Source organism: Neolamprologus brichardi, chromosome 16 (genome assembly GCF_056152115.1).
Source record: "Neolamprologus brichardi isolate AB-2024 chromosome 16, ASM5615211v1, whole genome shotgun sequence".
In the NCBI taxonomy this organism is placed as follows: Eukaryota; Metazoa; Chordata; class Actinopteri; order Cichliformes; family Cichlidae; genus Neolamprologus; species Neolamprologus brichardi.
The window spans coordinates 32,290,339-32,343,717 of NC_142119.1; the positions used below are offsets into that span (position 1 = coordinate 32,290,339).

At 43.5% G+C, this 53,379-nt stretch overlaps 3 protein-coding genes and 2 long non-coding RNA genes across 5 annotated transcripts in view; all 5 read right to left on the minus strand.

The window, feature by feature from the left end:
- LOC102799052 (interferon alpha/beta receptor 1b-like) overlaps positions 1 to 2,405 on the minus strand; it is a 14,746-nt gene extending 12,341 nt beyond the window's left edge. Inside the window, exon 1 of the mRNA XM_087830020.1 lies at positions 2,203 to 2,405. Within this exon, the coding sequence (XP_087686146.1) occupies positions 2,203 to 2,269 (67 nt within the window). The 5' untranslated portion in view covers positions 2,270 to 2,405. The remainder of the gene's footprint in view (positions 1 to 2,202) is intronic.
- A 17,883-nt stretch (positions 2,406 to 20,288) lies between these two features.
- Positions 20,289 to 21,417, minus strand: LOC148098326 (uncharacterized). The gene is made up of 2 exons (XR_015716585.1): positions 20,810 to 21,417; positions 20,289 to 20,657 (listed from the first exon to the last, which is right to left on the minus strand). It is a non-coding gene; the product is annotated as an uncharacterized LOC148098326 (long non-coding RNA).
- Positions 21,418 to 22,687: 1,270 nt separating this feature from the next.
- Positions 22,688 to 39,799, minus strand: LOC102799340 (interferon alpha/beta receptor 1a-like). The gene is made up of 6 exons (XM_087830049.1): positions 39,643 to 39,799; positions 34,846 to 34,984; positions 30,104 to 30,294; positions 27,379 to 27,533; positions 23,583 to 23,733; positions 22,688 to 23,499 (listed from the first exon to the last, which is right to left on the minus strand). Exons 1-6 carry the CDS (start codon positions 39,710 to 39,712, stop codon positions 23,207 to 23,209), a joined length of 999 nt encoding a protein of 332 aa, XP_087686175.1. The 5' UTR covers positions 39,713 to 39,799; the 3' UTR covers positions 22,688 to 23,206.
- On the minus strand, positions 31,147 to 33,648 carry LOC148098327 (uncharacterized). Its single transcript, XR_015716599.1, has 3 exons — positions 33,214 to 33,648; positions 32,469 to 32,611; positions 31,147 to 32,260 (listed from the first exon to the last, which is right to left on the minus strand). It is a non-coding gene; the product is annotated as an uncharacterized LOC148098327 (long non-coding RNA).
- A 3,566-nt stretch (positions 39,800 to 43,365) lies between the features above and the next one.
- LOC148098328 (interleukin-10 receptor subunit beta-like) lies at positions 43,366 to 49,746 on the minus strand. The gene is made up of 7 exons (XM_087829983.1): positions 49,560 to 49,746; positions 49,186 to 49,300; positions 46,467 to 46,639; positions 45,235 to 45,389; positions 44,427 to 44,577; positions 44,198 to 44,343; positions 43,366 to 44,123 (listed from the first exon to the last, which is right to left on the minus strand). Exons 1-7 carry the CDS (start codon positions 49,615 to 49,617, stop codon positions 43,974 to 43,976), a joined length of 948 nt encoding a protein of 315 aa, XP_087686109.1. The 5' UTR covers positions 49,618 to 49,746; the 3' UTR covers positions 43,366 to 43,973.
- Between the last annotated feature and the right edge of the window lie 3,633 nt (positions 49,747 to 53,379).

Here is a 53,379-nt window from a genome sequence, read left to right on the forward strand (position 1 = left end):
CTACACTGCATGAGCCGACCCTCACACACCAGTAGAAGCTGTGATCACTAAAGGGAAACACACGAAATGAAGACTTTGTAGAAATGATGTACTCACACATTTTGATATGACACACACACACACACACACACACACACACACACGACAAAGGCTGAGGTGTGCACACTAAACAAATATGCATCACACTGAGAGTGGAAGAACCTGTGGGGCTGGATGACGCCGGCATAAAAACAGAATTGTTTGAAGAACAGCCTCATTTCTGTGAGCCTTTATTCAAAGCTCGGATCCATTTTACTGATTCAGGTCAATTTATTGACCCCAATAAAAGGTGTGTGTCGCTCGCACACAGCAGTCACACAACAGATACATGACAACAAACAGAAAACAGACAAGACAGAAGAAGCTCTGTCAGAGTGGCGTGCTCTCACAGCGTCTGTGTGCTCTGCGCTCAGACGGCACAGCGAGATCAGGGCGGTTAATAAAGTTTTTTCCTTCTTTATCGCCTGATTTCTCAGATTGGACACACATCGGAGTCCTGTGGTTCTAGTTTCTGTCGCATAAAGGGTGAAGGAAGAATAACTGCTGTGAAGAGGACTTTCCACTCGATCATTTCCCTCCTTTCTGACAGCTTCAGGTCAAACGAGCTCAGACGCCCGGCAGCTGAACGAGGACCTGCTGAACTCTGATTAAAATGGATTCAGTGTGAGCTGACGATCCACAGGGTTCCAGCTCCAGAGGTGTGAGCGGTGTGGAACGACTGCTTCATCTGAAGTTCCTGTTTGTGGCATGATGGTGGGCGTCCAGCAGATCATGGGGTTTGTCCACCATCGGCACACCTGCGAAAGGCTGTGGTGAGCTGGTCAGCGCAATAACGCAGAGGAGCGGCAGCCCTCCTGACCGTCACCGTTTACACCAGAGCACGCTGAGCCTGCTGCCTGTTTCAGAGCCGCTCTGATGCTTCAAACGTAGGAACAGCCTTCGGTTTTTGCAAACACAGAGCTTTTTCCTCCAATGGTGGTTTCAGAGTCATGCAGGTTTATTTTCATTCTGTGGGTGCTGTTCGACAATCTTTATCCTGAGCGTGAACACAGCCTCAGTCTTTCAAAGAAAAGCAGAAGAGAGCGGCGAGAGAGGAAGTGGAACACGACGTTTTTATGCTGTTTGTCAAATCGTTTTGTCCCTGAGTAAATCCCTGACCTCTTCCCATTTATGTTTACCAGGAACAGATGATTTCTGCAGAAACTTTAACACCACGAGTTCATTCTCCTGTCAGCTCTTTCACATCATCCAGCAGCTATGAGGAACAGACAATCAGGAACTGCAGTGAGCTCAGATCAGTTTCCCGTAAACACAGACGCCATCAAAGCTCACGGACACGGCCGCAATCATCAATATCAGGCAACAAACTGAAAACACCGCGCACACAAAGTACAACTTTAATGCAATACTTGGATTATATTTACTGTAATACTATATTTAGGAGCACGACTCTGAATAAAAACTCTTATTTTATCTCCGTTATCTCATGTTTAAAGAATCCCGAAAGACAAAGTGAAAGGTGAGTCAGTCCAGCAGCCCGAGGCGCATCTTCGTGTCTCTGTGCACAATCATAACATGAGACGAAGCGCACATCCCAAACCTGCTCTGGGAAATATTATCATACATTTCATCCGGTAAATACACTGTAAAAACCCCCCGTGGGACGCCTGTACAGAGGGATTCCCCCCCACTGTGAAACATGATCGATTTTATGTCCCGAACACCCAGGCTTCTCTGATCATGTGTCACCGCACAGAAATATTATGATTACAGCTTTCACTCCAATAACAGTCACCGCTGATTTATGCCAGAGCTGCCTGCGCGCATACACACACACTCATTTTATCCACTTTAACACACTCTGTCTGCTTCGTAGAGCCTTCAGCCCCACCAACCTGGCATTCCTGACTGTGACACCGAGCCAGTCCGTGCCAGTTTAACCCGTTTCCTTCCCGTTTGTGCACACGCACACGCACGCACACACAAACAGCTGCGGGCTAAAACGATCCTTTAATCTCAAATATAAACCCCACCGCGGGCAGGTAAGAGACCCGCGCGGCACACAGGTGAGCCTCGCTCTGTAGTTTCGAAGAAAATTAAGTAAATAAGCAGCACGGACCGAGGCTAGCATGCTATGCTAACGCAGCCAGTTGCGGGACTTACCACAGAAGAAGAAGAGGAGGAGGAGGCCGTGAAGAAGAGCGAAGCTGTGGCGGGGGGCGGCGGACATCGCGCCGCTGACAGGACCCACGGACCGAGAAACTTCCACACCGACAGACTCAACGACTCACGGATCGGACTGGCTCGGCACGTATCTCTCTCTCTGTAATTCACAGAGTTCTGTTCCGGCGTGGTTTTCAAAATAAAAGAATGGGCGGGGCCTCAATCAACATCCGGTGTTCTGACAAAACGTCCTACCCATCAAGCTGCCCTACTTGTTGTTACTGCGCATGCGCACAATTCAAAACGGCCATGTTTCCGGTGTAAATAGTACACGCCTATTATTTCATCCTACCCCGATCTTGTGCCGATCTCGTTGCTTTCGAAAAAAGGTTTGTATTATAAGTTTTACTTCTTTATTACAGGTGATAATTTTTTACCTTAAGCTGCTCATTCGAAGTCATATTCCAAGTGTTTATTTTGTGCTTTTAAACTCCTGCAAACCTTCTCAATTTATTTTAGTCCTCCTGCAGTTACTGGACACCACGCTCCGTTGTTATGTTGAATTAACGCTCCGTTGTTATGTCGAAGAAAGTACTATTGCACCACATACTTGTTAATTGCGTGATAACGTTGTGTAGTCGTTTTATTTGCTTTATGGATTCCGAAGCCATGTTGAAATTGTCCGATTTTCTCCTTAGTTATGGAGAACAAATACGAGGAACTGCTCATGTTTCTGTCTGCTGGGTCCTACCCATCGGAATATGATAAGTCCCAGAGGCAAACCCTTAGGAGATATGCCGCAAAATTCAGGCTGAAGGGTCAGTATTGTAATGTAAATAAATAACTAAATGTAAATATTGGTTAAATACATGTTATAATTAATTTACATTTTTTAAATATAGGCGGAGTGCTCTTGTTTGGAAACAGGAGAGTGATAAAAACAAAAGAAGAAGCCATGGGACTGTTCCAAGAGTTTCATTCAAGTCCCATCGGTGGACACACTGGTGTACTCAAGACTCGAACTGCAATTTGTTCCAGATTTTACTGGTATGGCATGTCGGTTGACATTGGGAATTGGGTATGTATTTTTAAAGTTGTTATTTATATATAGTATGTTAATAGTGCACCAATAGAATGCATAGTTATCCTGCAGACCCATACCAGATTTCAGGATGATGTACAGTAATTAACACTGTTTCGCCATTTGATCGAGTATTTTTTATAGAACATTTGCAGTTTGGTTGTTTAATTAATTGCGATTGTTGGATAATATAAAGATCGTTCAATATTTTTAAGGTCCTGGCTTGTGACCAGTGTCAAAAAATGGGAAAACCATTGGCTGCTGTGCAACCACTGCAGTGCATAAAGGTAAATATCAGTAGCATTTTAGTAGAAAATAGTAATGTTATCATGTACATTACATATTAACAGTGTTGGGGAGTAACGGAATACATGTACCGCCGTTACGTATTTAAAATACAAAATATGAGTAACTGTATTCCGTTACAGTTACTGTTTAAAAAGGTGGTATTTAGAATACAGTTACTTTGTTGAAATAAATGGATTACACGGCGGTACTTCCCTGTTTCATATTGTGGCGGGTCAGGCCTGTTTGGGTTTTGTTTGACAGCTACGTTCTGTTGTTCCAGGCGGCAGCGTTACGGTTGCCATGGTTACAGGGTGACGCTCTCTCTCTGCGTGTTTCCTGGGTGAGAGAGCGCCTGTTGTTGTTGTGCTAAGCTAATAGGCAGAATGCTACCGGTATAGCTCTAAAGAATATAGCATCATGGGCAGTGTAGTCCGTGCTGCAGGGAGAATGGACTGCCATACACGTTATGTGTCTGTGAGCGAGGGAGGGAGAAAAAGGAAAAGTACGAGCTGTCATCGAGCAAAAACGGGAGCTGGAAGTATGTAAATATAATAATAACCACTGCAGCCAAGAAGAGAGCCTGACGAGCCCAGTTGTAAGTAAGCTATTAAGACTCGACTATACGCTTTGTTCGTGTTTTCCTCCGAAAACAATAAGTTCCTCTCTCTATCTCTCGCTAGCAAACTTGACCCAGACAACAAAGTAAAGCTAGTTTTCGGCTACGAGCCCGACACAGAACCCACCGTATTAGCCAGAGGTCCCTTTACTACGGTTCGGAGCCGCGGACCTTCAGTAACAGTAATAAATCACAGCAATAGTACATTCATGTAGTTGTAAACAGCATGATAATAATAAAAAGTAATCCAAAGTATTCAGAATACGTTACTCTCATTGAGTAACGTAACGGAATACGTTACAGAATACATTTTGGGGCATGTATTCTGTATTCTGTAATGGAATACATTTTAAAAGTAACCTTCCCAACACTGCATATTAATGTGATTCTTTTATTATTGACAGGTGTCACATGTCTGGGAGCTAATCGGAATAGATCTAACTGGACCTCTTCCAAAAACGTCTAGTGGCTTCCAGTACATTATGACTGCAACAGACTATTTTTCAAAATGGGTTGAGGCTTTTTCATTAAAAAGCAAAAGTGCTGCTGAGGTAGCTCATCAGTTGTGCTCACTCATATATAGACATGGCTGCCCAAAACGAATTTTATCCGACCAAGGACGAGAATTTGTTAACGAGGTAAGTGTTAAGTTTACGTTTCCATACCTCTTTAGGTAAATACTTGGCCACAGTGTGCCAAGTAGCTGCCAGGCCAAAGGTTTTGTGTGATTGTTTTTAAAAAAACAATTTTCTTTTTTCTTTGAAGCTCAACTCAAGACTTTGCAGCTTAATGAAAATAGAAAGAAGTGTCACAGCAGCGTATCACCCTCAGACAAATGGCCTAGACGAAAAGACAAATGACAACATAAAAAGGTATGTTTTATTTGTATGTAACATTTCATTTGCTTTTAAGACAGTGTCACTATTGTGGTTTTTTATGTCCACATGTAGAGCCCTGAGAAAATTAGTCAACAGTCAACAGAATGACTGGGATGTGTATCTGGATGCCACACTGTTTTCTTTGAGGTCCAAGGTCCACACCACAACCAAATACACACCATTCCGTTTAATGTATGGGAGAGAAGCTACATATCCTTCTGAAGTTCCCGTTGAAGTCCCAGTAAGTGTTATTAAGGAATTCTATTTATGCAACAACTATGATAATGCATAAATTAAATGTAATCTTAATTGGAAATTGTGCATATTGATATTGGCTGCATCTTTAATCTTCTCTGCTTTACTTCTATATGCAAGATACATTTAAAAGATAAAGTAAGTGACTAGTTACTTCTTTATGTTTGTATCTTTATGTAAAGTAATAAATGTTGACACATAACAACTTCTAATAAAAACAGCTGTCCCCTCCATGTCTCTTTGCATTCTTTGTCAACATTATATGATTGTGTGCTGGAAGCATGTTTTGATAGTGTGATTTGGCCATCTGAACATGCTACCTAAATAAAACCATGCTGGAAGCATGTTTTGATAGTGTGATTTGGCCATCTGAACATACTACCTAAATAAAACCATGCTGGAAGCATGTTTTGATAGTGTGATTTGGCCATCTGAACATGCTACCTAAATAAATCCATGCAGGAAGCATGTTATTAACGTCCTAGCGACATAACTCAAAGTATTGAAGTGTGATTTGGCCATCTGAACGTCCGACCTATACGACGGAGCCATTAACCACTTAAGGTAGCATATTCTGATAAGGTAGCACGGATTGATAGACAAGACTATAAATTTACGCTACGGTAGGATGTTTTGACAAGGTAGGACGTTTTGTCAGAACACCGGTCTGAGACTCGTCTGCGCCGTTGTTGTTGTCTTGGTCTGGGACTGTGTCACTGGTCACTGCGGCATCACTGGGAGTTAAAAACTGTCCAAATTCTTTAATCTGTAATAAAATGATCCGTGTTGCTGCTTTACCAGGTGTAAAAATGAAGTTTAACATCCAAGCATCCATGAAAACAGGATTTATTAAACTTAACAGAGTTAGACATTAGCAAGACGTTAGCTCGCTAGCTTCCACCTAAACATGATATAGCATTTTCTGACTGAGAGATTTCTGAAAAATTCAAACGTACAGCTCTGCTACCACTTCCAACATAAATGAAGACAGAAACTAAACAGCAGTGATTGTAGGGTTACTGAAGTTGGGCTAGCTGGTATATAATGATGTGCTACGTGATCACTAGCTACACAGCTATGTTAGGATAATATAAACACAGTGAAGCTGGAGGATGAACGCTAACTTTTTTCACTCGATAAAAGTTAATGTGAGGGTTCCTGATGGTTAGAGACAAATGCAATCGCATGGCAGGATGCTGTGAACGGACCAAACTTCAGTCAGGAGAACAACTGAGATAATCCATCCACAATACAAGGTTAGTCATTAATATACTGCTGCATGGGTTGTAGCTACATCAGAAGGGTTTAAAACTGAGCTTTAAAATGAACAGTGGTGATATAAACCGAGAGAGGCCGACAGTGATCACTGACTGTTTTTAGGGGCTTGTTCAGATTAAATAGAACAAAATACAAAACATGTTTAAAAACATGAGTACGTGATGACTTAACAACTCCATCTGTGCTTCTGACCTTTGACCTGCACTCTTAAAAAACACAAACTTTTAGATCTGTTGTCTAAAGAATTCAGAACTGAAAAGCAGCACATGCGCAGTTGGATTTATTATTTACCTGTCATAAAGGTGCACCATTTGATGCGTCACAATAAGTTATCTGTGATTTCCACGCTGGACTAAAGGATTTCGTGGTCGGTCAGTCTGAGAGTGGTGCTTCAGAAATATGGAGCTTTATAAATGTGTAATTCTTTTCTTACAAACCGCTGCTGCAGGATTTATGTAAATATTCCCACAAAATTAAACAGAGGACTAAAGAATTTCAGTGTCTTGTTGTGCTATCAACAGGAAGCCATTTGAATTCATTATAATCAAATGAAGACAGATATCAGGTTTCAAGATCCAGACTCATAGTTTAGATTGTGAAATAAATCTAAGTCCACATTTGTGCAGGCTGGTTACAGGCCGAGGGTCTGATATAGAAACCCTTCAGCTAAATACGGAGACCTTCCAGAACTGTGTCTGTGAAGGTTCTGGATTATAAATGGCAGACAGTTGGTGTCATAAGCCACCGCCTCTGTTCTCCGACCCTCTTTGAACAGAGGCACCTGTTTTCAAACCTCGGCTCATGTGATTAGGTAGAGGAGCAATGGGGGTCCATGACCCTCTGGGGGGACACTTAGGGCTTAAATCTCGGACTCTCCACCATTTGACTCTAGAACTGAAGAAGCTTCTCGGATGAGAGGAGTTTAATAAACTGCATTTCAAAATCCATTTCCCGTTCCTGTTCGCTCAGGGATTAACATGTGGATTAGCATTTGGATTAGCAGTTGGATTAACAACTTCATTTTAAAAATCCTGCTGCTATTCAAATTAGCCACACCGTGGGATGTAAGGAGCTCTCTGATTGGTTGGTCTGCCAGCCTGGATTTTTCTAGCTCATAGCTTCGCCCTGCTAAGAAGCGTGTGCTTGTACAAAGGCCGTTCAGCCTCGGGATTTACACTCGGCTCAACACGGATATATAAAGAATGAAGGGACCCTGCAGCGAAACGGAGAGCCCAACCTCTGACTGAGTGCCTGTTTTCGCAGTCTGACCACCTGTGAAGGTAACGTGCTAACGTGGCTAACGCTAACATCACCGCAAGTAGCCCCGTTATTTTAAGGTCATCTTAGCTTATGAAAGTTTTACGTCGCAGCTGTACGAGCTAGCTACGTGTTTTGTAAGCTGCTGTGCTCTTCACAAATAAAGCTGGAAGCTCAGACTGTTAGAACCAGCACTGAGGCCCGTTACATTTATACAGTGTTAGAGCAACGGCTGCAGCCTATAGCCTTTAAACTAGCGATTAAAATGCTGACAGTAAACTCGTCAGTCCGGATGTTACCACATTACTTTGTAATACTTGTGAGTTGAAACAACTGAGACAGGCTGATTAAAATAACAGCTTTCAGTTCTCTCATTCAGCATATAAAGACTGGAGATCACACTACTGATTTCAGTTCATTTAATATGTGAGTGCAGATTCATTCAACTGGACATAAACGATGATCAAAGGTTGTATATATGATGAATTCATCAAATCCCAGCCTCTAACACAGTGCGCTGAATCTTAGCTTTGAATGTCCAGTATATTCTAATCAGTGCAATCTAAGCATTCACTGAACCTACAGTATCTACACCTGTGTGGCAAATGTGTGGTAAAGCTACAGATAATGAAATTTAATTATTAATACAATATACATCATGAGAAACGAAAGCTGAAATTGATTCAGTTTAGTACTTTTCTCTGTATGCTCTGTGATCATAAAGGCCCTAAATTCTGTGATATATATACTGTAAAGGATTTTCACAGAGGTCTTAAAGTACTTAAATCACTGCTGATAGTCTGGTTGTTTATATTTTCACATGTTTTTGTGTCTGTAGGGCTGTTTGATGACGATTTGGACTCCTCTGGGAGATGAGGACACACCCACACCTGTTCCATACTGCAGCCATTGATGGTGTTATGGCTCTGAGTCAGCTTTGGGCCATCAGACGCACACACTGGAAAACCAGCACCTGGACTTCATGCAGGAGAGACGGCCTCAGTGATGATGGACTGTGCATCCTCTACTTTACCTCCTAATCTCTTTCTCTTTAACACACAATTAAAATCTTAGTGAGGAAGAAGAGTAAAGTTATTCACAAAGTTTTTATTCTTCTGTATTTATTTTGTATCATGTACCACAGTCATGCTGAACTATACAGACCTGGTGAATTGGAGAAAAAAAATCATATATGAATGAATCATTCAGCTTCAGCAGTATTTCTATTCATCTTATGAATTCCAGTCTAATGTCAATTCACTGTTTGAGTTCAGTCTTGGTCTTAAACTCCAGAGAATACCACCTGGTTCAACAATCTTTTTATCTGATTATTGGGAAAACCGTTTTCTTCTGAGAGATGCTGCTAGAGCCTGTGCACACTGATGCTACTGTGTGCTTGCGGTGGTTAAGGCTGATGTATATTGTATTAATAATTAAATTTCATTATCTGTGTCTTTACCACACAGGTGTAGATACTGTAGGTTCAGTGAATGCTTACATTGCACTGATTAGAATATACTGGACATTCAAAGCTAAGATTCAGCACACTGTGTTAGAGGCTGGGATTTGATGACTTCATCATATACACAACCTTTGATCATCATTTATGTCCAGTTGAGAATGAATCTGTGCACTCACATATTAAATGAGCTGAAATCAGTAGTGTGATCTCCAGTCTTGATATAAGGAATGAGAGAACTGACAGTTGTTATTTTAATCAGCCTGTCTCAGTTGTTTCAACTCACAAGTATCACAAAGTAATGTGGTAACATCCGGACTGACGAGTTTACTGTCAGCATTTTAAGTGCAATTCAAAAATGTTTTTTGAAATGAAGACTTAAAAAGCATTTTAAAAATCAGTTTATTAAATTGGAATTCAAAAATGAATTTACAAATGCACATTTTATTCTACAATTCATTATTTAAGCACAGAATTTTTTATTTCGATGCGCGTGGCTCTTGTGGTCCTCCATACTAGTGAGTCTAGCCCCCGGCTAACTATCGAGCTAGTGGGTAACAGACGTCTCCGAAATCGTCGGAGCGCTTTTGAAAATATGTGGTGTCTTGATAAACTGAGCAGATATTTGAGGTTTACACAGCTACATTCTCGCCTGAAAATATGTTAAACGTTTATTTTGTGACCCAGAAAGAATAATAAGAGTAACATTAAAACTAACTAGCTGCCGCCATTGTTGGAAACTGAGCTGGGCTGCGCTATGAATTCTGGGACAGAGCTTCTTCTTCTTCGGGGTTTAACGGCAGCTGGCATCCTTGTACATGCAGTGCTGCCATCTTCTGTTTCGGTCCGTTATTACACTCTTAAATCCTACTACTTATTCCTGCGTCTTTTGGGATCTTACAAAGCTTCAAACGACGCGTCGACTATTAAATCAGTCGTCGACGATTTTGATAGTCGACGTAATCGTCACTAGTCGAGGCAGCCCTAGTATGCACGCTGTCCTCAACACCCATACTGAAACTGTCACGGTTCCAACGTCTGTAGGAAACACAGCCAGATAAACTTTTCAGGACAAACGAGACACAAAAGGAATTTTACTGGAAAGCAAAGATTGTTCCAGGATCTACAAGTTTAAAAGATGAAACCAGCAGCTTCAGGGAAGGTGACACAGATGCCTGTGAGAAGAACACCACTAAACCACTTCATACTGGGAGCTGAGGGATCAGGAGCACGGCTCATACCCAGGAAAATATGATTTTAACCCCATCCTGCAACAACACAAGTAACAGTGAAGAAAAGAAAACTTGTGCATTTTCATCTCATGTTCCAATTACAACTTAGATGTGACACAATAGGTTTTAAGATCAGGTGTAGAAGTCAGTTTGTTTTATAAATGATTTAGATCATTTCATTACAGATCATGAAACTAAAATAGACTTTGTTTAAGAGAGGTCTGTTAACACATAGTGAGTGAAGGAGAAACACCCAGTGCATCATGGGAATCCCCGGCAGCCTACGTCTATTGCAGCATAACTAAGGGAGGATTCAGGGTCACCTGGTCCAGCCCTAACTATATGCTTTAGCAAAGAGGAAAGTTTGAATCTTGAATGTAGAGATAGTGTCTGTCTCCTGGATCCAAACTGGTTCCACAGAAGAGGGGCCTGAAAACTGAAGGCTCTGCCTCCATCTTAAAGGAACAAGAGACTCTTTTACTCAGTGTGCTTGTTTTTAATGTCGCTCTTAAGGATCTGTTATTATATATTTTTCAGATGTTTGTATGAAATATTGTATTTGTTTTAAATGTTATGTGTTTATGTGGTACGTGTATATTTGACGTGATGCCAGGTGTTGTAAAGACTCACCTTTCAGCACACTCACTTCATCACATGCACCTTGTTTCTTTTCCTCACCTTTGATTGGGTGTGGTGTTTGCCCTGATTGCACTCACCTACAGCTCACTCCTCGCTCACACAGCAGCTGAGGTGAGTTTCTGTTGGAGTCTCCTGAGTTCATGTGTTATTTTGAGTTATTGAGTGACTTAAATCACACTTTATTTCCTTTCAGCGTTAGCACTCCATGTGTGTCTTTCCTTGATTCTGAGAATAAAAGGAGAACCCTATAAAGGATTGATGACTGCTTATTCTCATTCTAATCAGATGAGCCCGTGATGGCAACAACTTAAAACTCTGAGCCTTTCTTCCTTCATAACACCAGGACTCTGTTGGAAATGAGATTTTTTTTTACCTGGATAAATATACGACTAAAAACAACTTCCTGTGCTGCTGAAGTTCTGCATTTCTGCGTTTTCAACGAGGATGTGGTTAAAAGTGTTTGTTTTTTTGTCAGTAGCCCAGGGGCAATTTTAGCCCAGTTTTGGAGGTGCTTCAGCACCCCCAAAATGAATCAAAGCACCCCCAAAGATGTCTTACTTTTTTTGAAAATATGTGCTGTTTGTGGGACACACTACTAAAAGTATAAAAAGCATACAGTACTTAATTGAGATGGAACATTTTAACAACAAAAGTATAGATAACCCCTCCCCCCTCCCAAAATGGTTTGTTCCAGCTCGGCTCTTTCCTACTTGCTTTATCGCCGTTGCTACCAGAGCGATGGTGGCTGAGACGCAGCGGAGCAGAGGTGGAAGTGCCTGGCTTAAAACAGGACATATTAGCTGCATTTAACTTTCAGTTACTCTTTATATAGTTAGGTAGGAGTCAGACCGTGTTTCTTTTTAACTGAAAAACATTACAACAGGTAACCTGCTGTGTTGAAAATAGGGCTGCCACGATTAGTCGACTAGTCACGATTACGTCGACTATCAAAATCATCGACGACTGATTTAATAGTCGACCCGTCGTTTAAAGCTTTGTAAGATCACAAAAGACGCAGGAACAAGTAGTAGGATTTAAGAGTGTAATAACGGACCGAAACAGAAGATGGCAGCACTGCATGTACAAGGATGCCAGCTGCCGTTTAACCCCAAAAAGAAGAAGTAGCTCTGTCCCAGAATTCATAGCGCAGCCCAGCTCAGTTTCCAACAATGGCGGCAGCTAGTTAGTTTTAATATTACTCTTATTATTCTTTCTGGGTCACAAAATAAACGTTTAGCATATTTTCAGGCGAGAATGTAGCTGTGTAAACCTCAAATATCTGCTCAGTTTATCAAGACACCACATATTTTCAAAAGCGCTCCGAAGTTTTCGGAGACGTCTGTTACCCACTAGCTCGATAGCTAGCCGGGGGCTAGACTCACTAGAGCGGCAAATCGTTTTCAAACCCACTGCGGTCTTTCGCTACTCAGGTTAAACATGATATATAAGTCACTTAGATAACTTAAAAATGTTATTGTTTGGCTTTTTTTTAGTATTTTATTTGTTCCTGAGTAAATCGGTTTGGCTGATATTAAAGTTATAGTTTTTACACAGCTGAATAAACGTCAAGCAGACAGCTGATTATCAGAAGTGTGAGATGCTCGAGAATATACTCCGGTGTCCTGTTATATTTTAGATAACAAGGAGTTTATTAAACTTCACCGAAACAATCTGCAAATTTCATTAAAATTTAATAAACTATCATCTTGTCTTTATTTTTAGTTAGCACATACCTTAAACACTTAGAGCTGTAAGCTAATGATAGTTATATGAGAGGAGATGCTGCTGGTGCAATAAGCTGTACGCTGTACATCCAATGGATGCATGATCTGATTAGTCGACTAATTGCAAAAATAATCGGTGACTAGTGTGGCAGCCCTAGTTGAAAACGTGTTTTCCGACGATGTTTGCTCTGTAGTAAAATTAGCGATATTTGACTGCCCTGTTGATCTCATTGAAATGTATACAGCCGATTTAAAATCTAAAACTTAACATTGTCCGTAGCCTGCTGTTGTTACCACTGTCCTGTTTGAAATGTAATGAGAGAAACTGGTTATTTTGCCATATGTGCATGTGCCAATATTAAACCCAAGGTACTAACTAGCTAACTGACTGGATGCCCATTAACCTTATAACTCCTGTTGTGTGTGTGTGTACAAATTGTCAGTCCAAAGAGGGAGAGAGGAAAGAGGGGAACATGAGGACAAAGTACAAGATCAGGAAGTACCTGGTAAGAAAACAGACAGGGAGTACTAACAGGCAAAACAGTAACTGTTTAACTGGCAAAGAAAAAGAAAGACAAACAACTAATACAAACAACTCATACAATCTGGAAGTTGTGTTCTCCCTATATTAAAGCTGCTATACAGAATCTGCAAAACAAACTGGGTTGTCAGCCCTGGCACTGCATTACCATATTGAGCTTCAGTCAGAGGAAGTCACGGTTGCCAAAGACTTTTTTTGAAGCTCAAGAGTGAGGCTGGTGCCATTCCAGATATGTTAACATTGTACAATCTTCTGGATAATCAGATCTTCCCCAAACTGAAAACTGTTATTCAGGTTGCCCTGACAAACCCAGTTAGCAGCTGTAGCTGTGAAAGGTCTTTTATTGTCTTGAGTCAGCTCCATACCTGGCTGAGAAGGACCATGGGTCAAAGCAGACTCCAGCACCTGGCTGTGATGTCAGTTGAGAAAGAGATGCGTGAGAGACTTGACCACCAAAATGTGATAGACAGATTTACCAACCTCAAGGTGAGGCGACATAGGTTAAAAGAAAAGAAAAAATCTGCAGAGCCATAGTAGTATCTGCAGTAAAGATATTTTCATACTTTGTATACATTGTACCAAAGGCCAAGTGTCTCCATTTTCTAATAATATTTTGTACATTTCAAGGACTCTTCTATTTTTGGAGTGTATTTTTATGTATCTGTATTGTATTATACATACACTTTAGAAGTGAATCTCTGTCCAAAAAATGCACACAGTTTACTTTTTACTCACTATGAGCATCATTTATCATTTTTCCCCAGTAATTAAGGTTAGGATATGTATTTTTTTTTTTTTTATTCCAATCCATTCTTCTTTGGCAGCATTTTAATAACCTTGATCAGATTTGATGGTTTTGTTACAGACTTTTCAAAAAAGTGTTTTGCTATTCTTTCAAAAATGTGGGGATTAAATTGTGTTAAAATGTACAAAACAGTGATGTCATGTTTTGTGACGAGGACCCAGGCACAGAGAGACTTGATGAATTTAAGAAACTTATGATTTAATAAAGAAATTTGCAGACTTGCACAGAGAGGGGAAAATTATGATGACTGATAATGGAGATGAAGACAACAGACGATGAGGACAGGGAGGAACAGGGGTTTAAATGCACCAAGGAGGCAGTCAGAGAGAACTCGGGACAACTGGAGGCATTTAGGGATGCAGGGACTGACAGAGACGGGGAAGAAGTCTCATCGTGATGAGTAAAGTTTACCTTGCCTGGATGGGCAGCTCTCTGGGTGCTCAGCACCCCCAAAGCTCTGATCCTAGAATCGCCCCTGCAGTAGCTTGTAAAAAAACATGTATGTGATGTAACAGCTGACCTTTAGTCTCACAGCCGGACCAAAAGAACAGCCCGGCAGAATAAAACATCATCGAGATGCACAACAAATGATTCATAAATGCAGCTGAAGTGTGCGAGCACGACACAAACATGTGTTTGCGTCCACGCAGTGACTGATGGGAAAACAAGTTAAACTGGAGCGCCTCCTGCTGGCCTCAACAGCCCCTGCCCGTGTACAGGTAGCACTGGGGCCTCAGGGTGGCGCTACAGGGCTTTGAAATGAGGCCTGGCTGAGGAGTCGTCTTTGAGCCATATGAACAGCTGAGCCCCCTCCCCTTACTGTACAAATGCATTTATGAATGCTTGATATTCTGCTGTGTCAGCTGTTGTTGGATGATCAGACTGTGGTTTATTGTAGTTTCATGGGTTTCATGGAACTCTGCTGAGCGTAAAGATTAGATTAGATGAAAGTTTATTAATCCCTCAGGTGGGTGGAAATTTAGTTTCCAGTAGCACAGCACCGACAGAAGTTGCATGTTACAGATGCAATAAAGGGGAATGAGAGTAAGGATTTAAGCATAAATATACCATATATACATATAACACATATATAAATGCAGAATATATAATATGGATAAATGGGAATACCAGTGGATTCCACATTTGAGTGAGTCACAGTGATTATTTCACAGCCAAATATAAGAAAAAATATTACAAATATTGCACAGTGAAAAGGCACTACAGCTCAGTTGTTCCCGCCCTGTATCCCCTCGCTTTCCCCTCCAGAAAGGAGTTAAACAGTTTGATGATGTGGGACTAAGGAGTTTTTCAACCACCAACTAGTAAAACATCCTCAGGAGCTTCCTGCAGATGTTAAAAGACCTCAGCCTCTGTTGGAGGTTGAAGACTCGTAGCGGCTCTCCAAGTTCAGCAGCACACGCCTTTAGCATCCTAGGACACACCATGCGAAAAATAAAAAACTCATATTCTGTTTGGTGAATACTATTAGTCAACATTTTAAACATGATTAGCAAGTAATGATACTAAGACTTGTGTGTTTCTTTTCTTTTGCTTTACCATTTCAATCATGCTGCGGTCAGCGTCAGCATCTAACATGGAGCAAACAGCGCAGTAGTCCTCAGCGTTCCCTGAAACACATTCATAGTTACGTTTTAATCAAACATTATTTATTGAATAATTAAAAAATAATAGTACATTTTTTCCAAATATACTTCATGGAAAATTAGTCTCCTGATTTTTTAATTAGACTTTGAGAAGGGTCTTATCTGAAAGTGTTTGAAGAGCACTATTTAAATTGGAAGTAAGCACTCTAACGTGATAAGGACTTTACTGAACTTGCCTCCATTTTCAAGTAGGGTGCACTGTTAAAAAAAACGGTAATATTCTGGCAGCTGGGGCGCCAAAATACAACCGTAAAATAACAGAAAATAACTCCCGCATAAAAATACAGTTAGTGATGTTATGTTATTTTACCTTTGACATGTAAAATCACAGTCTACAGTCAAGTTTCAGAGGTCTACAGATGGTGCAAAATGCAGCTGCTCGCATTTTAACAAGAACTGGGAAATTTGAGCACATTAGCCCTGTACTGAACTCTCTTCATTGGCTACCTTGTCAGGTTCGAGCAGATTTTAAGGTCCTGCTGCTCACCTAAAAGGCTTTAAACGGACTGGCACCTTCATACCTCTCCGACCTTTTACATCTTTACGTTCCATCTCGTGCTCTCCGATCTCAGGACTCTGGCCTTCTAAAGGTTCCTAGAGCCAGAAAAAAGACAACTTTTCATGCCCCGTTTCTGTGGAACAACCTCCCTTAAGATGTTAGGCAGGCTGCTCTGTGGAGGTTTTTAAAACTAAGCTGAAGACACATTTGTTCACCTTATCTTACAAGTCTTAATTCTGTGGCTTTTTGTTTCTAAATTTTTACTGTTTTTAACTTGTATTGTGTATTTTACCTGTATTGCTATGTATTGCTTTTATTATTATTATTATTATTTTTTATCTTTTTAGTTTCAAATAGTTGTACAGAACTTTGTTTGAAAGCGCTTTATAAATAAAGTTATTATTATTATTACTTATGTAAATTTAATGATATTTTAGAACGACAGTACAAAACTGTAAAATATACAGTAAGATACTTTAACATTACTATTTTTTGGAACAGTGTGCAAGCTATCTGCATTCGCTCCAGCACAACTGCCTCTGTACTGGTTAACACCTCACTGACCTCTCCAAAAGCAAGGTAGTGTTCTGCAATCTGAAATTTATCATAATTAGAATGTAAAGTCTTAATTAGGTAAAGGATAGGATAATTATAAGCCACAAGGCTTCAGCCTATTCCTTTTTCAGTTACTGTATGATTAAGTACTTCTGTGTAAAATGATAATGTGTTGTTGTTGTTGTTGACCAAAATAAATTCACTTAAAGTCTTAATTCTAGCTAACAAGAAATGGAATCATTTGAATAATTACCTTTAACAGTAAAACTGCTGGAATCCTGTTGCTCGTTGTGTTGCATAGTCTGTAACTGCCACTCCATGGTGTCTTCATGCCCTCATCCTCAGAAAATTCCTAGTTGAACAAAAATGTTTGTAATGAAACAAGAAATTTTTTATCTAAGAATAATATCTCAGTATCATACATACCTCCAGTTGCGCAGATTCCTGTCATAAACACCTTCATTCCCCATGGGGTCTATGAGCAGTATTTTCTGTGCAGAAATGTTGACAATCTAAAGAAAAAGTTAATAAATTAAAAATTACAATAGTTTGTGCCACTGAAAACTTAGTTTAGAAAAACGCTTTGAGCAAGAAACAGCTTCACAACAAATTAAATGGCCTGTATTTGTATAGCGCTTTAGTTGGTCCTAAGGACCCCAAAGCGCTTTACACATCCAGTCATCCACCCATTCCCACACTGGTGATGGCAGCTACATTGTAGCCACAGCCACCCTGGGGCGCACTGACAGAGGCGAGGCTGCCGGACACTGGCACCACCGGACCCTCTGACCACCACCAGTAGGCAACGGGTGAAGTGTCTTGCCCAAGGACACAACGACCGACACTGTCCGAGGCGGGGCTCGAACCGGCAACCTTCCGATTACAAGGCGAACTCCCAACTCTTGAGCCACAATTGCCCCCCAGTTACGCAAATTAATAACTAAATGATGTACTGGAAGCCACTAGACGTTTTTGGAAGAGGTCCAGTTAGATCTATTCCGATTAGCTCCCAGACATGTGACACCTGTCAATAATAAAAGAATCACATTAATATATAATGTACATGATAACATGACTATTTTCTACTGATATTTACCTTTATACACTGCAGTGGTTGCACAGCAGCCAATGGTTTTCCCATTTTTTGACACTGGTCACAAGCCAGGACCTTAAACATATTGAATGATCTTTATATTATCCAACAATCGCAATTAATTAAACAATAAAATTGCAAATGTTCTATAAAAAATACTCGATCGAGTGTTAATACAGTGTTAATAAACTGTACATCATCCTGAAATCTGGTACAGGTCTGCAGGATAACTATGCATTCTATTGGTGCACTATAGAATGCACCAATACACTAAAAGATCATAAAGACTTATGATCTTTTAGTGATCACAAGTCAGTCTTTTTTAATGTATCGTTCAATTCAGAGTCTCTTCCCCAAAGTTTTATTAGGCGCAGGCGCTTTATTGATGACTCTGTCATTTTAAAGTTTTCTTCTCTTTTTAATTTAAACCTTCTTTTGACGATGTTGACATCCTTATTAATTCTTTTAATGAACACTGTCTTGCCATTCTTAATCAGGTTGCTCCTTTCAAAACTAGTCATTGCACTGTTAGTTCCTGCACATCATGGTTAAATAATCAAACCCGTGGTCTTCGACGCTCCTGTCGAAAAGCAGAGTGTCTCTGGAAGTCCACTGGGCTGGTTGTCCATCGGGAACACTTCAAAGAACTTCTTCACTTATATAATGAGTCAGTCAAAGAGGCCAGATCCCCTTCAATAATCTCAAATCGTCATAAAAATAACCCAAGAATTCTGAATTTCTTTCATTTAAGGAATATTTCTAAACTGCGACATATGGTCTCCTCAGCTGAACTGGAAAAAATTGTCCATGCATTTGTGTCATCGCGTTTAGATTATTGTAATTCCCTGTTTACCAGCTTGGATAAATCATCTCTATACAAAACACAGCAGCCAGACTACTAACTCGCTCTAGCAAGCAAGCTCACATCACTCCTATTTTATGTTCTTTACATTGGCTCACAATAGATTTTAGAATTGGTTTTAAAATTATTGTTTTGACGTACAGAGCACTAAATGGCCAAGCCCCAGATTATTTATCCAAGCTTCTCCCAAAATACACTACTGCTCGCCGTCTCTGTTCACAGACTCAGAGTTTGTTGGTTATTCCCAGAACACGTCTGTGGCACCAAGGCTGTGGAACAGTCTACCTCTACAACTACATTTGGTTGACTCTGTGGAATCCTTTAAAAAACAGTTAAAAACTTTACTCTTTAAACAAGCTTTCTGTTGACCAATGCTTTTTACATTTTTATATTTTAATTTACATTTAAACTCTATATTGTTTATATTGTGCATTTTGCTATTTATCGTACTGTTTATTTTAATCTCTGTGTGCAGCGCTTTGTGACTACCTGTCTATGAAAAGCACTTAATAAATAAACTTTACTTACTTACTTACTTATTAACATACTATATATAAATAACAACTTTAAAAATACATACCTAATTCCCAATGTCAACCGACATGCCATACCAGTAAAAACTGGAACACATTGCAGTTTGAGTCTTGAGTAAATCAGTGTGTCCACTGATGGGACTTGAATGAAACTCTTGGAATAGTCCCATGGCTTCTTCTTTTGTTTTTATCACTCTCCTGTTTCCAAACAAGCACTCCGCCTATTTTTAAAAAATATAAATTAATTATAACATGTATTTAACTAATAATTACATTTAGTTATTTATTTAAATTACAATACTGACCCTTCAGCCTGAATTTTGCGGCGTATCTCCTAAGGGTTTGCCTCTGGGACTTATCATATTCAGATGGGGAGGACCCAGCAGAAAGAAACATGAGCAGTTCCTCGTATTTGTTCTCCATAACTAAGGAGAAAATCGGACAATTTCAACATGGCTTCGGAATCCATACAGTAAATAAAACGACTACACGACGTTATCACGCAATTAACAAGTATGTGGTGCAGTAGTACTTTATTCAACATAACAACGGAGTGTGGTGTCCAGTAACTGCAGGACGACTAAAATAAATTGAGAAGGTTTGCAGAAGTTTAAAAGCACCAGGTTTTAGTGCATACACTTTAGATCCCTGCAACAAGCCCAGGTCCAGTTTACTTTGGTGATTTGGACTATTCCATCTCACAGCTGTTGTTAAATTATTTTCCTTTATCTCCTGAACAGGCAAAAGCATCTATTTGTTGTTTCAGGTTGTAGTGTTACACAACATTTTCAGATCCAATAGAAATAAAATGAGTGTTTCGTAATTCATTCAATTTATTGTCTTTATTTATAACTGGCATTATTGTTTCATTCTGTTATAGAATCTGACAAGAAAGAGGCAACATTGTAAAAATCCATCGTGCTTTATTAGCTGCTTCGGTGAAAAACAAATCAACAATGAAAAAACAAACAAACAAACATTGCAAAACAACATACTGGAAAACAGTTATTCATCACTTGATTGCTTCAATACAACACTTGGGCACATATATGCGGACTTTTCGTGGCTGTTTTGATCTCGCGCTCTCTCTTAACCGATCAAATCTGGCTGTGGTAGCAGCTTTAAACTCGGTCTGACACAGGTTGATAGAGGGGCCCAGTCTGGATCACATTCCAGCATTTTGTCGGCTGGTTTTCCTACAAAACACAACAAACATTAGCCTGCAAAGCCACAGTGAACAAAGCAGCATAGCAACGAATTCAATTCAAATCAATATAAGACTTATTTGTAACCTACATCAACAATTATGTTATGATAAATGATGTATTAACTACAACAGAAGACTGACCTTTGTGGAAATGCTTGGAGCAGACTAACGTGAGCTGGAGTGTTCGGGGACGTTATATTTGGTCTTTGAATGGCTGCAATCCAGGCCATCCGTCAGCTCTTTGTTACTTCGGAAACATGGCTGAACAATTTCTCTTCAACGACGTAATCCGATAACAACCGATCTCTTTACCCGTCGGCTTCCCGTGGCTGACCAGCTATTGTAGTTAATAATACAACAGCTTCTTGCCATTTTTTGTGTTTCTTTTTATCGCTGTGTGACTGTTTTCATGTGAAAGCCTGCGTGCGCTAGTGCCTCTTGCCACTTGTTCCCAGAATCCTTTGCGGTTTTAGCCCTGAATGACGTCACATTTTCAATCTCCAGGCTTTGGAGTTGACGTCACGCCGCAATGTATTGTGGGAGCGTGGCGCCATTTTCCGGGTCCACAAATCAAAACAAACACACTGTGTTGGAACGACAAGACAAGATGCTTAAAAGCAGCTCAAAAGAGAATGGACTGTATAGAGACCGATTGCGTCCAGAGGCGAAGCGGCGGTACTTGCAGAAAATAGCGTGCATTGGAAATGTGGACCCGTATGAAACACGGCCGTGGAGTAGAAACCCTGAAAACCAACCGCTACTGACGTAGCCTGACATATTTTCGTACCCTGTCTGTGGAGTCAGCGCGTACAAATCGTCATTCAAACAAAGGTAAGTCTGCTCGAGTACTGCGTGTGAAATGCGTTTGATTTCCCTGCAAACATTCACATTAGTGCAGCATAAATTCATTCATGAGGGGAAATTACAGTGAGAACATGTGGAGGCTGTTAGAGGGATAACATAGTGAGTTCAGTGCATTGATGTGACATTGTCCTGAAGGATTTAGTCATTCTCTCTATGGTTAAAGAAATTGCAATGATTTTTTCATATATATTATAAATAATCCTAATTACACATCTTGCTTCCGTGTTTGTATCCTGTGTCACTAAAAATACATTTTATTTTAGTTTTATACATTGCTCCTGCAGAATCTCTTTATCATATTAAGTGATTCATAATTGTCACTTTATGCTTTCTCCATCTCTAAAGTGATGACATCCTTGCATTACATACTTTAGGTTCATTTTCTGCAGGCAGGTTTCTGACAGAGAACAGGCAGATTTACACTATAACATGCAGCGTCCTATAGATGGACACATAAAGAAATGAAAAATTACATGTATGTGCTAACTTTCTAAACACTTTGTTACATTTATGATAAAGTAGATTAAACACATTTTTGTCGGCCTTGGCTTTGTCTTTAAATTAACTTGTTTTAAAGTGTTTAGAAAGTTAGCACATACATGTAATTTTTCATTTCTTTATGTGTCCATCTATAGAAGGCTGCATGTTATAGTGTAAATCTGCCTGTTTTTTTGTTGTTGTTGTTTTAAATCTGCCAGCAAAATATGAACTTAAAGTATGTAATGCAAGGATGTCATCACTTTCAAGATGGAGAAAGCATAAAGTTCGACTTTAAGTGACAATTATGAATCACTTAATATGATAAGGAGATTCTGCAGGTCATTAATTGATGTATAAAACCAAAATAGAATATATTTTTAATGACACAGCACACAAACACAGAAGCAAGATGTGTAATTAGGATTATTTATAATAAATATGAACAAATCATTGCAATTTCTTTAACCATAGAGAGAATGACTAAATCCTTCAGGACAATGTCTCATCAATGCACTGAACTCACTATGTTTTCCCTCTAACAGCCTCCACATGTTCTCACTGTAATTTCCCCTCATGAATGAATTCATGCTGCACTACTTTGAATGTTCGGGGGAAATCAAACGCATTTTACTCGCAGTACTCGAGCTGACTTACCTTTGTTTGAATGACGGCATATTGACAACGTGGAGTCTAATAATTGCCAAATCTTGTACCCGATCCTTGGTGGATGTGCGCCTCCAGAGATTTATAATGGTGAAATTGGTTCGCCGTGTATGCGCTGACTCCACAGACAAGGAACGAGAATAGATCGGGCTAAGCGAAGTCAATAGCGGTTCAGGGTTTCTACTCCACAGCCGTATTTCATACGGGTCCACACTTCCAATGCAATCTTTCTCTATAACGTCCTTTTTCTTTTGAGCTGCTTTGAAGTATGGTTCATAGCAATCTTCCTTCCAACACAGCGTGTTTGTTTTGATTCGCGACCTGCTAAAACGGTGGCGTGCTCCCACAATGCATTGCGGCGTGACCTGGGCCAGCTTCACCTGGGCTGCTTCACCTGTTCTTGCTCGTCTTCATCACTTCACTGCTGCAGAGTTCACAGCTCTAAAACCTCACAGTCAGAGGCCGATTCTCAGAGTCTTTAAAGTGCATCCCACCTCCTCCTGCTCCTCCTAGCCCCCATCCTGTGAGGTATCAGGTTGTGCTGCACCCTCCTTCCTCCTCCTCCTCAGTCCTGTGGTCTGCTATGATGCTGACCTGGTCGCAGTGCTCAGGGGTCAGCGAGACTGGGTAGATGAAGGGGTTGAAAGGCAGCAGAGATGGAGGGGGCAGGACACACACCTCTTTAAAGTGTGGCGGCAGCACGACTTCTGGGCACAGGAACTTGGAGATTTGTTTCCAGTAGACCACCAGAGTCACCACCAGAGCCACCACCGTGGCCATGACCACAAATGCCACCACGGCCGCCACCCACGAAACTGCATCCACTGTAAGAAAACCACACGGCAGCAGGTGAGCCCATCAGCGACACCTTCAGCGATTGTGACGGCTGTCTGACGGCGGTGCCTACCGTCACCGGTGCGCTCACAGACGACGTCGCTGTACTCGCCCGGTCTGGGGTTCATGTCATAGATGATCTGGACTTGGACGCAGTATTTGCTCATCGGGTCCAGGTCACTAAGAACCACTTGGTCCTGCTTCGTTTCAAGGATCTTTTTTACCTGTAGGAGGCAGCAGAGAGGAGGTCAGACGTCTTCAGTATCTGTTTTTATTCTTTGACACAATCCAGATCAAAAGTTTAAAACCACTTGAAAAATAGCAAAAATCATATTTTGCATGGCTGGAGCTTAACAAGGTTCCAAGTAGAGCTTCAACATGCAACAAGAAGAAATGTGACACAAAACAACACTTAAACTGAAACAGGCTGTTTTACAGCTCATCATAAGTTTAGGACCACACCTCAAAAAAGGTAAACCCTCCAAATCATGAATCAAGTTCCAAATATGAACTCAGTAATGAGGAGCTCCACTGTTATTGTTGATCACTTCAAAGACTCGTTGCGGCATGCTTTATGCCAGCGTTTCCATGAGGTGAGTGGGAACATTTCTCCAAGTGGTGAAGACGGCCGCATGAAGGACATCTACTGTCTGAAGCTGTTCTCCATTTCTGTAAACTTCCCTTGCCATCCATCCCCAAAGGTTTTCAGTTGGATTTAGATCAGGGGAACACGCAGAATGGTCCAGAAGAGTTTTTCTCCTGGAAGAAGTCCTTTGTCCTGCAGCATTGTGTACTGTAGCGTTATCCTACTGAAAAACCCAGTGGTTACCACACAGACCAGGGCTCTCAGCAATGAGGGATGTTCTCTGCAACATCTGGACACAGCCATCGGTCATTTATCTCCTGAAGCTCCGTTGTTCCACTAAAGCAGGGGTGTCCAAACTTTTTTCACTGAGGGCCACATACATAAAAATATAGGAGGGGCCACTTACTAGAAATTAGGTATATAACCTTAACTTTAGTGTATTAAAGTTAGAAAAATCACTTAAAAGTGGTCGAATATGTTATATTGTTGAATATAATTAAAGACAAAACTGCCTTCATCACAGCTTTCCATAAATGGATCTTTATTGATTTATTCAGAAAAAGCTTTGGTAGCTCATTCTCAGAACAGCCTCAGATTTCTTCTTAGACAGAAGATTTACAGCACAGAGAAAAAACAATGAAGATGGGACGGGTACATTTCAAGTTTGTTATTTAAGTTATTAGGCTCAGCAACACACCTATTAACGTTCGTTTGAAACATTATCAACATTAACAGACTGAACTGGACTTAATAACAGGAGTGCATCATTTTAGTAAATTATTCTGGTGAGTATCAGCTGTGCTGGGTATGTAAATCAGGCCGTCCAGCTGCGGTGCTGATCGTACGCCACTCGTGCCAAAAATCCAGACAAATGTCACTTGATCAAGGAGCAGATCTGCGTCAGATGAGATCAGCTGACTACGTGTGCGTGCGCTGTGTACTCTGTGTGTTAACAAGGAAAACGCAGATAAGAAAGTGGTGCACAAAAGCAGGATAGTGACAGAATTGATGCGCATTATTGATATTTGAAGCATGTGTACCTGCACATTAACACACGGGTACTGTGGAATATATTTTTTACTCACCTAAAGTGCTCGTGCTCTCGTCCACTCCCCGCAAAAAAAATAAAATTAGCAGCTGTGCGGCAGCTGTGGCGTCGGTGCTCTCATCGCATGCGATGGAGTAAAAATCAAAAGCACAGCTTTATCAGACAGTTGCAGTTTAATGTTGGCTGACGAGTCTTCAGTGCGTTGCACGACTGGATTTCTGGACATGCTGACGTTGTTGAAGTCCTGCACTTTTTCCACATTATTTCGGTGACTTTAACGAGGCCGTGTTTTATGAGGTCTCCATCTGAAAAAGGCTCGCCATGTCTTGCGATGAGTTGGGTGACCTCATAGCTGGCTATCAGAGCCTTTTCCTGGACCGTTTGAGCACGAAATAAATACTGTTGCTGACCCCGCAGGAGAGTTAATTTCTGCTCTCGCTCAGCACCAGTGTCGGATGCATAGGCCTGATGTTTGGTTTCATAATGACGTCGTACATTATACTCTTTCATAACTGCCACAGTTTCAGTGCAGATCCAACAGACACACGTCCCCTTGAGTTCTTTGAAGAATTCACTCTCCCACCGTGTCTGAAGTTTTCTGCACTCACTTTCTACCTTTCGCTTCTTTGGTTCTGACCTGTTTAGTAACTTGGGGGTAAATTTCTTCTGTGATTGTCCTTTTTGGTGGAGCAACTGCCTTGATCAACAGCAGCTCCCCCTGGTGTTAAAACTAAGAAGTGCAATACACTCCAGCAAAAGTTGAAGTGCGGCCTTATTCTATTCTATTTATGAAATTACTTGCGGGCAAATTAAAAATGGACAACCGGCCCGCGGGCCAGAGTTTGGACACCCCTGCACTAAAGGAAAAAGACCCCAGAGCATTATGGTGCCCCCTCCACTGTGGGGCGTAGAAAACAGCTCAGGTGGGATCTACTTGTCATGGCAGTAATGTTGGAAACCATCAAGGTTACATTTGTTCTCATCAGAGAATAAAACTTTCTTCCACTTTTCAATGTCCCCTGTTTGGTCCAAACGGTCAGTTCTGTTGTGTCCAATGAGACGAGGCCTTTGAAGACGTGTTTTGTTTTTGAAGCCCTTCAGTCTCAGATGCCGTCTGACGGTTATGGGGCTGCAGTCGCCACCAGTAGCGGCCTTAATTTGGGTCGAGGATCGTCCAGTGTGTTGACGGACAGCCAATTGGATCCTGCAGCTCAGTGCTGGAGACGTTTCTTTGGGTCTTCCACTTGACTTTTTTGTTCCATAACCCTCAGGATCCTTTAAGAATTTATTTAAGATTTAAGAAATTCCAAATGACTGTCTTACTGCGTCCCACCTCAGCAGCGATGGCGTGCTGCGAGAGACTCTGCCTATGCATTTCAACAACCTGACCACGTTCAACAAGGGAAAGTTTTTTTGCCTTTGCCATCAGAACATCATGGCAGCGACCACCTGACAGAAAATGAAATGAATCCACATTTTTGCAGAGATTTGGCTTTTTAAAGGCATGTGGTCCTAAACTGGTGTAAAACAGCCGGTTTCAGTTTAAGTGTTGTTTTGTCTTACATTTCTTCTTGTTGCACGCTGAAGCTCTACTTGGAACCCTGTTAAGATACCCCTCACACTTTAAGTGCATAGCTCTAACTACGGTGGCTGCTGTAGGACAAACATGCTTCTATGAGATATCAAACACATGAAATTTGGACTGTACATCATAATGGTTGTGGCCGTATTCCTGCTACTGTTTGGACTGCGTCCACCTCCAAGCCTGTGGACGGCTGTCAGTGCGCTGTTTACCTCAGCTGTCTGTGGCCGGTCTCTGGCCACGTATGTAAAACATGATGTCTTTCCCAGCCATTGTATTCAAACATGGTGGGTAAACAGCTACTACAAACCACAAAGCTGCTCCTGCCTATTTTTAACAGATTAATGATAAGTTTAAGAAAATTGTTCAAAGGTGTAATTACACATATAGTTATTACTGAGTATATCTTCAGTGTTTAGTTTTTATGATTTTTTTTTGTTATCTTTGATTTGTTTTTGTTGAGTTTTCACTGCTAACGTGGTTGAAATCATGAGTGAACTACAGCTGCCTGGCTCTCCAGTCCCTCAGACGGTCACTTTAGTTTGAGCAGCAGTCCCGGCCCATCACATCAGCTGTGTGGGAAACATCACTAACTTCCTGTGTTTGACTGTTTCTACACGTTCAAGGTCCAAACTACAAACCGGCGTTCCCACCTCTTCCTTCGAGCTGCTCTTCCAGTAGGTGATGTTATAGGTGGCCGAGGTGTACGTCTCCCTCAGTTCTGAATGCTTGAACACTGGGTCTTTAATGCTGACTTCCAAAGATGTCCCAGTGACATTAAGAGTCACATCAGGTGGACCGATGAAGGCTGAGGGGGACAGATGTGGAGAGACGTTTTTATTGGACAAAATCAACCACAATAAAAAGTTGCAGCTTCTCTAACAGTCCACTCCATCTGCTACAGCTCTGTCATGCCAGTGTGGTTGGAGCTGGGGAGGTTCCCACCATGACGGCAGACAGTTTCACCGAGGACACAGACAGAAACACAGAAACCAGGATTTCACTCTGACTGGACTGAAGTCAGCGACGGTGAGAGCTCTGACGAGCGAGATGCTGAAAAGCTCGCTCACAGTTTCATTTCTGATCGTCTTCAGCTCGGCGAGGCTCTTCAGACGTCCCCTGCTGAAGCAGTCATTGCATAACTGCAGACTCCCCACACAGCTGCTGCTACAGTCTGAACAGGAGCTGAAGGGGACCATCCTGATCTCAGGAAGCTTCTCTGAGAGTCACCAATCCTCAACATGCCGTCAGGCGTACGTTGTATTGGTCTACCTGCAGAGAGCTCTGCTGCACGGTTTGCATAGTTGCAGATGTGAGGAAGAACAAACTGACGGCTCAGGTAAGCAAATACCTGCACTAATGATTCAGACACAGGTGAGCTCAGGTCCCAGGATGTGTAATGAACACTAGTGATGGTGAGATGAAGCCTCGTGATGAACTGAAGCTTCCATCCAACTGGTCGACTCATGGTTCGAAGCATTGCGATGATTCATTTGCTCTACTGCGCCATCAAGTGGACAATTCAAGTGAAACAGGCTCTTTGATTATAATGATGTGATGTGTAAACCTCTAAATGGAATAAATAAATAGTTTTCATGGTTATTTATTCCGAATATTGTCTCAGTATGTCTGATACAAAAGAGAAAGTGGAAACTATCAGGACAGAGTTTTGGTGTGATTGTGTAACTGTGTAATCATGCTTATGTACATCTGGATAATGACACAAACTAGTATTTGGCGCTTCACTTTTTAACAAACTAAAAGACAAAAATCAGATTAAAGGATCTGTAGTGTTGTTTATTTATATTATGGTGCCTATCATTCATTATATTTATTACTGTGTGCATACTTTATTAGGAGAGATGAGATTAAAAAAAATCTCTTCCTTGCTGGTTCCATCGAAGAAGAAATGCTCAAGCAGCTATGTAGCACGTACGTAATCCAATTCCACAACACAGTGTGATGGTGGAAATCAGCTGTGTTTTGCTGCCCATTTTGGTTGTGTCCAAATTCATGGGCTGCATCCTCCTGAGGACCCGGCCTTCGCGGTCTACGTGGGCCGGGTCCTCAGAAGGTCGGGTAGGCCGGAAGTAAACGGCTGTGGAAATTGGACGGTCTCGCCTTCTTATTAGCGTCACCGCTGTCTCGGTGGAGTTTAATAAACTCGGCCGTCTGCTCCTTGCTATCTAAAATATAACAGGACACTGGCGTAAATTCTCGACCGTCTCACACTTCTGTTTAATCAGTTTTCTGTTTGCTGTTTAGTCAGCTGTGTGAAAACCAAGGAGGAACCTATCCGGGGGATTAATAAAGTTTTATTTTATCAAATCTAATCTAATAACTTTAATCTCAGCCAAACCGATTTACTCACGAACAAATAAAACACTGAAAAAAGCCAAACAATAACATTTTTAGGTTGTCTAAGTGACTTATATATTATGTTTAACCCGAGTAGCGAAAGTCCGCGGTGATCTGAAAATGATGTGCCGGGAGTTGTGCCGTTCTCGGCCGCATCAGTAATCCTCGAGCTCCCGGCGAGCTATCGAGCTGGTGGGTAGCAGACGTCTCCGAAAACGTCAAAGCACTTTTGCAAATATGCGATATCTTGATAAAGTGAGCAGATATTTGATGTTTACACAGCTACTTTCTCACCTGAAAATATGTTAAAAGTTTATTTTGTGACCCAGAAAGATTAATAAGAGTAATTTTAAAACTTAGTAGCGGCCACCATTGTTGGAAACTGGAGTTTGGCTGGGCCACGCTATGAATTCTGGGATATGGTGGGCCACGAAGGACACACCCGACCAATCCTTCAAATTCGGGGAAAAGGAGGACGCATTTGTCGACTGCATTCGGAGGAGTCTACGAATTTGGACAGCCTTTGGTGCGTCGCTGTGACGTAATCAGTCTTCAAATGCGGCCTCAGGAGGATGCAGCCCATGAATTTGGACACGACCTTTATTTCAAATCTGGCGCGAACCGGCAAGCCAGTTCCTGAATCAGTCACGTGGTACGGACTGCCCGCGAGGCCTCGAACGTCACTGCATACGTAATCAAAGCAAGCCTCAATACGCGCTTACCAAAAACTCCCGAGATTACGACACACGCTCCGAAGCTTCGACACACAGGACACATCACTAGTGAACACCTGCACAGACTTTCTGTGACTGCTTGGCTGATTCTGGTTCATTTACTGCAGTGATGAGAGCCTCACACATGGACCCACGATTCACAGTCAAATGTTTGAAGCTGGAGATCTTTATCTGTACTGAGCGCAGCTCTCGGCTGTTGCACCGATACAGTGCGAAGGCTGTGTGCTCACACGCTGCTGCAGCATGTGCACGTCACACTTCCTGGAAAGCAGAGTACTCGTCTTACCCTCCTCATAGGGGCAGAACGTCTTCTGCACCCACTCCGAGTGCTGCCCGTCCACGGTGGCTCGCACCCGGAGCACGGAGTCGCCCATGAATGACAGGTTGAACCGTGTGAGGTCACATGACCGGTGTGACGTCTGGTTGCACGCAGTGATCCAGATTGGAGTCTTCTTCTTAGACTTCAGCTTGTGCTTCCTGAGGATACGAGAACATGAAAACACATTAAACCCTTCTGCTGTTTCTTTGTGTTCTGTCTTCGCTCGCTCCTCCCCGAATACTCGGCGGGTCTGGAGGGAGAGCTTTCATTCAAATAAAGTCAAATTACAACAGCAACACACCAGCCGTGTTTCAGTAAACGTGTCTAAACAAGCGTCATCTGTGTTTCATCGGTCGGGGCTGGGAGGTTAACGCCTGTGGAAGCAGGATGATGGGGACGAGGGAGGAAAACTGCGAAGAGGAAGGCTGCTCCACAGCTCTCTGAGGCATGGAGCACACTCTGACTTACACTTAAACTCGTATTAAAATATCAGCGAGGAGTTAAAAGGTCTTTATGTGATCACATGATGGCAGGCCAGGTGGTTAATAAACGTCCCAAATGACTTCCAGTGAAACCAGAGAGGAGAAACACGAGCTGTAATAATAATAATACATTATTTAGCCTTTCAAGACACCCAAGAACACTTAAGAATACAATAAAATGACAAAATGAAGAGTGACTACCCCATAGACAAAAAGAAGAAAACAGAAGGGAAGACTGACAGCGCACTTTGTCAGTGTAAGCAGCACAGTAGAAACGTGTGGAAAACGTATGGAAAAGAAGCCCCAAAGCAAAAACAAACAAATAAAAATAGTAGCAAACACACCCCAGAAAAAAAAAAGAAAGACGAAGAAAAAAGGAGAAAAAGTCAGTCCCCCAAATGTTGTTCCTTCAGTATGTTGGCATTACTAAATTTGGCTTATATATGTGTGTAAAAAGCAAATGTACGAGCTGTGATAACTGTTTCTGATAGAATGAAGAGTAGACTGATATATGAAATACTCCTTTATTGGGTGAGAAAATTAGACCATGTCATACAGAATAGATATCAGAGCCTTAAACAGGCTGACGTCTGCTAAATGTGTCAAACTGGGCAGAAAGTCTACAAACACATAACATCCTTATAGAATATGATGTAACACTATAGATCAACTCGGGTTTCTCTCTACTAAAGAATCAAGAGGCTGTTTTTGTTGCTGTAGACAAACAAAAGCACGAGCTGGTCATTTTAACTCCATCAGAGCTGGTAAACCTCCAAAAGCTGGCAGCTGTACTTGAGCCATGCAGGTAAATAAAACTATTGAACTTATTGTTACTATTTCTTCAAAAAGCTCTATAGTTGACAGTTACTGTGGAGATTTGTAATGCCCGCTGCAGTGCTGGTCCAGTCGAGCAGGGACCCACCCACAGCTGTCTGTTTAAAGCGTTTGTTGTCATGTGTGCAAAGAAAAGCATTTCTCTGCTGTCCACACACAGATGCTGGTTAATATGTACAAATAGATAAAATACAAATAGCATGAATAAATGAATGGAGACAAAACAATTGAAGTATTAAAAGAGCTATGAGCTTAATATGCTGGTTGATATGTGAGATGACCTGATGTGCAAAAATTATTGTTACTGTTAAAATAGGTCAGCTGTTCAGGAGTCTGATGGCAGCGGGGAAGAAGGAGTTGTTGAGTCGAGATGTTCTGGATTTCACACTTGTGAACTTTCGTCTCGAGGGCAGAAGAGTGAACAGTCTGGGGGTGTGGGGGGTCTTTGAGGATGGAGGCAGCTCTGGACTCTGCGATGGTAGATGCTTATGGTAAATAACACACCACTGGCAAAAAACAGTGAAAGGATCCCAGACGACAAGTTTTTAGTTCAACATACAAGTGACGACCTTTGACCTTCATCGGGTTTTATTTAATTGTGTCAGAGAAAACATCATGTGCTCTTCATGCAGCTGAGTACAGTCAGAGTTTAACTTTATCAATAAACAGCTGCAGCTTTCACTGACAGCACATGTGGTGCTTTAACCTTTGTACTGTTGTCATTAGTTTTGCAGTTAACATGTGAACATGATGGATGATCTGTCTGCTGTCACTGGGTGGTGCTGAGGTCTGAATCTGAGGACGGCTCCTGTAATCACAAAGACAACAGAACCATCACAAACTGAAATATAAGGTTTATCCCTCAGATCTGAAATACAGCTGATCCTCTCTGTCCTCACACACTCAGGATCTGAAGCTCTTCTCTTACATTTATTCAGTTCTACAGTTCTGCTGACAGAGAGCTGTTCATTAAAATAAGCCTTATATACTAACAGATTTTCCAATTTAATGTTTACCTTTGAGTTGTCGGTGCTGTATAAATGGAGATCTGCAAAGATGACATGATGGAGCAGGTTTGAGTCCTGGTTCAGTCTGCTGCTGCATCCTGGTCACAACATACGGAGGTGTTATCAGCAGTGTGTGACCTGCTGCTTGAGAACTGAGAAACAAACATTAATGCTTTAAATTATTTCAACTCAAGGATGTAAAGCTGTACAGAATACTGCACGTGTGACTGTGAACATACCTCACTAACAATAATTCAGACTGTTTTTTTAACCTGAATATTTTAAACAAACTTAGTTTAAAAAAAGGTCATAAGTGGAAAAATTAAACATACATTTTAACTTAAGCTGTCAAGTGGCCGTAGTTGGTATCAGCACATAAATATTGGGCTTTGGTACAGTTATACGCTTAATTAATAATTAATGGGGGGTTACTGAAGTGCAAGCTTTTTTTGTTGGTCTTTCTGTCCTTCCAGATGAGACAGGACACAGAAAACATGCTGCTGTTTGCACATATTTAATAATCAGCTCTGCACACGAGCTGAAGCAGAGTCCTGTTGCTCTTACAGTCTAAAAGTACAGTAACGGTAGTTAGTTAGTAACTGAGCGGCCCGGGGCGTTTCTCTTCATTTCCTTAGTCAGGGTAAATTCATTCACCTGCTCGGATTAGCTAAACGAACTTTACAAAACGAGTTTCCGTTAGCTAGCTAGCTAAGGACGTTAGTTACGGATTAGCTTACAAACACATTTAACTTACCTCTGTTCTGTCGGGTAGTTTACTGAAGAACACCTCAGGCTGTCTGTTTGAAACAGTCAGTCACGTAAACGCTGGAGCTCCTCTCGGCATCCACGCTCTATCTGCTACTCCCAAACAGAGAGACGCAAGTTTATCCGTGACTGCAGCTGCGAGTCAGAAGTGTTGTGATGATTTTTAACAGCATTATAAGTTTAATTAGAATCAAACTTAATAGACAGGAGACCAACTGAACACAAATCAGTGCGATGAGAACTACTGATAATGTAAGAAAGAATTTTTGGAAAAAATTATCTGAGGAGAATTGTTTTATATCAGCCTGACCCCAGTCCCATCCGCTAACATGGAGGAGGTGGGGTTTAGGACCTATACTCCAGCCAGACACCAGAGGGCGATAGAGACGTTTCACTTCCAGTGAAGCCGATCAAAGTTCACCCAGGCCTGATTCATGGCTGTATCCCAATTCAGGGTCTGCAGCCTTAAAGTACACAGCCTCAACGATCCTCAAGGGCCGCGTACTTAAAGACCGCTAAGGCCGGAAGTGCGAGGCTTGTGAAATGGGACGGTCTAGCCTCCGTTGCGCTGCTCAGGTTGCCTAGCAACCATGATACTAACAGCTGGAAACGTTTCATACAGCTTTGTTTGACAGAAATGAAGGAGAAAATCTTTTGTTCATTTGTTTGTTTCTACATGAGCTTTGATCATTCTCTGATTAAGCTCAGCTATTGGACGGCGTATATTTTAAAGTAAAGGCTTTAAAACCAAGTTAGTACAAACGTCACTAATGTCACATAACTTTGCCGACATGTGGCCAACAGTAATGTTTTAATGTTCTTCGTTATTAAACATTTGCACATAAATAAGTGACATCATATTCAGTACTTACTTAAAGTTTACTCTTCGGGCGCCCCTCATCTGCCGTTTTTTTTTCGGCAAAATTATCCACACCCACCGTCGCGCTATGCATTCTGGGATATGTTGGGCCACGAAGTCTACACCGCCACGTCCTTAAAATTCAGGGAAATGAAGGACGCATTCGAAGGTTGCATTTCGAGCAGCCTTCGAATTGGGACAGCCTTCGTCGCGTCGCCGTGATGTAATCGGCCTTAAAATGCGGCCTTTAAGGCTGCAGACCCTGGATTGGGATACAGCCCATGAGTCACCATGGCAACGGCGGGATAAGGAGCAGAGCCTGCATTTGGAGGAAGGCTAAGTTTAATGTTAAGAGCAGCAGAGGAGCCATCACTCACACAGCTCGGTTATATTTACAGAAACAGGAGTTTCACATCTTTAGCGATTCAGCCGCCAGGGTGAAAAGAAGCTGAACTTCAGACTGCGCTGCAGGTTTGAAATGTTCCTCGCATCGTTCACGCCGTCGTAACGACAGATGTTATGAAAGGCAACTCCATCAGCTGTTAGCGGGGTTACCACAGTGGCCCGGTGCCACAGCTCCATTGATGATGTCTTTCTTTACTCAGGGCTGGTTTCCCTCTCAGCAGCGCTGTGTGTTACCATGGTAACTGACTTTAAAGCTGTTAGTTTCTCTCAGCTCAAACCTGTTTCAGGTGGACCACGCCCCCTGTGTCCACCATCTGACAGGTAAATAAGCCCCGCCCTCGTGATTCTCAGACTTACGGCACACATTGCGTGGTGAAGGTGACGGCGTGGGTCCCTGCAGCGCCCGGCGGCCAGTCCCAGCTCAGCGTGTAGTTGGTGTTCAAGGTCTTCGTGATGACGTTCTGAGGAGGCGGCACCTCGGATCCATCGGCTCCACCTGCAGGACAGAAACAGAGTGACACACATTCATCTTCTGTTTGTATTATAAGAGCCATCCAACCCCAGCTGTTAGAGGGCGGGGTCCAAATAAGAAGAGACATCAGACAGGACCGATCAATGAGGATTCCTCAGGCCTGATGCTGATTATTGGTAATCAATCAATCAGTAATCAAATCAGGCTGATGTTTCAGGACTGATTCCTGTGAGGCCGCGCTGACGACACACTGAGCTGAAAAGATTTCTGTTTCTGTCTTTGAGAAAGTCAACATGTGTGTGCAAGGCTCTAGACATGTGACCTACTTCCTCAAAGGTGCAACTGAAAAAAAAAATCGTAGGTCACAAGACGGCGAAAGAAAAGAAAGTCTCTGTGTGGTCAACAACAGACACACGTTTTGCTCATATCGTGGTCTAAACCAATCAGAGATATTCACTCTGTTTGCCAGGTGTGCCTGCTGCTTGTTGCACAGGGAGGAGAGGGGCGGGGCAGGGAGGAGAGGGCGGGGCAGCGGGGGATTGGCTGGAGTGGGGTTAACAGTTTGCATTCTATATAGCTCTCTCTCACTATCTCTCGCACTCTGAGAAAGTCAACATGTGTGTGCGAAGAGAAAAACAGAAATCTTTCCAGCTCAGTGTGTCGTCAGCGCGACCTCACAGGAAGTAGTCCCGAGACATCGGCCTTTCAGGCAGCAGCAAACAGGTCGTCAGAGGACGCCGACATGAGGTTTAACATTGCCTATTGCACCGAGGTTACAGGTGTCATCGCAGACACATGAGGAAAAGGACAAGTTACAGAAGTAAACGTTAGTCTATAGCCCTGCTGTGTGTGTGTGTCTGAGGGTTTGTAACACGTGCACACGCACGTGCACACGCAGCAGATCAGCTGCCGCCATCTCGCCTCTAGTCTCAGTCTTCATGTGTCCACAGGTGGTCATTGTGACCTCAGTCTGGGACATGAACCCCGTGTTTGATTCCCTCCCCAATTATCCATCCCTAGGTCCTATAACTAAGTGAGGCTTTTATTTTGAAAAATAGCCATCAACTTGTCACATGACCCTTATGTTGTTCCTTTGTCCTTAGCTGCTGGCCCCGCAGCTGTAAATCAGGTCCACATGGCTGTGATCAGAATAGGACTGTGTGATATGACCAAAATCTCACATCCCGATATAAGACATCTATCGTCCGATAACGATATTCAATTCAATTCAATTTTATTTATATAGCGCCAAATCACAACAAATGTCGCCTCAAGGCGCTTCATAGATACAGAGAAAAGCCCAACAATCATATGACCCCCTATGAGCAGCACTTTGGCGACAGTGGGAAGGAAAAACTCCCTTTTAACAGGAAGAAACCTCCGGCAGAACCAGGCTCAGGGAGGGGCGGCCATCTGCTGCGACCGGTTGGGGTGAGAGAAGGAAGACAGGATAAAAGACATGCTGTGGACATGCTGTTACATTTTTGTGATATAAATCACAAAAATGTAACAATATCTGTAAATTCTGTGAATCTCGGGCAGCTCGACTTGCGTGAAGTGTTTCCAGCTGTGCGTCCTTTACCCGGAGTCGAGTGTTTTAACCTCATGAAACGATACATTTTTAGACATAAGTTGTAACGGCCGCCGTTTTCTTTGTGAGTATTTATTACACGGCGTGCTGCGGGGAAAAGCCTGTTCTAACGTTTGAGTCTAAGGTTTATTTTTTAGCAGCTGGCGGCTCTTTTTTTACTTCTCATCCGTAAATAATCTGCTCTTTCACGTTATTCAGTTTATTTTGAAAAGTCTCAACAGGATCTTGAGCTTTATTGTGAAAGGTTTATGTGGAACATAAACAAGCGGACACGCGATGCTGTTACCGTCGTTGTTGCTAACGACAACACTTAAAAACAGGCGCTTGTCCGTCCGTAGTGTGGTTATATTAAATATAAGAGAAAGAGAGAAGTTTAAGAAATTAATAAAGCCACTACAGTGACCATCAAACCATGAAAAAATATTGCCGTAAACAGTTTATTTTACACCACGAAACAAACGATAGCGTAAAATGAAACGATAGATGTTTTTATATCATCATCCGATATATATCGTAATATGAACAGACCTAGATCAGAACAACAATAATCGTTTCAGCCACGAAAACAAGCGTCTGCACATCGAGTAAAAACACAAGCACAGCGTCTGCCGAGGAACAGGAAGTCCTGCGACTAACCTGACCACACTGAGAGTGATTATTTACCCAGCAGCCCCAGGGACAAAAATAAAGCACAGGTGTTTCCGAGCAGAATAAAAATATGAGCGAGAAAGCATTTGTGAGAGTGAAGGAGGAACTGTGGATAAAGACCGAGCTTTCCCCACACCTGGATCCAGATGTGCTGGCCACAGCAACAAAACAATCCCCCAGAATCACAGCCACTCAGATTATTCAGCGGTGAGGATCATCTGCCTGACGACGCTCCGAGCAGACAAAGAGCCTCAAAGTTTACCCACAATGCACTTTGAGAAGGTACCAGCGCTGGGTTGTGCACTCTCTGAACACAACAGTCACCACCATTCAGGAACGCCATTTATTTCATGTTTCAACGCGCTGCCGCTTTGAAATCACTGACTGTGGGACAGAACTGACTGATTTGATTTTCTCACCACTTTTACTCTTTTAGACACACAGCAGAGCTATTTGTACGCAGCAGAAGAAATCTAAAGGATATAAAGGAAGCATCACACAGCTGCTCACAGCTGCTTTAACAAACACAGTCTTCAGACCGGGACTCCTGCAGTGGCTTTAAAGCTGACTCGATGGTTTCCTCAGAGCTGACGTTTTTCAGCCCCGCAGGTGGAGATCTGCTGAACTTTTGAAGGACCAGAAACACGGGAAAATTTATTGCAAGCATCAAACGTACTCGAAGCGAGTGTAGCGTGGACATGTTGATGGTGTATATGAGTTAAATGCAGTGCAGTGAGGGGGAGCTGAGTGTGGGGGGGGTCTGTGCGCTAAACGTGTTACTAATGCGAATCCAAAGCAGAACAACTTCAAGGTGAAACTGTCGGCTCAACAAAGGGCGTCGGCTCACCGCCCTGAGTAACAACGTGCCAGCCTTCACCACCACAAGCACACAACTACAGGAAACTGTGTCTGTGCCTGAGGTGAGGAAGAGAAGTGTCCTTCAGCCTGCAGAGACACGCCACTGACACAGGCGTGGCCTTAGACACACAGTGAAACTCAAGTCATGAATCAGAGAGAAACACACCGAGGCAAAGTGAAATGAAAGTGAATCCACACGACAATCAGCAGCTCACACAGCACCAGAGTCTGCACACAAATACTAGAGACACACTGACGGGGAGAGCTGTGCGTTACAGCAGCAGCCATCTGAAACACATCAGTACTAAACCCATGTGACCACTGGGAACCTGTCATGACAGCACTGCTTACCTTCGTCATGAAGTCAGCAGAGTCCTGCAGGTTCATCCAGGCTGACCGACTCTAAATGACTCCCTGTAAAACTATTATGGCCACCGTTAAACCATAAAGCACCACTAAGCCTCACACTGGCCGACTGTTAACCAGTTATTGACCAGTTATTGACCAGTTATTGACCAGTTATTGACCAGTTATTGACCAGTCACCCTACACTGCATGAGCCGACCCTCACACACCAGTAGATCACAAGTTGTGATCACTAAAGGGAAACACACGAAATGAAGACTTTGCTGTTGAAATTATGTACTCACACGTGTACGCGCGCGCGCACAGCTAAAACGAGACGAAGCTCCTTTAATCTCAAATATATAATAATATAATAAAAATCAAATCAAATATAACCCGCTGTGGGGTTTATATTTGATTTTATTTATATAAAGTAAACCAGCAGCACGGACCGAGGCTAGGATGCTATGCAAACGCAGCCAGATGCAGTGTTACCAACTCCTCAGTAAGGAAAATCGCTATTGGCTGTCCTAAAAGTCGCTAGAAGTCGCTAAATGACGTCATCACCTAATTTGCATAATTGGTCATGCTAATATAATTGTAACATACGCTGTTGGAGAGAGAAATAACATCATGGAAGAGACATAAAGTGAGCAAAAAACGTCCTAAATGCATTTAGAATTTATTTAGAACTACAAATTAAATTTCTTTTAGCAATTATTGTTTTTTAATGTCACAATTCCAACCCTGCTCCTTTATCCGGGCTTCGACCGGCAAAAGTGACCCGAAATAGGCACTCTGGTGGAGTTACTTTGTGTGTGTGTGTGTTTATAAGTAGTTTTAAACCTTGTGATCCACAAAACAACATAACAGTAAAAGAAGAACTGACTGTGTTACAGTCAGTGCGGGAGCAGCGGCTTCGCTCATGCGCGGTTCATTTGCAGTTTGGAAGCATATGTGTGAACGTCTCCTGCAGCTGGGGGAGGACTATCCACCGCCCGTGAGCGCTTTAGCACGGGTGAGGTGCCCACGGCAGCACCGCTGCTTGTTGAGAGTAAGAGCAACACGCCCTTTCATGTCAAAAAGTCGTCATAAATAAGTCTCCAATAACACCAGAAAAAGTCGCCAGATTTGTCGCTAGTCGCTTTTTAGAAAAAAAGTCGCTAAGGGGGTCTGAAAACTCGCTAAATATAGCGACAAAGTCGCTAAGTTGGCAACACTGGCCAGATGTGGAACTTACCGCAGAAGAAGAAGAGGAGGGGGAGGAAGCCGTGAAGAAGAGCCACTCCGTGGCGGGGGGCGGCGGACATCGCGCTGTTGAGAGGACCCACGGACCGAGAAACTTCCCCACCGGCAGACACGGGACGTCTCGTGGAGTTCTGTTCCTGTGTGTTTTTCAAAATAAAAGCACGGGCGGGGCCTCCACCACTCGTCGTTATCGTTCCCCTCGCACGTTTTATTTCTCCGGTTTCAGCGTTTTTGCCTCACAACTAAAGCGAGCAGTTTACTTTGTGCACTAACATGGAGTCGAGTGAACCAGCGCCACCTCTGGCCAAGTGCCACAGCCTACAGCCAGATCAACCTGTGACACACATCTGCACCACGTTTGAATTCGTTTCATGCACATTTGTACCTTTCTATTGTGTCTGTCTGTGCGTCATGCAAATACACCTTTGAAATGAATGAAATGATATCATGTATGTATTATCAGCCCACATTTGTACAAAATGCCAAATTATATACACAAAGTCATAAGAATCACCACCCTTGTTCATGATATCAATACTTTTGCCCATAAGAAAAATGTCGTGAACAAATATATGACACACTAATATTTCACCGGTGTTGTAACATCACATGTCGTTAGCGTAGTCTGCTGTGTCTTTTCTCTGCAAACGAACATTTTAGAGTTGGTTGTTATATACAGTCTGTATAAGTGGTCAATCTGAATCAAACATTAAAACATTACTGTTGGCCACATGTCGGCAAAGTTATGTGACATTAGTGACGTTTGTACTAACTTGGTTTTAAAGCCTTTACTTTAAAATATACGCCGTTCAATAGCTGAGCTTAATCTTACAGAGAATGATCAAAGCTCATGTAGAAACAAACAAACAAATGAACAAAAGATTTTCTCCTTCATTTCTGTCAAACAAAGCTGTATGAAACGTTTCCAGCTGTTAGTATCATGGTTGCTAGGCAACCTGAGCAGCGCAACGGAGGCTAGACCGTCCCATTTCACAAGCCTCGCACTTCCGGCCTTAGCGGTCTTTGAGTACGCGGCCCTTGAGGATCATTGAGGCTGCGTACTTTAAGGCTGCAGACCCTGAATTGGGATACAGCCTCTGTAAATTACCACTCCCTTTCCTCTCAGGTGTGTCAAATTAGTAAAAACGGGAAAAGGGCGGAGTCTCTCCAGGACAAATTGACAGATGCAACCAAAACATGCAATATAAAATATAAATAAGCACACTTCACATTAAAACACAGCAAAGCAAAACAACATCCGTCCTTCCCTGGATGACACATTCACACCTATGGGCAATTTAGATTAATCAATTAACCTATCCCCAATAAGTGGATGTCTTTGGACTGTGGGAGGAAGCCGGAGTACCCGGCAAGAACCCACGCAAACACGGGGAGAACATGCAAACTCCACACAGAAAGATCCCGGCCTGATGGTAGAATTTAACTCAGGACCTTCTTGCTGTGCGGCAACAGTGCTAACCACCGTGCTGCCCCACTCTTAAATCCTACTACTTATTCCTGCGTCTTTTGGGATCTTACAAAGCTTCAAACGACACGTCGACTATTAAATCAGTCGTCGACGATCGTCACTAGTCGAGGCAGCCCTAGTATGCACGCTGTCCTCAACACCCATACTGAAACTGTCACAGTTCCAACATCAGTAGGAAACACAGCCAGATAAACTTTTCAGGACAAACGAGACACAAAAGGAATTTTACTGGAAAGCAAAGATTGTTCCAGGATCTACAAGTTTAAAAGATGAAACCAGCAGCTTCAGGGAAGGTGACACAGATGCCTGTGAGAAGAACACCACTAAACCACTTCATACTGGGAGCTGAGGGATCAGGAGCACGGCTCATACCCAGGAAAATATGATTTTAACCCCATCCTGCAACAACACAAGTAACAGTGAAGAAAAGAAAACTTGTGCATTTTCATCTCATGTTCCAATTACAACTTAGATGTGACACAATAGGTTTTAAGATCAGGTGTAGTGGTCAGTTTGTTTTATAAATGATTTAGATCATTTCATTACAGATCATGAAACTAAAATAGACTTTGTTTAAGAGAGGTCTGTTAACACATAGGGAGTGAAGAAGAAACACCCAGTGCATCATGGGAATCCCCGGCGGCCTACGTCTATTGCAGCATAACTAAGGGAGGATTCAGGGTCACCTGGTCCAGCCCTAACTATGTGCTTTAGCAAAAAGGAAAGTTTGAAGCCTAATCTTAAAAGTAGAGATAGTGTCTGTCTCTTGAATCCAAACTGGAAGCTGGTTCCACAGAAGAGGGGCCTGAAAACTGAAGGCTCTGCCTCACGTCTCAAAATAAAGTTTTTCTGGTTCTGAGTAAAACCCTGAAACTTCCTGTGCTGCTGAAGTTCTGCATTTCTGTGTTTTCCGTGAGGATGTGGTTAAAAGTGTTTGTTTTTTTTGTCAGTAGCCTGTAAAAAACATGTATGTAATGTAACAGCTGACCTTTAGTCTGAGAGCCGGACCAAAAGAACAGCCCGGCAGAATAAAACATCATCGAGATGCACAAAATAAATAAAGGAGGGTTCAAATGATTCATAAATGCAGCTGAAGTGTGCGAGCACGACACAAACATGTGTTTGCGTCCACGCAGTGACTGATGGGAAAACAAGTTCAACTGGAGCGCCTCCTGCTGGCCTCAACAGCCCCTGCCCGTGTACAGGTAGGACTGGGGCCTCAGGGTGGCGCTACAGGGCTTTGAAATGAGGCCTGGCTGAGGAGTCGTCTTTGTCAGAGGCAAAATCAACTTGGTTGGCAACAGTTGCTCGAACAGATGTGTGGGAGACTTGCTTTTCAGGAGCTGCTACCGACAAACCAGCGAATAAACATAAAATATTTCCTCCCTGACATTTGTGAGGTTCCCTCAAACACACTCCGTCAGTCTTGTTGCTGTTGAACAATAAAATATTTAAAAAGTTTACCTGGTGATGTTCTCTCGTACGATCGCAGAAACACCAAACAACTGACACCACGCCGATGCTGTTCACAGGACAGAGAGTAAACGATCTGGAGAATCTTGTCTTTGTTATCGTTCCCCTCGCACGTGTTATTACTGCGATTTCAGCATTTTCGCTTCACAACTAAAGCGTGCAGTTTACTTTGTGAGCACTCAAATGGAGTCGAGTCAACTAGCGCCACCTGTGGTAAGGGAAGCATGTATAATGTAAACAGAATTGGTCCTAGCACTGAACCCTGTGGAACTCCATAATTAACCTCAGTGTGTGAAGAGGACTCTCCATTTACATGCACAAACTGGAGTCTGTTAGATAGATATGATACAAACCACTGCAGTGCAATACCTGTAATACCTACAGCATGTTCTAATCGCTCTAATAGGATATTATGGTCAACAGTATCGAATGCTGCACTAAGGTCAAGAAGGACAAGCACAGAGATGAGTCCACTGTCAGAGGCCATAAGAAGATCATTTGTAACCTTCACTAAAGCTGTTTCTGTGCTGTGATGAACTCTGAAACGTTGGTGTTTATTTGCTGGTTTGTTGGTAGTGGCTCCTGAAAAGCAAGTCTACCACACATCTGTTTGACCAACGCCACTTGATCTGGAACACCAGCAGCCAAGTTTGAGTCTGATTTAAAACAATGTTTCACGTGTTTCTGTAGCGAAGAACAATCAGAAGCATTTCATACGTCACAAAGACTTTTATTAGAAATAAATCAGAGTATTTACAGTGTTCACACTTCTTCATCATAAGTTCTGCTGGACGGCCCGAATCCTGCCTGATGGAGATCCAAGGTGAACCCGCTGGAAACAGCAGAGGACGGCGAGGTCTCACAGCAGCTGGTGGCAAACCCAAGCCAACCTCATCCCCACGTCAGTTATTACTACACCCAAACACACAGCCTGCAGGGCTACACCTTCACATGTAGGTATGTTGTAATCCAGTTACTGAACACGTAATTAAACTGGGCTACGAAGACCCAGACTGTCTCAGTACAGCCCAGCATCGGGTCACCTGGTTCCCACGAGCAGGAACAGCAGAGGCTTCGGTTAACCTCCCACCATTAAAACCATTAAAAAAACCAGTAGAAAGCAAAACATTTACATTGACATGAATAAACTATTAAAGTATAAACAGCAGCCTGTGACAGTGGGAACAGCTTCAGGGTCCACGCTCTCACTTCAGTTTGAGCAGCGTGACACCTGGGTCTGCTTCACCTGTTCTTGCTCGTCTTCATCACTTCACTGCTGCAGAGTTCACAGCTCTAAAACCTCACAGTCAGAGGCCGATTCTCAGAGTCTTTAAAGTGCATCCCACCTCCTCCTGCTCCTCCTAGCCCCCATCCTGTGAGGTATCAGGCTGTGTGCTGCACCCTCCTTCCTCCTCCTCCTCAGTCCTGTCTGCTATGATGCTGACGTGGTCGCACTGCTCAGAGGACAGCGAGACTGGGTAGATGGAGTTGGGATCATTCAGCAGCAGAGACTGAGGGGGCGAGGCAGAAAGGTCAGTGTTAGATTAAAGAACACACTCACACACATATTCACACACACACACACCTCTTTAAAGTGTGGCGGCAGCACGACTTCTGGGCACAGGAACTTGGAGATTTGTTTCCAGTAGACCACCAGAGTCACCACCAGAGCCACCACCGCGGCCATGACCACAAACGCCACCACGGCCGCCACCCACGGAGCTGCATCCACTGTAAGAAAACCACACGGCAGCAGGTGAGCCCATCAGCGACACCTTCAGCGATTGTGACGGCTGTCTGACGGCGGTGCCTACCGTCACCGGTGCGCTCACAGACGACGTCGCTGTACTCGCTCGGTCTGGGGTTCATGTTGGTGATGATTTGGACCTGGACGCAGTATTCGCTCAGCGGGTTCAGGTCACTAAGAACCACTCGGTCCTGCATCATGTCACTCATTGTTTCTACCTGTAGGAGGCAGCAGAGGAGGTCAGCTGACTTCTGTTTTCACTCTTTGAACTTTTAAAAGTTACAGTGTGTAAAGTATCATCACTAGTTGTCAGCAGATTGCAGTCAGCCGAGTTTCTTACCCCTCACACTTTAAGTGCATAGCTCGAACTACGGTGGCTGCTGTAGGACAAACATGCTTCTGTGAGAGATCAAACACATGAAATTTGGACTGTACATCATAATGGTTGTGGCCGTATTCCTGCTACTGTTTGGACCGCGTCCACCTCCAAGCCTGTGGGCGGCTGTCAGTGCGCTGTTTACCTCAGCTGTCAATGGTGGGCGAGACGCCGCCACCTTTATTTAATCTGAAAGAGGCTGTGAAGCTCTGTGACAGGAGGCCATTACAAGTCTGGGAAGCTCAGCCATGAGTTGTTGAGCTTAAGTGTCCTTAGCAATGCTGTTTTTGCTGCTTTTAGCTGGTTTAATGAAACTTTACTTGTGCATCTAACATTGTTGCACCCAGACGCTTTGTGAACTCTCGTATGATATGAGAATGTAATCAAACTGTTTATCAGAGGGAAAGTGTGATTTTAGGACACTGGAGCCTAATATTAGCTGGCATAATGTTAGCTTCTAATAATATTAGAAGCTAAAACTACAAACCGGCGTTCCCACCTCTTCCTTCGAGCTGCTCTTCCAGTAGGTGATGTTATAGGTGGCCGAGGTGTACGTCTCCCTCAGTGCTGAAAGCTTGAACACTGGGTCTTTAATGCTGACTTCCAAAGATGTCCCAGTGACATGAAGAGTCACATCAGGTGGACCGATGAAGGCTGAGGGGGACAGATGTGGAGAGACGTTTTTATTGGACAAAATCAACCACAATAAAAAGCTGCAGCTTCTCTAACAGTCCACTCCATCTGCTACAGCTCTGTCATGCCAGTGTGGTTGGAGCTGGGGAGGTTCCCACCATGACGGCAGACAGTTTCACCGAGGACACAGACAGAAACACAGAAACCAGGATTTCACTCTGACTGGACTGAAGTCAGCGACGGTGAGAGCTCTGACGAGCGAGATGCTGAAAAGCTCGCTCACGGTTTCATTTCTGATCGTCTTCAGCTCGGCGAGGCTCTTCAGACGTCCCCTGCTGAAGCAGTCATTGCATAACTGCAGACTCCCCACACAGCTGCTGCCACAGTCTGAACAGAAGCTGAAGGGGACCATCCTGATCTCAGGAAGCTTCTCTGAGAGTCACCAAATGGTCTCATTCACCAATCTTCGTCCGGCCTACTGGCGAATAGTTTTTTAATTTTACCTCCCAAAACTTGTTCTGTTAGATCAATGATGACATTACACGAGGGAAAATAACCTTAATCATCTACAAGTCAGCTGTGAGCTGTATGGGTTATTATCTGTTGCCTTATAATTGTCAGCTGGCTTTTTAGCTTTTATTAGCCTTTCTCCTCTTCCTTTGTAAATACCAGACGACGGAGGTGAAAGCCTCGGCCTGGAAATCCACCAACATGGAAGCTTGGAACAAAACTGAGCAGCCGATAGGAGTTAAAGCAACATTTCCCACTGTGGAGCATATGTGGCACAACTGGAAAAGCTTCAGCTCTGTCCAGTAGAAGTGGCCAACGAGAGGAAACCAAAAGTCTTGCTTTGTGCCGGCAGATTTCATAGTTTCAAATGCAGATAACTGCAGGGCTTAGATCCCCTCTCCAATCACTACGGGCTGGTTTTTTAGCACATAGTGCTAAAATTTCCAACCGAGTGCCAAACAAGCAAAAGTTTCAGTGGGATAAACGACACCATCAGCTCGTCATCGGCTAATAGTCGGTTTTCCTCTCTGTGTCACGCTACTGGATCAGAGACAAACGAGCTCAGCACATATGACGAGATTCACTTACTGTGTCTGTCCATCTCAATGACGTTACTCTCCACCCAACTGGAGCTCTCGGCCCCCCGATGCGCCTGCACTCTGCCCGTGTAACTCCCGTGCACGGTGATCGAGGAGGAGGTGAACTCACATTTGAGGGCTGATGTGTTTGTGCAGCCATTGTTGTATCCAGTTGCTGAGCTTCTGTAACAGAGAAACACAGCGATGGCGTCACAGGTGTGATTTCAGACAGATGTTCTCTCGGGAACACGACCGCTGTTCAAGAAGATCTCACGTTAGTGATGTCGTCACAGCATCGGCAGAAAATCTACAAAACAACATTTATCAGACAAATGGATCTGAACTACCACAGACCGACACTAATCAGCATCTGATGTCACACAGCACTGACTTTCTCCTGCAGGACGTGTGACGGCACGAAGCCAAGAAACTAACGCTCACACGAGCAGGCGGTGCTGGTTACATCAAAGCTGGAACGCCATGTTCACAGTTTGTGCATCGAGACAGAAAAGCGTGCGTTTGCTTTCTAACGAGTCAGTCGAGTCGAGGTGTTTCCCAGAACAGAGACGCTGCAGATAAGAGGACGTTTCTGTTGTGTGAACACCTGGACCGCAACAATAACAGCTTCGATTTTACCACGGTCCTCACAAACCACACCAGCACTTTTCCCACATATTAAAATGCCTTCAATGGGCCTGAGAGCATGAGAAAGGCAGGTGCTGTTCTTCCTGTAAGTGATCTGATTGCAGCTTTTCAGAAATGTGGAACAGCAGGACTGATGGTGCAGATATCACAGATTCATATGCAAAGCAGGACTAAACCGGTCTGCAGTCACTGCGGTGTCCTCACAGTTTCAGAGCATGTGCATACTGTTTTTAAATAATCATTAAGAATCATCTGAAAGCGCACAAAGGGAGCACCTCGAGTGCTGACACTGACACCGCTTTTGAATCTTTTTTCAGAAAAGTTGGACGAGCTGCAACAAAAGGCTGGAGAAGAGTGTAAAGCTCGACGTCTGCCAACTAAAGAGGGAGGCCGGGTGTTTCCAGCTGCACAGCTGGATGGACACATCTGCATGGGCTCAGGATCACAGCTCATCACTGCGTCCACGCAAAGAAGACCCGGAAACACCACCGGCTTCCCTGAGCCGGGCACAGATGGAAGGCTGTGCCCTGACCAATCAGGTGACTCAACCTCCTGACTTCTGCCTGAACGCAAGTCTTCATCAGATCGACCTCATAAAGTCGAGATCTGACAGCGAAGGGAGGAGGGGCTGAGGTCAGAGGTCAACACCCACAATGAAGTGAAGATGTTCCTGTGACGGTTTCACTCGACATCTCAACAGGAGAGAAAAAACACGACTAATCCACGAGTCTGCAAGCAAACACACTGTTCATCAGCGCGCGGCGTTCTACAGAATAACCGCCGCACCTCTGCATCCAGGTAAATCCAGGTGTGATGGAAGGTTTAGCCAGGTTTACTCAGCGGTGAGTTTTAAATGTTTGTATTTGATTCCCACTCATAAGCACGATTTAGACATCAGGTTCAAATTTAAACTGCCTGCAGTAAAAACTGATCCTGGACACGAGGGGACATTTAGAATTATCTCTCCTATAATAACAGCTGGAACTAATCGTTCCCCCGCTCTTGGATGAGTAACTTTTGTGACTTTGTGATTCCATAACTGCGTTTGTACTTTTTCTTTGGACACGGCTGTTTCAGTCTCCTCATCGCGAGGCACCATCAGCGCTTCACCTGGAGGTACAGCTGTTTCCTCATACAGGGATGGCGGCGTGTCAGTTTGCAGATAATGAGCTTTTTGCAGGAGCCCATCGGACACAGACATGGTGGGAAGAGCAGAATAGGGTGGCCTTTCATAATCTGATGGTAATGGGCTTGTCGTGGGGGGTCAGGTTTGCTCGCACGCGTGAGTACATCAAGGTAGGCGGGTCAGTCTGTGGATCTGCCACATCGGATTTCATTAGTTCACATTCTGCATGGATTATCTTACTGACAGTTTATCTAACTTCCTCTATGTCGCCTGAACAGACTAAGTACATCCTCCGCTCACAGGCTTTATTGCAGTCACTGTTCCTTCAGTCCATGCAGACCCTGGGAAAAGGCTTGCTCCTTACTTGGGACCAATCACAGCAGGACCTGAAGCTCTGAAGGGTTTCATAGGAGAAAGCATCACCGGATGTTTTATTGCTGCAGTCTGTCATTTGATTTTTATTTTTGGCAGGAGTGAGCAAACGTGCACTCATTCTGTATGATGTCAGTAGTTTATAAAGATCCAGGAATATTTTAACTTTCCACATATTTCCAAGCCAGTGTCCTGCAGTTAAAACTTCTTCATAATACTTTATGAACTGTCCAGAATGGAGCCTCGGGTGGGCCGGTGCTGGTCCCCAGGCCTCATGTTTGGCATCCCTGATTCAGAGAGCAACTAAAAATATGACAAAGCGAAGTGTGACTTGCTCCCAAACACTCGGAGGTGATCGGACTCTTCGGAGGAAGAATAACGTCCATTTCTGAAACGACCGCAGCCACGAGCCCAGCTGCTCTGGACTCAGCGATGAGTGAGACCAAAAGATTACGTTTCGTTTTATAGCTTACAGTGTGATGATCACACTTGCCCTCCTACAGGTAAACATTCAAACTGAAAGTGACTCATTTCTCTGACACAAACTGTGATCACCTGAAGCTGTCACACCCAGCCGGTGACTCACCTGTACTCGGCCGTGTAGGTCAGAACATCGGTCGTCCCTTCAGGTGGATCCCACCTGAGCACCAGGTCCATGTTGTAGGATGTCAGTCGGACGTTGGTGGGTGCGCTGAGCCCAGCTGAGCACAGACACAAAAACATTAGCGCTGTTCGCTGACACTAAAAACACACTGCTGTCTCTTATGCTGGGGTCAAAGTTCACCTGTCTGACTGAGTAAACAGAGCAGACTGTGCTCTGGGTTTCAGCTCACAGCTTTAGTTTAAACACTCGTCACTAGCTGAGCTTTCTTATTTGAGCTCCAGACGCTCTGCGCTGCCTTTCCCTCCGCGTCAGACCGCCTCCTCCTCACCTGCCCTCTAAAGTAAAGGTCTGCTTACCTGCGGAGCCGCACAGTGCGTAAAGCGCCAGGATGAAGGCGCACACAGAGGCTGCCATGTCCCCGGCAGGTTCAGAGTGCTGTGATCCGGCTCCGAGTGTGTGTGAGTGAACGACGCAGTGCGTTTCCTGGTAGCTTTCACGGCAACAAGAGGCGGGGAAGTACGCGGAAGCGAAAGTGGCGTGTGCGCAGAAACGAGTCAGGCTTCAAGGAATCAGAGCGCGCTGGAAAAAGTGTGGGTTCACCCAGAGCACGCGGACACGGGGTGTCACGTGCCTTTATTTATACATCGGTTTATTTATGTGACAGTGCGCATGCCCGCTGCTTAGTCACAGGCGGACTAACCAACAGGCACCGAGTTATTCCAAAACGGAACCGTGAAACTTCTCAACGTTTTCACCGACACTTTTTACAGTGTGCAGTGGGCAGGTGGCAGCTTTAGGGGGCAGTGGGGGCTCGCGGTGTGTTCAAGCTGAGGCTCGGGTCAGTCTGTGGTTGAAGTTATTATGACAGTGGGCCTCATAAGGAAAGAAGGCAGGAGTGTGTGTGTGTGTGTGAGGACCTGTTCACACACTCGTGGTGACAGAAACACACTGAAGCACAAAACATGCAGTTCCTCTGACGTCCAGTAGGGGGAGCAGTGAGCCCGTCCCCGTAGACTCCCATGTTAAAGCTTCCCAGCAGATAAGCATGTTTGCAGCCTGAAACACACACTGTTTGGTCCCTGTATTTAACTGAACACAGTGAGCGATGACGAGTGATGGCTAAGGCCTGCTTAGAGACTTAGAAGGTACGCGGGTGGATGAGGCTCACCCACAGTGCTTTACAGCTCTGGCTGGCATGTCTCTACAACGCTGCATGAGCGGGATGGTGTTTGACTCTTCAAGAAACAAGGCCTCGAATTCAGGAGGAACAAAGCAGTCTCCACTCGACACTGGACTCCATGACTCGTGTGTGTGTTCCTGTGTGCTTTCACTGCTCGTTGAGTGTGTTTGGGATCATAGGCGTGCTGAAAAATGAAGCTGCTGCCAGTCAGATGTTTCCAGATGTTCCTGCGTGGTGGATCAGACTCTGTAATTCATCAGTTTAAGATCTCCAACAGCACCGACTGACCAGAAACCATGACAGAGCCTCCGCCGTGCTTCACAGATGGCTGCAGACTCTCAATGCTGGACCTCCTCCTGACCTCCTCGTACACACTGACCATGATGTGGATCCATCTCTCCATCACACCTGTTTCTCTGACCTTCAGTCCAGTTCTCGTGTCATTTTCAGCCTCAGCGTTTCCTCCTGTTTCCCTTCATTAAGAATGTCTTCATGACAGCATTTCTGATGAGGTTTCAGTGAACTGTGGACCGTCGCTCAGGTGCTGTGTCAGGTCTGTGATGGATTTGACCAGTAAGTGTTTAAAGTTACTGGTTTTAGAGCATGTGCAGCGCCATCTTGTGCCAGTGCATTGTGTGACGTCACCCTTTGCCTTGTTTGGATGTTGAACTGGACAGAGTCAGAGAGAGGCGGCCTCATGAAGGAAGCTCATGTTGAGCCTGGCGAAGAGTTTTGGGAGAGTGGCGCTGAGAGTGATGATGCAGATGTAGAAGTAACTGTCTCTCAGGATCAAAACAGCATCGCGTCCATTCATGAGCTGGGAAAGCTGTTTCATGAGCGCTGCGAGGAAGGTAGTGGCAAATGTGTAGTCCAGCCATCGACCATTGAGACAGCTGAAGAAGGACTTGGCCGGGTCCAAATACATCGATGGCCATGACCTCACCTGGAACCCTCTGGTTCGGTCGCCATGGAGTGCAACACCTCCATCCACGCACGTCTCACCACTGCTACGAGTGCACTCCATTTTTGCATGGTACACAGCTGGTCTGGAACATCTGTTTACAAGAGTGGGGAGTATTCAGAGAGCATATTCCATCCCTGATACACTCAGTCTCACACACACACAGCATGAGCTGTAAGATAGGAGCCACGCTCAAGACCTGAATGAGGTCCTGCAGAGGAAGCACCACCGGGCTGAAGGAGACCGCCATCCTTCACCACATCACCACTCTGCACCTGTGGTGACCTGATGATGAGGTGTGAGCATCCTCCCCTGTAGAAGACAGCAGTCAGCCCCTGCTTCATTCAAACTCTGCTGTGTTTGAGCTCCTGTGAAATTCGACCTTGACAAAGTGCTCCTACAAAAGTATGAAACCTCAAAAGTTAAACATACAGGACGGCCAAGAGGGAAAAGTCCCTGTAGGTTTCATCAATTTATCGCAGCACCAGAAGCAGACAGGAAACCAGAGGATGGTGAAAGTGGCACAAACAGCTGTGCTGGAAAGGAGGTCAGCAGTCTGTCATCACACCATGATGTCAGACGAGGCCTCCAAGCTGTGGAGAGGACGTGTCTGCCACGCTCAAATACCGGCTCAGCATAAAGGTCAAACCTGACAGAGCTCTCTGGGACGGGACGGCCGTGCAGATGTTCAAATTCAGAAAACCCCATAGAGGACAAACGAACAGAGCACAGCAGGTCTAACAGTGTTTATACTGTTCATACTGCAGCACAACGGTACTGAAGAGCTGCACTCTAAATGATTCCTACATTTGTATGGATGTGTGCATGTACATGTCTATACTGTTAGATAGCTATTACTTGCATATTTCCACAGCACATACTGTGCATGCGTGTACATAGAACCTCAGCTACTCTTGTATAGAGCAGGGCTCTAGAGTGCAACCAATTTGGTTGCAAATGCGACCTAATTTCTCAATAATGCCACTAAAAAAAATCCAGCAGCTGTTCGAGTAAAAAAAAAGTCTCAGTGTGGTCAACAACAGACGACACTATGCTCATATCGTGGTCTAAGCCAATCAGAGATAGTCAAGGGCGGGACCTCTGAGACGCCCAAGGTAAGATGTTCAGATACTGAGATGTTCAGTTCGATGCCTTTGAGACATTTTTAATTTAGACTTTCTTTTTATTTTATATATCTTGAGATATTTTAAGTTTAAATTTGAGCTCAGTGAAGCACTTAAGGCACAAGAACTTTTTCAGTAACTGGTCTTTCTTGTAGAAATGTGCTCCAAATAAAGAACTTTGTGTCGAGAGGATTGATAGTTAATCACTTACAAATCAATATTGTCTGCATGGACAGCTATTATGGGCAGCGATGCGGTTGCAGTTTGTAAGGTTAGGCGCACAAAAAGTTAGTCTAGAGCCCTGATATTGTGTATTATCTTATTTACTTTGTATTTCTTGACTTTCTATTCTTGGTATACTCTTTGTGTTCTTCTGCTATCTGTACCTGAGCTGTGGCACAAACTTCTCCTCCATGGGATCAATAAAGTTGTATCGTATTTCCTTTAAAATGCAAACATACATACATAAATACAAAAATACAAATACAACAATAAATACAAACAACATACACCTTAGAGATAGGGTGAGAAGTTCGGCCATTCGGGAGGAGCTCAGAGTAGAGCTGCTGCTGCTCCACATTGAAAGGAGTCAGCTGAGGTGGTTCAGGCATCTGACCAGGATGCCTCCTGGGTGAGGTGTTCTGGGGATGTCCCACCAGGCGGAGGCCCCGGGGCAGACTCAGGACACGCTGGAGAGATTATATCTCTCGGCTGGCCTGGGAACCCCTCGGTGTTCCCCCGGATAAGCTGGAGGAGGTGGCTGGGGAGAGGGAGGTCTGGGCTTCTCTGCTTGGGCTGCTGCCCCTGCGACCCGGCCCCGGATAAAGCGGAAGAAGATGGATGATGGATGGATGGCAAACATACATTCAGGAAATATCAGTTCCTTTCGTCTAGTCTTTTTTCAGACTGTG

Excerpts from the sequence above, each read along its gene's own strand:
- LOC102799340 (XM_087830049.1), bottom strand. The coding sequence starts at position 39,712 with ATGTCCGCCGCCCCCCGCCACGGAGTGGCTCTTCTTCACGGCTTCCTC. Across the intron at positions 27,534-30,103 it reads GTTCTGCCCCTATGAGGAGG|CCTTCATCGGTCCACCTGAT; the intron begins GTAAGACGAGTA and ends TGTCCCCCTCAG. Across the intron at positions 23,500-23,582 it reads CTGTGAGCGCACCGGTGACG|TGGATGCAGTTTCGTGGGTG; the intron begins GTAGGCACCGCC and ends GTTTTCTTACAG.
- LOC148098328 (XM_087829983.1), bottom strand. The coding sequence starts at position 49,617 with ATGGCAGCCTCTGTGTGCGCCTTCATCCTGGCGCTTTACGCACTGTGC. Across the intron at positions 46,640-49,185 it reads ACCTACACGGCCGAGTACAG|AAGCTCAGCAACTGGATACA; the intron begins GTGAGTCACCGG and ends TCTCTGTTACAG. Across the intron at positions 44,124-44,197 it reads TGCCGCCACACTTTAAAGAG|TCTCTGCTGCTGAATGATCC; the intron begins GTGTGTGTGTGT and ends TCGCCCCCTCAG.